Source organism: Lotus japonicus, chromosome 1 (genome assembly GCF_012489685.1).
Source record: "Lotus japonicus ecotype B-129 chromosome 1, LjGifu_v1.2".
NCBI lineage: Eukaryota > Viridiplantae > Streptophyta > Magnoliopsida > Fabales > Fabaceae > Lotus > Lotus japonicus.
Genome location: NC_080041.1, coordinates 76,385,050 through 76,456,991, shown reverse-complemented (window position 1 = coordinate 76,456,991; position 71,942 = coordinate 76,385,050). Strand labels below are relative to the sequence as shown.

General features: G+C 37.8%; 4 protein-coding genes across 9 annotated transcripts; all 4 read right to left on the bottom strand.

The window, feature by feature from the left end:
• Nucleotides 1-22,313: 22,313 nt before the first annotated feature.
• LOC130712319 (probable Histone-lysine N-methyltransferase ATXR5) lies at nt 22,314-27,500 on the bottom strand. 2 transcript variants are annotated; one of them, XM_057562164.1, is made up of 7 exons: nt 27,057-27,500; nt 26,863-26,943; nt 24,502-24,728; nt 24,282-24,382; nt 23,982-24,194; nt 23,654-23,696; nt 22,314-22,725 (listed from the first exon to the last, which is right to left on the bottom strand). In XM_057562164.1, the coding sequence occupies exons 1-7, from the start codon at nt 27,373-27,375 to the stop codon at nt 22,714-22,716; spliced, it is 996 nt and encodes a 331-aa protein (XP_057418147.1). In that variant the 5' UTR covers nt 27,376-27,500; the 3' UTR covers nt 22,314-22,713. The 2 variants fall into 2 exon arrangements, with proteins under 2 accessions (XP_057418147.1, XP_057418142.1); XM_057562159.1 differs by lacking the exon at nt 22,314-22,725 and having other exon boundaries at nt 23,039-23,696; nt 27,057-27,497.
• Nucleotides 27,501-33,243: 5,743 nt separating this feature from the next.
• LOC130712298 (uncharacterized) lies at nt 33,244-38,695 on the bottom strand. 3 transcript variants are annotated; one of them, XM_057562144.1, is made up of 6 exons: nt 38,464-38,689; nt 36,179-36,315; nt 34,241-34,660; nt 33,859-34,071; nt 33,641-33,765; nt 33,244-33,555 (listed from the first exon to the last, which is right to left on the bottom strand). In XM_057562144.1, the coding sequence occupies exons 2-6, from the start codon at nt 36,214-36,216 to the stop codon at nt 33,497-33,499; spliced, it is 855 nt and encodes a 284-aa protein (XP_057418127.1). In that variant the 5' UTR covers nt 36,217-36,315; nt 38,464-38,689; the 3' UTR covers nt 33,244-33,496. The 3 variants fall into 3 exon arrangements, 2 of the variants coding, with proteins under 2 accessions (XP_057418127.1, XP_057418121.1); XM_057562138.1 differs by having other exon boundaries at nt 36,179-36,264; XR_009010871.1 differs by having other exon boundaries at nt 33,536-33,555; nt 33,641-33,799; nt 33,868-34,071; nt 36,179-36,264; nt 38,464-38,695.
• A 4,774-nt stretch (nt 38,696-43,469) lies between these two features.
• LOC130712271 (uncharacterized) lies at nt 43,470-59,754 on the bottom strand. 3 transcript variants are annotated; one of them, XM_057562106.1, is made up of 9 exons: nt 49,483-49,804; nt 49,288-49,384; nt 46,392-48,224; nt 46,191-46,281; nt 45,856-46,013; nt 45,691-45,742; nt 45,476-45,555; nt 45,296-45,389; nt 43,470-44,326 (listed from the first exon to the last, which is right to left on the bottom strand). In XM_057562106.1, exons 3-9 carry the CDS (start codon nt 47,358-47,360, stop codon nt 43,791-43,793), a joined length of 1,980 nt encoding a protein of 659 aa, XP_057418089.1. In that variant the 5' UTR covers nt 47,361-48,224; nt 49,288-49,384; nt 49,483-49,804; the 3' UTR covers nt 43,470-43,790. The 3 variants fall into 3 exon arrangements, with proteins under 3 accessions (XP_057418089.1, XP_057418094.1, XP_057418099.1); XM_057562111.1 differs by lacking the exons at nt 49,288-49,384; nt 49,483-49,804 and adding an exon at nt 59,628-59,754; XM_057562116.1 differs by lacking the exons at nt 49,288-49,384; nt 49,483-49,804 and adding an exon at nt 48,795-49,253.
• Nucleotides 53,396-56,036, bottom strand: LOC130712265 (uncharacterized). Its single transcript, XM_057562100.1, has 2 exons — nt 55,077-56,036; nt 53,396-54,993 (listed from the first exon to the last, which is right to left on the bottom strand). Exons 1-2 carry the CDS (start codon nt 55,963-55,965, stop codon nt 53,420-53,422), a joined length of 2,463 nt encoding a protein of 820 aa, XP_057418083.1. The 5' UTR covers nt 55,966-56,036; the 3' UTR covers nt 53,396-53,419.
• Nucleotides 59,755-71,942: the final 12,188 nt, after the last annotated feature.

The window sequence follows — 71,942 nt, the reverse complement described above, 5'->3', positions numbered from 1 at the left end:
GATTGAAAATGGGAAGATAAGTCCCGGATTGCCGATCGAACGTCTATTTCTTCTTCTACCGAGGTTAACACTCTTTCTACCTCCTTTTCTCTTCTCTGTTTCTTTATTGAGGAGAGAATAGAAAAGTGGTTGAAAGAGAAACCGACGAAATTAAAGAAGGAAAACAGAAGAGACAAAAGGTTCTCCAACGGATAATGGGATTGGAAGCCCAAAGAGAAGCAACGGCTGAGATTGATTCTAAGGGAAAAATATATACATATTTACTGAAATAACCATGTTTACATTTTGTGGGCTTTGCAATAAATTATTGAATTACATATTTGCCCTTCTGGCTGCATAAACTCTCCCTTTATATATAGGCAAATGTTAGTTGTTAATCGTTAGTAAATTAGTTCCTTCGCTAGGATTCGAACCCTGGCCCTTCACCCTGCAAATCCCTTCATTCCCTTAGCTCACCAAGTGAGCTACCATTCCCCCTAGTTGTGACACGTGATAATTAACAATAAAAGTTAACTAAATTAAGAATATTATTATTTCAAAATTAATTTATATTTAAACTATAAACTATTATATAAGTAGATAAATAATTTTAAATAATAGGAGATTAAAATAGAAAATTAGTCTATTACTATTAAAAAATTAATATTTGGAACCAATTGGTTTTCACTTAATTGTGACACGTGATAAATAAGAAAAATTAACTAAATTAAAAATATTATTATTTTAAAAGTAATCTATATTTAAATTATTATATAAGTAGATAAATAATTTTTAAATAATAGGAGATGAAAATATTAAATTAGTCTATTACTATTAATAAATCAATATTTGTAAGTGAGTAGTCTATTTTACTATTTATGAATAATAATTTTATTTATTTTTTATTTTAGTTAAATTAATATTTTTATATTTATTAATTAATATTGTTATAAATTATAAATTATATAATATTAAAACAAATTATTTTGGAGTTAAGATACTGAAAGAAAATATATAACTGGTATCCTATCTTGTTCTATCCTAGTGTAACGCCCCGATTTCTCGAGTGTCACACAGTAACTAATCACGTGTATTTTCACAAAGAATTTTCGCCGATTAATTAATTAACCTTTAATTACTGATAAAAGATTCAATTATTGCGAAACTTAACCTTTACAAAAAAATCAATGCGGAATAATTAAAACATATACTTCTGAAATAGAAATAACTTCTTAATGAAAGTAAACAATAACTCCAAGAGTGAAATAATAAATCCTTGGGCTAGAGCCCTACATCAAAAAAAATCTCGACATTAAAGTAAAATAAATAATAGTCCGGTGCAAAACTCTCAGTCCCACTGCAAAGAACTCCTAGTCTTGATCCTGCTTCGGAATATCAGCTTCTGCTTCACGCGCCCTCTTCTTGGCCCGTTCCAGCATGATCACACTTTTTCGATGTCCCACCCTGAAGCAATTGGGACGCCCAGGAACGCGCTGCGCCCGGACTTCCGGCTTGACTTCAGGTGGCGGAGACTCCACTGCCTCCTCCTCTTGTAAGCGTGACTTTACTGTCACGTCCTCCGAAGGGTCTTCTTCTGTATCCTCCGAAGTATCTTCTTCCACGGCCTCCTGAAACCTAGCTGGAGGATGCGGAAACATGACTGATCCGTCCCTGAGAACCTGACTTGCAATGAGCGACCCAAAACTGTTCCTTACCAAGAATACTACACCGCCGACATAAATCCTCCGCACTCTGGAATTGTCGGCCTCCCAGAGTCGGTCTTCATTTGGACTATCCAGAACAATCTCCACCCTCGTGATATCCTCCATATCCATCGAGAGCGGCATCTACCCCCCCCCCAAATAAACAAGTAAACACAAAACAGGGTCAGGTCCAACAGAAAGATAACAATCACAAGTGCAACACTATCACAATATAAACGTTATATGTCGTTTATGGATATACAGTAAGTTAGTCAGTACTAACGGATCCTCACATCGCACATCCCACCAAAGCTCCTTGGCCAATCTCGATCATCCGCAGATGAACCATTCTCGGAGGGGACCGTAGTACAACCTTCAATCACGTGGAGACCTAGCCGGCTCATCCACAAATCACTCAGGGAGACCCACACAGTCAATCCCTATCCCATGACTAAATCATGGTTATCACGTGGAGACCTAACCGGCTCATCCACAAAAACACCCTCACGTGCAAGCCCATCGTTCTCATAGACCATAGTCTGCCTGACCTATGTCCGCTAATTAATTTCACTTGCAAGCGAGTCACAACATTATTAATTATCTTTCTCTTTGTTCTTAAGGCTCTAAAGTCAAACCTAGAGTCTTAATTTCATGTCGCAGAAATAAACAACAATCCAAGCGCCCAAGGGAATTACAGCTGGATGAGCGACCTTGAACAATTCTCCAATAACAATACAATTCCCTTGAGGTATGGCATAAACATACTCTCATGCATAATATATCATGATAAAATTATCAAGTAAGGTATCCTAAGGATTGCATATTAAAACGAAAGAAAAGAATTCACCGAACCCCCAAAAGTAGGGTTCGGCCGAGCCTCAAAAGGCCCTTAGGGTTTCCAAAAAATTTTCTTTTCTTTCTCTTTGATCACCCAAGCCCTAGCACATCCCCAAACAACACATTGATCATCCCAAAATTTCAGAACTCATCACATAAGGATTTCAAGTCATTACAAGTAAGTTTGTATTAGCAAAGATGGCAAATAATGCATGACATAGCATGGCAAATTCTTTAAAAACTTGACTAACGACCCATGCATGAAAAGAAAAGGAAAAGTGCCTCGAACCCTTGGAAATAGGGTTCGGCCAAACCTCAATGGGCTCTAGGGTTTTGAAAACAATTTCCTTCCCTCCTTTTCAACCTCATAAGCCTTAGTCCAGCCCCCAAACAACCATACAATCACTCAAAAATTTCATATTCAACATCTCACACCATTCACGTTGTAACATGTGAAATACAAGCCAAACATAGCATGTATTCATAAGATTTTCACATAAAATCATAGATCCAAATCAACATCATCAAATAAGGATTATTAGACATGGTATTTCAAGCATGGAAGTCCAGCAATAAACATGTTCATAGAACTCATGCAAAAACATTCATGATCACATCTTTTTTCCATGAAATTTCCATAGCAAGACCCTAATATACTACCCAAACCTAGGACCAGCCCTTACCTTGTTTGGTGATGGAAAAATAGAAGTTTGGAGATGAAAAGAAGGTTCAAAAGCTGTTGTCCATGTTCTCTCTTTCCTCTCCCTCGCGAATCCCTTTCTCTTCGCGCTCTCTCCCTTGCTCGCGCGCGTGACCGGCGACGATGGTGGTGGCTTGGGCGGCGGCTCCCTTCTCTTCTCTCACACGTTCTCTCTTTATTTTTCACGTGAAGGTGCTGTAGTGTATCTCTGTTTTCTGATTGTGAAAGAATAGGGTTTTCCCCCTTGGCTAAAATCCCATGCAAACCACAAGTGGGCTAGGGTTTGGTTTTCCCTTTTCAAGACCAAATCTCATCACCCCTAACCCAATTAATTAAAAACCCTAACCAGGTCTTATTTAATTAAAAACCTACTATTTTTAATTAAATAACCTAACCAAATTCGGAATTAAAATAAAAATGCATAAATTAATTCGTTGGCCCTTTACTGTCAGAACCACACTCGGTCAAAATCGAATATCTCGAGCTACAGGGGTCGGAATGACCTGATTCTACTTCGAACATTTTCTACACTTAAAGGGCTACAACTCTCATGAAGGAAGTTTTCCCAAATGAGGTCGTTAAGACCCTTTAAAAGTTCACACAAGTTGACAGTTGTAATCTGCCAATATCCAAACTTTAACAAAACCCTCATTTTATTCAATCTTTCTCAAAAACAAAACAAACTAAAATAGGGCCTTACACCTAGCGCCTCCTCAAGATAACTTTTACACATGATAGACATGATAGGATAGGAGATAGGATAGTGTTATCCTATCCTGATGGCGCAACAAACAACAAGATATGATTACTATCTTGTCATATCCTATCCTGTCCTGACCACCAAACAGACTCTAAGATATGAACTAGTATAATCAATTATGATTAAAAAGTAGGGTTTTTATAGTTAAAAAATGACCCCACGCATGTGCGTGTAGGCATAGTGCACGCACATGCGTGCACATGCTGTCAGCTCCGGCCTCTTTTAGGAAAACGGTCTGTGTGGCTTCGTTAACCGTCGGATTGAGCTGTAATTTTGATATGTTATTCACAACACATAGATCTTCAATATGACCAGTCGGATCTTCAATAAAATATATGTTCTATGAGATACATGCCACGCAATACACAACTCCAAACGTCCATTAGCTCAAGTTCTAGTCATTAATTCACTTAAGGGCCTTCATGAGCTTTGTAACTCCTCTCAAACAGCTCTTTTGGACTTCATTGCTCACTTTTAAAACCTCCTAGCCTTTATGCTTCATCAACCCTTTGTTATTCTTCATAAATATAATTCCTTTGACAAGAGAATTGTAACACCCCGATTTCGGTGGCATCACTTTAGTAACCAAAAAGAAAATAAAGCGGAAAAACGTGATTTTTTTTTCCGATTTGTTCTAACAATAAAACTAAAGACTTGTTGAAATAAAGACTCTACAACAAAAGACAACACAACTAATGTACAATATATTTACAGCCCCCGCTGTAAGTAGTGAACCACGTCACGAGTATCCTCCAGTGACGGGAAGTAACCGAAAGTAGCGCCCGTAGGCAATATGTACAAGCCAAAATGAAAGGTCAAGTGTCCGCAACACAGTCCTCCAAAAACGAGAATAAGTCAGCCCAAACGGCCTAAACAAGACCTCCTAGTCCGACCAACTCTCTGTGATTTCCGTAAAGAAAACCACACAAAAAGCTAACGGTCAGGAAACTACCCTGTCCCAAAAAGAACCATGACGTCCAGAGCTATGACTCTACTCCTACACTAATCCTGTCTAGAGGAGTTCACCCCAGCACTCACAACTACATGCTAGCGTGATCATCGTCCGAATCGGAATCCAGAACGACTAGGTCAATGTACACCATCCTTCCCCCTCTCGCTACTGCGACACGCTCCTGTGCTGGTCTCACGAGTTTAGGGCCCGAGCCAAGGTCATCAATGACAGCAACAGTAGGTGAGCTAGAATCCGAAGAAGTCCCTCCCACAGGCTCCTCCTTCGAGGGGTCCTCATCATCCGAAGATGACGGTGGTGGTGGTACTCCTACACCGGGTCTGCAGTGCACGCCGGGTGGCAGGTTGAAGCTGACAGTACATCTCCTCAGCACTTCTTCTGTCAAGTGTCCCAGACTGTCGACACGGTCTTCCATAATTCTCCCCGAGTAAGTCGTTCGGTGGCCAGCGGGGTCGACCACCCATGAGCCGGGGTCCTCCTGGTCAAGCATCTCAAATCTAGTCCCCCCCCCGAAGGGTGAACCATCGTGAACCAGTCCGCCATGGACATCTGACAATGGGCGTAGTCCGCCAAAGCACACACAGAAGACGCGAGGGTCAACTCCAAAGAATTATATAAGTAATAACTCCAATAGGTAAAGCTTAAGGGATAGCTACTTAGGCTTAGAAGTTAGTGATAACATTATAAAATTGTATATCTTCCAATGAATATAAAAGACAATAATAACAATTAACATGCATCAAATAAGATTAACAAGTATCAATCACACTCGGCAACTAAGTCAGTATGCATGTTGCATGAATGAGATGACGAGGAACAAGATGCAATCCGGAGGGATGGGCATCAACGAGTCAGCCCTAACACCAGCCACGGTGGGACCATTTCTGCTCGCGTGTCTCTTATACCAAACAAAAGGTAGTCAGATCAGCAGTAAACCCCGAAGGCCTGCCATTTCCGTCTGCTACTAAGAATCACTGCAGTGTTCTTATGTGGAAATCCGGGTCTTATGACCATTTTTGAATCCACCGAGGTCCGGCATCCCACCATGTATTAACCCCAGAAATGTGTGCATGAATGCAAAGTGATTAGCCAAACAACGTCTCCGACGACCTCACTCGACACGTCACCACGTGTTCTAACTAACTTATTGTCTCTAAAAAGAATACCCTAAGGCAAATGTCGATTCTGCGACAAAAGATAATTAATTATAAAAAGGTATTATCTCATGATGACTGATGACCCGGGATTTAAGGCTATTTGCCTAGTTTATTGGCATGCATTTTAATATATTATCTAAGATATTTTAGTCATTTTAGGTCACTTTAAGCTTATTTCATGAATTTTATTATTTTTGTTTGGTTTTAGTATTTTTCTATGTTTTATATTATTTTCTAGATATTATTAGGATTTATTTACTTTAATTTAGAATTAGATAAGTTTATTTTAAGGTGTTATCTTATTTTTATCTCTTATCTATTTTTATTTACTTTATTTTAGGAGAAGATTTGGAGAAAAAAGAATAAATCATTGAAAATTCGGAATTAAAAAAAAATTTCTGGAGGCTGGAATCATGCGCAGCGCAAGTGCACGAGCTTACCATGAACATGCGCCTCTGATCGTGACACGTGCCAGATGCTGAAGAAAATGCGCCAGATTCACGCGGGTGCACCGTGTTACGGTGCTCCTGCCTACGTCTGATCATTTTCTGCACCAGAAAGGACAAAACGTACCAGATTATGAAAAATCATTATAAATTCTGTTTTTGACCTACTTTTTGGGATCTTTTTCATCTTTTCTTTTCTCCTAAACCTAATAAACACCTTTGGGAGACTTGGAGGTAATTTCTTGGTGGAGAGGAAGGCTAGGCCCTTGTGGGCCGGTGTCAGGGTCATGGAGGAGGTGACAGCTTCTCCGGACGTCCATGGCTCCGTTCTATTTTGGGTTTTGTTTTTCTCTTTACCTATTTTTGCGTTGACTCTCTTTTGGTATTTAGAATGACTTAATTTGATTTTCTTTCTTATTCAATATACTTTTATGCAATTATAAGTATGGATTTTCATTATTTGGTGTTTCTCTCTATGTTTAATGCTTCAATTGGTTAATTGGTGTTCTAAAGAGTTTATATTAATTCATATATAGATTGAGAAATTGATATGGGTTAATGTAGGCTTAGTTAATAAAAGGGGAAAAATTCATATGTCTTAGGTTATTAATTCTCTTTGCACGTTCATGTATCTTTTGCCAATATGATGATTTTTAGGATTTGCATGACAATTGAGAAGTTGGTGTGAATTTAGTTAATGAGATAAACCACCCTTGCATCAGTCATCTTAAGAAAGACTTGTCTTAGATAGGGTTGAGGTTTTCTAGGTGATAATAGGGGACATTAACTCTTAGGTATGAATATCATGAGTTGGAAAAGAGATCTATACCGAGTGACAAGTCGGGATACTCACCTCTCTAGGATAGGATTATCTAGTAGGAACTATTGGGATTTCTTGAGTGACAGTCAGAGATTCTATCCGCTAGGACATGAACTTCTTAGGTTAGGAACAGAGCTTAGGAATGTCTTATCGAGTAGGTATGTGCTATAATGCTCCTTTTATGATCACTAGGGCTTAAGAGATTAAGGCTAGGTTCTTAATGAGTAGATTCGCTTAGCTAAGAAATTAGTGGGTGAATAGCTCTTATCGGCATCTTAAATGTCAATTTCATCTTATAAGAGTATATTGGTTGAGAATAAGTTGTAAATCAAATGAACTCATTTTCCAAATACATTTTCTTCTTTGTTTGCCTCCGTGAAACTTCGTTTATCGCTTTAATTATAGTTTTTCCTTTATTTAAATAAACCCACATTTTACTATTTAAGCCATTCATCCAACATCTAGCTAGTAAGATTAATACGTAGCAACACAATCCCTGTGGAGACGACAAAACCCGATACTATACTACGATTGTGAGGACCCGGGATTAAAGGCTATTTTCCTAGTTTATTGGCATGCATTTTAATATATTATCTAAGATATTTTAGTCATTTTAGGTCACTTTAGGCTTATTTCATGAATTTTATTATTTTTGTTTGGTTTTAGTATTTTTCTATGTTTTATATTATTTTCTAGATATTATTAGGATTTATTTACTTTAATTTAGAATTAGATAAGTTTATTTTAAGGTGTTATCTTGTTTTTATCTCTTATCTATTTTTATTTACTTTATTTTAGGAGAAGATTCGGAGAAAAAAGAAGAAATCATTGAAAATTCGGAATTAAAAAAAAATTCTGGAGGCTGGAATCAATGATTTCTCGAATCATCCGACTCATCTCCATCCGATGGTCAAAAACTGCTCAGCGAGCAAAGAGTATCGACATACTCGGAAACTACCCGTTTCCGGGCTTATCTTTTAGATAGCCAAACAACTAAACTGCTCATCGAGCAAAAGAGTATTAACATACTCAGAAACTTATAAGTTTCCCCAAAACTTGGATTCGACGACACTTCTCATTTTCCAAAACTAATATTTGAATCCTAAGCTTCCATCCGAGATTGTTATCATTATTTAAAGGTTCAGAGGTTGTTTAGTGTCTTATGAATTTTCCTTGTAAGACAGTTTCCATTTAGTTTTATCTCTAGTCTTATGAGTTTAAAAGATCCCATAATCCCAAGTAACTCCCAGAGAAGGTCTCGATCCACTAAAACAATAACAAGACCCGAACCTCTGTTCGTGCCGTCAAACTTTCCCAAAATCTCATGATAAATTTGGCATAATTGCCCGTTATCCTCACTCTGAAGTACAACAGATATATGTGTAATTGCATAGTCAAATTAGCACAATCCAACAGTCATGGCACATATATCAACACATCCTAGATTAACCATTTAGCACATAGCACGTAGATCAATATCAACACATCCTAGATTAACCATTTAGCACATAGCATGTGAATCAATCTCAAAAACAATCTAGAGATGAATAATCATCATTGTCAGCCGAAGCCTCATAAAACATTTCCCAGTCAATCACAAACAAGTGCATAAAAAATAAATCAAGTCGAATCCGTCGACACCTAAAGCATTAACTAGTATTCAGTGAGTAGCTCTCACCTGTAACTCCTCCAGTGTTATCCTGCAACGTTCCTTCACAATCTCCCCCTTCCTCTCCTTGGAATTCCTCAAACGAACCTTAGAGCAAAAACCACAGAATTCCATCACAATCAGTCAGAAACTCAGCAACCAATACTTACTAAGGTTACACGAAGCAGCATATACTCCGAAGTACGATAATCTAACGCGATAGGACAAGTTTTCGAAAAAAGGGATTTTTCCTCCCCCCTTGGAGGTGTTCTCGGCCACACACACTAATTGTGTGCGCCGATTTTTCTTCGATCAAACCTGGTTCCTAGGTTATCATTAGTCGTAACTAAGATGGATTAAAGCTCGGAAAAATTATCGGGTCGAAAACTGTCGCAGGGGTATTTTGGTCAATATTTTTAGCTCAGAATTTCAAAATTGGAATTTCGAAAAACAAATTTGATGGGGACGTCACCAACGACGTTTATGACAACTAACCCTATTGGTGCTAAGCTTAGTCGAGAGTTTTAAGTCTAAAGGGCGAAGCTTTGGCCAAAAATGGGGTTTTCAAGCAGAATTGAAACTCGGCGGCAGTTCGGCGAGATTCGGCGAAATGTAATCCGCTAAACATGCTCTTGGGCACGCAGGGAAGAGGTTTAGATAGAAAGATGAAGTTATTTGGACAGTTTTACAAAAAGCTCAAAACTTTGAGCACAGAAAGACATAGAGAAAAACGATGGAATTGACGATCAAAAGTAAGGAATAGCATCTATACCTCGAGATCTTCAAGTAGCAACTGTCGATGCAATGATCAGGCAAGAATCAGCGAAAAATCTCTTATCCCCTCCTTCTCCTCTTGCTCGCGGGTTTGGTGGTGAAAATGGTGAAGATCTTTAATTTTTTTCAAGCTATTTATAGGTAATGGAAAATGCGGAAAAATGAAAATTTCGCGATTTCTATTTTTCCTGTGCCATCCTCCGTGAATTCTAAGATAGGTTCTGGCGACATAATTCCAGAACTCAAAAGAGGTTTCTTGGAATTAAGGTAAACGATCCAAAGTCGGTGTAAATATGTTTTACCCGAAAAACTACTTTTTGCAGTGGATGTCGAATGAGAAAACTTCTTTCTGAAGAAAAATTGGAAAGTTCGAGAGAAATAGGTGTACGCGTGTGAAATCTTCGTTTGAAGCTCCGAATAGAAAAAGTCTTCATCAACCGTTTATTTTAGGTTTCTTGAACTATCAGGGTTTTAGTTTCGGCAAACCTCCGAGAATTAGAATCAGACGTTCGTACATTCCAGGGTTTCGCATCGAAACGCTTGTCATGGAAGGATTAAGAGAAGTTCTAACATTTCTCTGAAGATTTTTGGAATTAGTTTCCATCGTGTCTTTAAGTGCAAATTAGTCGTTTACTGACGCTCTCGTCCTAGGTATAAGTGAATACTACTTGTGTTATAATTTATATCGACTTTGATACAATCCTTAGCCTCTTCCTGAACTTTCTCCTTCATAAATTTATTCCATTCGATAAACATTTGTTCAGGTTTTCCTTCACGATACATCAAACCTAATCGTGAATAGGAATTTCATTCACTTATTCTAAGCTTAAAAACTTGGGTCTCACAAGAATCACCATCAAAGGACCTTAACTCAAGGGTTGCACATTGAACACACATCAAGTAATTCTTTGTAACTTAAAACCTCCTAACTAATGCATACAATGCCATGAAAGTTCAGATTATAAGTTAAAAGATTCATTCCAACAATGCACCTAATTCCTCTAACAATCTAGACCAAGGATGCAAATGCAAAAAGACTCAATTACTATGGACTAAAATGCAATAAAAGACTCAACAAGGACTATTATGCAAATGATGACTCCTAATTGATAGAAACACTAAATGCAACTAAAGACTCTATTAAAACCTAGGAAAAATAGGAAAATAAAGGTAAAAACATCATGGAAAATAAAGGTAAAAACATCATATAAATTATTATCATCAATGCCCCCAATTAGGTTTATCGACCTGTAATCTGAAATCGATTCTTGATGGTGTCCTTTCAGACCTAAAGCAATAAAGGCAGAATTTAGACCTTTTACCAGCTTCCCTGACTGATGAAACTCCTTAAAAAATTGCACCACATCCTCCTTTATTATCTCCCAAAAGTGCTTTAAAAAACCCATGTTGAAACCATCTGGTCTCGACGCTTTGTCTGCCTCACAATTCTTTATTGCCTCATGAATCTCCTCAATAGTGAAATCTGCCTCCAAAAACCGGTTTGCCCCAACACTTACTTTTTTCAGATTATTATAGTTCAAGCGTGGTCTTTTCTCACTAGAAGGTTTTTGGCGTTTTAAAGTTAAGAAATCTCACTAAAAGGTATTTTTTATAATGACGCTAAAATTTATTAACTATCAACTATATCGTATGTGTTTTTGCTGTTTTGCTTGATTTAGCTGTTGTGTCCCCTTTTTCTATTAGTCTGTGTATTCCTGACTATCATGTCATATATGTTATTTTGCTTTCGAAAAAAAAAAACACTATATCGTATGTATGTATTATTATTATTTTGAAGGTTCAAAGCATATTTCATTAATAAAATCGCAAATGGTATAAGATATAGATTGAAATACTGTTTCCATGCGCTGAGTCTTTAAATAATATTTTTATCTATTATATATTAGTAAAATAACTAAAGGAAGAATAATATCGAAAAATAATTATAACCAAACTTGAATAAATTTAAATATACTAAATAATATTTTAGGATATTAAAGTTAAAACCTATATAATTTTGAAAGTTAATTGTTGATAAAAAAGTGTAGAAAAATATGTTATTATAATTTATATATTTGATGATATTAAAAACTTATTACTTGGTTTAAAATATTTTACATGAACTTAATGATTTTTCATATTATTAAATTTAAAAATTACTTCAAAGCTAATTATTGAATATATTTTTAAATTTGAGTAGTATTAATTATTTATAAAAAGAAAAATCTAACACTAGTAATAAGTTGACGGTCACTACGAGCACTTCAAAAAATCAGTTGACGGTTGTTGATCCTCAGATTTCAAAGGGACTTCCGGGTGTTATGACGCGAGTGAGAGCGGCCTTACCTTTAGAGGTCAGACTTGGTCTGGCTTTTGATTGCACTGAAGAGGCGACCCTTCATGGCTTTGCTGCTTTTATTAGGAATCGTGAGTTTGTCGAGAGGTGATTGATTAATTTGTATTTAGTGATGACTTTTCCTGAGTTTTCTGGCTTGTCTTGGGGTTTTTTAGTTTGTTTTGCTAACGGTCGTGGTCTTTTAAGCTTTTATTTATTTCGGGGATTGTTTAAATGTGCGATGATTATCTTTTTGTTTCACTAATCATCTCGTCCCCTTTATATCTTTTGAGCTCTGGTCTCTTTTCGATCTGATATATATATATATTTTTTTTTCTTTTGCTCTAAAAAAACTCTAACACTGTTTATTAAAATGTCTCACAATTTTTTTTAATGTTCTGTAATTTTTTTTGTTTTTTTACAACAAAAAGATATTTTATTGAAATAGATTCTTCAAGAAAACAACACGCTCAAACTATTGTTTATTAATTAAAAAATTAATAATAATTCATATATTTAAACTATTTAATCATTTTTGTACAACATTAGAAAATATCGTGAATAAACTCATGCAACACATGTGTATCATATCTAGTTCACTAGTAAAGCTTCATCGTTATTAATATACTAGTACTTTTACCCGTGCGATGCACGGGGTTATTCATTTTTGTTGTGTGTATTTTTCTTTCTTTCTAAATTTTTATTTTTTTATTTTTATAGAAAGAATTTTTTTTTGAATTAAAAAAAACAAAATTAATTTTAGATATAAAGGAACATAAATTTACATTCTATTTCAAATGATGAATGTATTTTTTTTATTTTGCAGAAGCGCAGTAAAATTTTAAATGGCTTTTGTCCTTACTTTTTTATGAGTTTTGATTAAAAATGTCTCACCACTGTGTTGCATAAGAAGTCTTCGTATATGTTTACCATCACTTAAATACTCTCAAGTTTGTTTCCAAACAAATTATGCCCTTAAAAGTTGATATGATAATAATAATGTTTTTATCAATTTTATTATTTTAAAAATAACATCGTTAGTCTCTTAATTAATTGATTTTCGAATTGATATTTATTTTACAAACAAAATAAGTTCATTTTAAGAATAGTAATTTGATTTTATAAGTTCTATATAATAGTAAGCACATGTAAGTAGAATTGTAGAAGCCTAACAGTTTTTGGCCCATGGGTTGTATTCTTTAGTTTTGGGTCATCATTAAGAGCTTTGAATTGGGATATAACCTCAATCTTTCATGTTTTAAAATTTTCGACTTCTACATAACTCCTAAGTAAAAAACGATATAAATTCATACAATGTAAACACTATTTTTATGCTAATTTTTTTATTAAAATATATGTGTGTGCACGCATATGTGTGTGAAGTTTGAAGACTAATTTTAACAATATTTTAATCAATTTTTATTTTATTTTTATCTAACAATTAAATTGTTATTTTTTAAACTAATTTATTCTTGAATTTTATATTTTTAAATTTATAAACAAAATGGAGTACTTGCAAAGAAAATTAAATTTTATAAGATTTATATGTGTATGTGAATGGAATTATAGAAGTGCAAAAGTTTGTGACTTAAATTCTTTATGTTAGTGTTATCATTAGGGCTTTGAGTTGAGATTTAAATCCAATATTTAAAGTTTACATTTTTCTAACTTCTATAACCCATAAAGTATATTAATGTGTTTTCTTCATATTCACCTGTATTTTTGTTCCTCATGCAAAAGATTTTACTTTTGGGTGCTTTATTGGATAATAGTTGCAAAATCAAAACCAAGTTGTCAATGTTTTGTTCCATCAGGGAGTTTACACCCTCAGTAACAACCACTGTATGGTTCCTCCCTGCCCCAACTTGGACAAATTTATATCTTCAACTCTAATGCCAAAGGAATTTATTAAAACCCAAAATAATGAGAAAAGAAATTACAAACAGACACAAAATCAGCCTTTAAATTGAAAATGGGCAAGGATAAGTCAAACACCAAAATCAAAATTAAATATGAATTTTGAGATTAGAAATACACACACATACAACTTTCACACAGAATTTCCTCACAACATTTGTCATTCAGACAATAAACCCAAAAGCCAGACAATTACCATGTGTAAGAGAGAACTTAGCACAATAAAGTTGAAAGACAAATTTACTAATTTTAGGTTGAAGCAGATAATTTAGTGAAAGTATAAAAATAACTCCATGAATCAGTCATCCTCCAAGTTGTTTTTTTATATGTCATCAGCTTTTCACATCATCATCATCATCATCATCATCATGTATATACACCCCATTGAAAATTAAAAGCTATAAAAGGGGAATAAGTAAAACTAAAACTTGATTATGACAAAAGATAAAGGAAACAAAAGAAAGACATTAGTACTTATATATACGAAATGAACAAAGAAAATTATCAAACATTAAGGTGATACCTAAAGTTGAACATCATCAAGTAAACCACAACTTCCTTCGTTGAGAGTAGGGCTTGCAAGCATGGTTAAATGCCAAGGGGAAAAATAGTAATTCAGCAAGCAAGGAAGTTAAAAAAGGAAATACATAAACCAAGACAAAAAAATGCAATTGATGGCAAATATAGTTTTATTGTGAGGAAGATTATTGAGATAGAAAATTGGAAATAATCAAATGACTAAAGCATAGGTGATCAGGTCATACCTTGATGTCGAAATCAATGCAGGTGATGCAGAGGGATGGTAGAATGATATTTCTCTATTGTGTGTGTGCTTTGATGTGAGGAAAACTTGGTTTAGAGATTTTATAAGGAGATAGTTGAAGCTGAAGAGGTGGGTGATAAGGTGCAACTTGAGAAGATGGAAGATGAAGATACTATGTGAATTAAATTTTTTGGATAGTGAAAGATTTTTGAAGTTCAAAAGGTTGATGAGAAGTTGTAACCGCTGAATGTGGAAGAGGAAGAGAAATTAATGTTTTAAAGAAGGGCAAAAGCCAATAACATTGGAGATGCAATCAACGACCCTGATCCAATCTAACGAAAATAAGTAGTATATTTACACAAATGTCCATGCTTAATTTGAGAGTTGTGTACAATGAATTATTAAATTTCAAACTTGCCCTCAAGGTAGCAAAAACTCTTCTTTTATATATAGTATAGATAGATAGATAGATAGATTAATCAACTCTCAACAAAAGTTGATTTAGATTTATTTATGATGCTCCAAACATGATATATTTTATTATTATTATTATATATTAATATGGATATATAATTCCTCCTAATATGGAGATTTGTTTAAAATTTATTTTTTGATAAATTAACATTATGAAGTATTGTATTCTATTAATAATGTGTTTTAGAAACTTATTTAACATAACTAATTTTTGTTATATTCAGATTTGGAAGACTATTAACCCAATATGCTATTTGCCAAAGAGATCATTATAATAAGTTTTAAGGAAATAGTGCAATTAATCAATTTAATTGAATTGTTTCTATGGCGTAAGAGATAAACACTCACGATTGAATACGTACAATATGATCTTATTCGGATTTGGGAAATGCCAATAACATAAAAAAATCATTTTTATTCATGCACAAAAGATATGCTCAACACGCTAAAGAAGCTAACTGAATTATGATATAGTAAAATGAATATTGAGTTCTTCAAAAGTCTCAAGACGTGATATAAAATTGGATTCAATAAAAGGGACTGCCATAGGGAAAATGAAAACTAGATAAAATGACAAAAATAGTGAGAGTTGGTATAGTGTGAAATACTCATAGGTCTTAATTAAACATCAAAATCGAGATCTCCGAAATAAATAAGCATTCACAATGGAAAAAACTAAGGATGAAATTCACTTTCATCTTATATTTTTTTGAAGTGGAAAATCAGTTAGGGAGAAGCCAAAAAAATTTGAAACGAATTTATATTGGCTAATGAAAAAGGAATGACTGAAAAAAAGGAAAAAGTTGAGATTACACTCTCAAAATATATTTTGATAAGGCATAATGACATAATAAGTAATAAGTCAATAATACTTTTGATAACAAAAACAACTTTAGTTAGATTTAAAATTGTACTTGTTCTTTTCACAGAATTAAAATACCACAAAAAGATGTTTTGTATAACATTCCATCATTACACTGAAATTCAAAATCATATGAAATAGTAGGGAATGATACAAAATTCAAAGGAAGTAAAAAACAACACCAAACCATTCACTACAATACTTTATGAAGTTGTTCATGTCATCAACGTCCACTTGTTGATGACTCATGAGAACAACCACTATCACTCAGATTCACTTCAACATGTACATGTTTTTGTGGTGCCCCCCTTTGGCATCCACAAGCTGCACATGTCAGAGCAGCGGCTTCTTCTCTACTAGGCATCAATTCTTGGCATCTATCAAATATAGGTGGTCCTTGATCGATAGTGTAATTTTTCTGACACACCAAACAATTGTCCTGCTCACAGTTGTGGGTTCCTGTCGTCTAGTCTCAACCACTTTATTCTTCCTCATAGCGTGGTTCCTCTAATTTTTTTAAATTCAAATCTTGCAAAGATGATTAAACTTTATTTAGTGTTTACACAATAATAACCAGAAAAAAGAGAGTGACAAAAATAAGAAATAGATAGAGAGAGTAGAGTACTTGTGTGATTAATGTGGTGAGAACTTATTCAAGGATATATATATATATAGGAGGTTTTAGTTTTCTGTAAAAAAAATTGAACTTTTCTGGCTGGCTATGAAGTCAAAACAACTCAGCTTTACACTTTTCACTCAATGCCAGTTAAGATTTTGTCATTATCAACTTTTATTTTGGAATTCAAACTCTCAAACATATTTTTGAAAATAATAATGATAAAAAAAAATTGGTATCCTGTCACATAACTAGTGAAGAGTTTTCTTAGCAAAAAAAAAATTTGACGGAGTTATCAAGGAATTGTGACCAGCTAAGCCTGAAGTTCAATCTTAACATGCCTTGTATTGTGGCCCACAAGCTTAAGAGAAAAGACATTTTTGTGGGGGATACACGAATATGACTTCAGTAACGATTGTCCATAGCTATAATGTGAGTCCCTTCCATACGTGATGAGAAAAATAAATAAAAATTTATATTATAGAATAACAGTTTTAACTGTTATTTTCTTAAATATTTGGAAATTGATAAAATTTCTATAATTACTTATTTGATTTTGAATATTTTTAGATAATATTTAATTTCTATCTTATTTGAAACATATTTAATATTGAAAGTTTAAATAATTTAAAGTGACCCTTGACACTATTTAAAAATATAAATTCAATTTAAAAAGCATTCATGGAAGTTTTAAGTAATTACTAAATTTTAGAATTTATATAAGTATATTTTTTAGGATTAATTTGTAATATATTTTTTAACTTACAGCAACATAAGTTTACAACACCATATTGATTTACAAATCACATAACTCATGTTTTCACAAAACTCAAACACGATTCGAAAGTTTGGCTATGATACCACTTTGAGAATCATGTGGTTGGTTACCGCAGCGAAATAAGACTCCCATATATGAGACGACTTGCAAAACCATGTTTCAAAAATAAAACAATAAATAAAAACCCAAGAGGGAATAAGGATTACTTCTTGAAGACGTGAGCAACGAAGCAAAAGAAGCTTCGTCTCTCAGAAGTCTGTGCGAATGCTTCCACTAGAAACCCTTGCGGAAGCACCAGTCTGAGAAAAATGTATCGCTAGGATTTGAGCATATCATGCTCTATTTATAAGCCTCATAATGTGGTTAACCATAATTCTCCTGAATGAATATTCGACTCATCCAAAGAACCAGACCCAATAAATGTTCATCTGATGAACCTGGCGTAATAAGGCATTATATTACATTCTAGTGGTTAATTCTATACGTGTGACTCTATATGTATCTCTTGCATATTTACGATATGATAATTAAATATAAGTAATATTAAGCTACTAGTGCATATCCCAATAAATAATTCACTAGTAAAATTCATGGGTTAATCCTCTACTTGGTCCCTGTGGTTGTGTCGCCGTCTGAAATTAGTCCCTCCCCAGAAAATTTGAAAATCTAAGTCCTCGCGTTTGGAAAGTGTGTGGGGCAGATCCTCGCCGGAGTTGGGAGTTCCAACGAGTGATGATTAGGCTTGCTGACTAGATAAATTTTTCTGACATGACATTAAAAAAAAATTAAACAAAAAAATTAAAAAAACGATTTAATTAACTAACCCCCAAATCTAACCTAATACTAATTGAGGTCCAAATACAATCTCTATTCCTAAATTTTCTAATTCTTCATCTTCTTTACATCTCTTCATCTCCTTCAACCCAACCCCAAACCTAACCACAACAGATCTGTGAAGAAATAGACAAATCTGGGTGAGATCAAGATGCATCGTCGTTCCCATCTTCATCCACATCACATCACCGACAACCTTCTCCATAACAGAACCGAAAAAGGGAAGCAAGCACAAGAGCCAGAAACCAGACAAAACGTAGTGAAGAGACAAGGAAATAGCAACCCCGAAAGCAGAACACCAGGGGATGGTGTTCGTGACCGGAAAAGCTCGTCGTCGCCGCTCTGTAAAAGCTCGCCATTGCGAAGGGAAGAGGAGGAGGTGGCGGCGATGCGAACCTGGAGAAGGAGGAGGTGGTAGCGGCGCACAGATCTAGGGAAGACGCTGATGATAACGGGTGATCGGGAAAGAGGAGATGGAGTGGGTGGTGTCGGCGGCGGCGTATAGATTGGAAGGAGAAGATGGTGGCGGCGGCGGCGGCTGATTTCCATGGCTACGCAGATCCCTCACGCTCTATGTTTTCTCCTCTTCTGTCTTAGAAAGGAAATCATCGCTGCTCCTTACTCTGTTGATTTTCTGGTTGGGGTTTAGGGAAGAAGAAGAGAGGGTGCTGCAAGGTTGTGGATCTTCTTTCTTTGGCTTTGCTTTGTTTTAGTTTCTAGATGAGAAGGTTATGGGTTTGTTAGTCTGAAGATTCTGGGTTTCTTCATACCATTTTTTTTCTTTGTTAAATTAACAGTACTTAAGTCTGATGATTCTGGATGAGAAGGGGGAGTAATTGGATATGTGTTAGTAAGTTAATTAGGATTAAGTTTGTGTTTAGAATTAATTAGGGTAAGTTAAATAATTAAGGGATTTTTATTAATTTTATTTATTTTTTATTTTTTATTTTATTTTTTTTGTTTAAATTTTTTTTAATGCCACTCAGAAAAATTTATCTAATCAGCAAGCCTAATCATCACTCTCCGGAGCTCCCAACTCCGGCGAGGACCTACCCCACACACTTTCCAAACGCGAGGACTTAGATTTTCAAATTTTCCGGGGAGGGACTAATTTCAGACGGCGACACAACCACATGGACCAAGTAGAGGATTAACCCAAAATTCATTGTAGCTATATATATTAATTATCCCTCAAAAAAGTTATTTTAAACCTATTTATGATCTCCAAGCATGCAATATTTATTTATTTATTTATTATATATATCAAGTTTTCCTCTTGATATGGAGATTGGTTTAAAATTTTAGTTTTTCATAAATTCACATTATGAAATTTTGTATTTTATTCATTATTTGTTTGATAAACTTCCTTAATAAAACTATTTTGTTAGGAAAGTTTCTCAAGTTGGAAGGCTCCAACCAACGTGTGCTCTTCCTTGAACTTTTGGCCTCTAGTTCTAAATTTGATATCGTGGAGCATGGTCTTTTGGATAAATTCTTAAGGACTCCCTCAGAATCTTTGTTAGGTTGGGTTTTTGTTTTGTGGGGGTTCCTTTATTTTTGGTTGGCTTTGGATTCTTGGCGTTGTATGGCTTTGGGGACCGCCTTCAAGCGTAAAGTGTTTCAATTGAATTAAAGGGTAAATCTTCAATTTCTTGTTGAGTTCCTTCCCTAAACAAACTTTTAAAAGAAAGTATAGATTCCATCCGGTATTCAGTGGCGGACCTTTTAAGTGACAGGGGGAGCTATAGAAAATTCTAGAATTTTTTTTAAAAATGTATACTGGTTAAAAAATTATTCAATATATCCTATATATAGATAAAAGGAGCGTTCCTAAACACAAGTTCTACGATGGTCTAGTGGTTGTGACTTGTGAACTTTACCTATAACTACCTTGTGGAAGGTTCAATTCCTACCTTTTGTCAGTTTTGTAATTTTTTCACATTTTCCCCTTCCTGCATTTCTTTCCTTTTTTTGAGGGTCGCATTTCTTTCCTTATCATTAAATTTAATAGTAAATTTTATATTATTAATTACTAGTACATCTATGAAACAATCACAAAATAAATTTCGATAATATTTTTTTTCTTTTCATAAACAATTGAGAATTTGAAGTGTAAAAATTTAGAATCTATATATTATATGTATGTATCAATAAAAATAATATACAAACGTCAAATTTTTCTCATGAAACAAATCATTAAAGAAAAAAATCAATTTAAAAATAAAATATTTAATTTATGTATTGAAATCTTATTTGAGCTCCCCAAAACTTTTTCTCCAAGTTCCGCCACTGCCGGTATTGGTGACTTAAAGCTACCATTACCAAAAACAACCATTTTAACTTTTTTTAAAAGTAACATTATGGAAAGAGTCTTAAGAACCAACTAATTATTCAAAAAAATTTAATCATTGCGTAAAAGATACATGAATGATTATATTTCTAACAAAGAGCTCATTTAGACTTAAAGTGTGAAAGTGCACAAACTCATCTACCACGCGCTGGGATTCAACTTTTTTTTTATTAGAAGAACTGAGAGTGGTAAAGATCGAACCCCAAGTCACTTGGTTATAAAGACTTTAATATCATGTTAAGAACTAATTATCTCAAAAATTTAAGTTGTTAGGTCTAAAAGATGACCCATGGGATTGCGGGGACATGTAATATTCTAGTCTTTGTGCACGTTAACCATTTCATGCGCCCTCATAATCATCATAAACTTGACTGACTTCATATCATCGGAGTTCATATTCCTTGGGTATCCTCTATCATGTAAGGGTTGTAAATACCTCAGGAACTTAGATGCTAAAGTCATTATTTCTCCAAGCCTCAGATTACCCCTTCATCACAATCTAAAGGTCAGCATAATTTAATTTCACCCCCCTTTGTCATTATTCTCCATTATGGCCTGCAGATGCCACGAGCCCTAAATGTCACCACAATCTGCGACAAGTCCTATGTCTAGTAATACAATAGCATAATCGTCTCCATCTCCCTTTTCCTCATCCTAAGTAGGCTAGTGTTTGTCCTCTTCACCAACAACACCAACTCCTTTCATGTCAAAGTCTAGAATTGTCAAACCTCATCTTCAGAATATTCTCTTACTCTTTACCTTAAAACCAACCTCAGTAAAGCAAGCTTTGACATTACCATAAGGATAGGAAAATGTGCAAGCTAAATTTGATGATTACTTACTAATCACAATTGGTCTTTAGTTTCTTTGCAGCAGACAGGTTCCACACTGGATGGAAGTGGGTGTTACCCTACTGGCATTTTGAATAGGTTCAAGGCTAGGTTAGTCTCCTATAGATTTCATCAAAGAGTAGGTTGTGTTTTGAGACTCTTTCTCTAGTTGTTACATATGTGACACTGACAATTATCCCTACAATTGCACTTACAAATGACTGGACTTTACAGCAAGTTGATGTAACTTTCTTGAATGACTTCTTAGAAGAAGAGGTTTACATGAGTCAACAACCTCGTGACAAATAGTTGGTTTGCAAACTTAATAAGGCAATCTAAAGGTTGAAACAGGCCCTTTGAGCTTTGATATGAGAGGCTAAAAACACTCAAACTAGACTGAGTCTAATTTCAGTAGATGTGCCCCACTGCTGATCTTCAAAAGAGCTACTTGTTATCTCCATGTTCTAGTCTACATTGATGATCACGGGAAATTTCATCTCGATCTCTAATTCAGAATCGGATAGCTAAACTCAATAATAATTCTACCCTTAAACAAGCATGAGAGCTTGACTGTTTTCTTGGAATTCAGCTACTGTTGGCTCACTTCTCTTAATCGGTCTAAAGGGATTTATACTCTACTTCCATGAGGCTATAAACTAACAAGAGATGGTACTGATTTCTGATTATATAAGTGGTCATTCTCTCTACAGGTTAATTGTGGGTGCCTTAAATATGCAACTATCAATATGCAAAAAATGGTTTGTGTTAGTAAGGTGTGCCAATTCATGTCACAACCTCTTGAAGAACTAGTCAAGAGGATTTTGGCGGTATCTTAAGGGTACTTTAGACTATGGTTTGGCATTGTGGCCAGATTATCTTGGCCTTCCACTGCCTCTTCATGCATTTTGTGTAATGCAGATTGAGCTTTGGATCCAAATAATATGATATCAACATTTTGGTTCATACATCTTTTTCAGACCCAAACTCACTTCATGGTGGTCCAACAAGTAAAATTTGGTAGCTAAATCCAATGTAGAGACTGAGTACCAGAGTCTTACATTCATAGCTGCCGACTTTTTTGAACTCAATCTCTGATAACTAAACTCCAGAGGCAGCTGTTTCATAGACTTCACTCAAGACTTTGGCTCCTCAAGCATTACTTATTCGAAATCCTTACAAAATAAAGAAAAATATGAAGAGAGATCATCATAAACAAGAAAGAAAAGCACTCATTCTCGGGAACTCACGTGTAAACGGGATTTCAAGTACAATTAAACTATTCGACCAAAAACAGAAAAGTACAACTAAACTACGAAGTCAATGTAGTATCCTCAATTGATTAAAGGACGTAGAATAGAGATCATACCAATCACAAGATTATGATTTAGTAAATGTATCTGCACGCATATAAAGTAACAGAACAATGCAGAATTTACTCTCAGCGTGAACTTCATTGAAAATCTATAGCATATATGATTTCACCAAACGCATGACAAGATCTTCTTTTGAATGTAAGTAAATTACATTTAAAGAAGAGGGAGAAATACATCTAAAAGAGCACTTTCAAGTAAATTCATATCCCTCAAGGATTTAGTTGGCATACAAAACAGGATTGACCAACATAATAGTAAATGATAAGCATTGAGTAAAAGAAGATAAATATCAAATGTAATAAATTAAGGTAAAATCTCAGAATCTTTTCGATTCCTTGAAACTCTTGTTAATATCTCACTTCAAATTTTGAGATATCACCTAAATGAAGAAAGTTTTCCTAGGCTACTACTCTATTCATCTCTAAGCCGCATAATTGGGCTCGCTCTACAACATAAATTGCCATAAATTTCCCATGGCAACAATTTAAGAAATTTTTTGTTGAATCCACAAGAACTATAAGTTAATTTTTTTCAAGAATATAATTAAAATCTTTTCAGGAGGATCTAGAATGCGTCCCAATTAGATTATTGGGACCTATGCATGCCTTCACTAGACAAAATTCTCAGTCGGATATTCATGCTCATAACCATTATAATCATAATAAAGCCTCTCCCCCTCGGCAATATCACGAATAGCAACCAAAAAGACTCGGGATTGACCATTTACATTGTATCTTACACATTTACAGTTCTGCTTCTTCCTTCCTTCCCTGCAATAAAATTGAATATGTTTTAAAACAAGAAACTTAGGAAGTAGTAATACAAAAAAAAAATATTAGCATTTTATGATATAAGGATCCTACAAACTTGAGTTCGTTAGAGAGCATGCCAGAGCCAAACAACTTATAAAATTGACTGTAGAAGTATAGAAATAAGGAATGCTGTATCACAAAAAAATAGAAGAATTCCCCCCAACAACCCCCTAAAACCCCCCGTGTTCCTCCTGTTCTATCTTTCTATTCAAGAATAACAAGAGATAAGTGAGACAGGCTTACAGGGTATGATTGTTGATGCCACTGATAAAGCGAGCGAGGTTTCCGCGTTTATCAGCACATATAACAAGACTTTGAGACTCTTCTTTTGAAAGAAGAAGTGTCATCATACTGTCACCATCATCCGATTCTCGATTCTTCATGTAATCCACATCACCAGTGTACTCAGCAATAAATGTCATATCCTTGATTGGGCTATCAGCCTCCACGGTATAGCTACACCATAATATCAAGGAAAGTCTGCTAAATATTAAGGCAACATAAATTGATTTTCTACTTCATGGTGATGAGTTCAAGATGTACCCTTCACGTGAATCAAAAACAACCATAAAGGGAGGGCATTCGCCTCTTGTAGACATAGCTTTGCAGTTTTCTAAGGTCTCTGTGTCTTCCATGGAGAGGGTCTAAGAGGAAAAAAATAAAAATATTACAAAATGATGGAGATGTCCATGGTAATTAGCATGTTTGTTACGGTACACTTCTAGCAGTAAAAAATCTGCCAAGAAAATTAGTTAGTAGAGACCTGCATGCCACCACGTTCAAAATCGGTGTCATTAGCAGATCCAGGAGCCATTCCAGGCATGTATGTGAGGTGATCACTGTATTCCATATGCAATGCTGTTAAAGCAGAAGCAAGGGAACCCATTTGTTTCAGTCTCTGGACAGGATCTTCTGAAGGAATAAATGGTAACAGTCTCCTCTTTTTCTTCTGGACTACCAGAGGTCGAGTTCTCCGACGCCTCCTAGCATCTAGAAGTTCAGAACATATATGAAGAAAAAATAACCAGCCAATCAGGTAATATATATTTACAATTCTATAGACATGGAACATAATTGAGGCAAAACTATACTTAAGAGTTTGTTAGAAGTTCTACATTGGCTAGAGATATGACCAAACAAGTGCTTATAAAGGGTCGAGCAACCCTCAACTCTTGAGTTAGATTTTGGGTTGAGTTAGGCCTCCCTAATTCTAATATGGTATCAGAGCTAAATCATTATTGATCATGTTATTCATCAACCTCTGTAGTATGTATCATAGTCATAGCTATCAACATCTTTTGCAAAAAAGTAGAGGGCAATATTTTCTCCAGTGGCTTGACTTCCCATAAATTGAGGTGGCCAAATCCTTTAGCGAGGTAGTTCCTCCAATATAATAATCCCAGGAAGCCTGTCAACAACTTCAAGAACTTCAACTGATGCACAATTTGATAAATGAGCTAGAATCCCATCACAATTCCTTGCAATGCCCTCACTGTTGCGCAAAAGATTTTGATAGCTATGATAGATACTATAGAGGATTGATGAATAACATGATCAATAATGATTTAGCTCTGATACCATATTAGAATTAGGGAGGCCTAACTCAACCAGTTCCCTTTACAAGTTATCAGGATACTAAGAACATGATGTCAAAACATGAAAAAAAGAGTACAAAAAAATTAACCCAACGATAACTCTGTTTGCCTCATATTTACCAATAAAAGATTATCAAGAGATTCATGGTACATTCTTTGTGCCCTAGAAACAAACAGCAAAGTAAACAGTCTAGGAAAAGTATACGAAGCATTAATTTCAACAAAAACATGATGCAACAAATATCCACACTCCACAGATATATTAGCATGCCACATTTATTGTGTTGTACTCATAGATGTGCATGAAGTGCTGATATGAATGCAGGGTGTATGAAACATTTTTTAAAAATAATCCAAAATCTTTCTAGTTTCTATGAAAATACATTAAGTAAATACAGTTTGAATGGTTAAGTTGCCATGTTAACTCTATTTGCTACCAAATCATAGACCACTTTTGAATCCGTCTATGTATCTTAATGTCAAACACCAACTTAACCACTAGGTCTTTCTAACATTAAGACTTATTTTCCTTTTCATGTCTCTATAAAAAGAGATCTATAGCACAGCTACTAAACCATTAGGCATTTGATTGGCCTCCTTTACCTGAAACAACAGAGCAGGTTTCATAATGAAAGAGCATGAGATATCAAATGCATTAAAATCTGCTATCTAATAAAATGTGATCTTGTAGACGCTCACATGTAATTTTAATTAGTCATGCAAACAAAATTAAATGATGAATCTCTTCATCTAATACAATGTATGTACTATAATTTATCCTTAATGTCACTATCATGAAAAAAGGATTTAGAGAATAAAACATACAAGTTTAACAATCTGTTCACTCAACTCACAACCCCCAGTAATTGCAGCTTTGATTAGACTAATTATCATAGCATTGGAAATCTAACTTAATTGCCCATCTTGTAATACCAACAATCAAGATAATCAATCTATAACAAAATAAGATCAAAATTCATGTAACTTTGATGGAAACATTTGCAATCTATCTGCTGCATAATTCAGGGAAGAAACCCTTTGCAACCATGGAGCATTCCATAAGTCTCAACAATGTTAAGCCATCAGCCAAACATGCATGCCGCACTCACAAAAGAACAGAGTTATAAATTGCGGACCGCAACCGCAATTGCGACCACAACTTAAAAGGGTTTTTGAATCCCCACAATCGCATCGCAGCCCCAAATGTGGCCACATCAATCTGCATTTGTCTACAAGATTAAACCACAACTGTGAAACATCATTACATGAATTCACTCCACATCTATTATAATCCAAAAAGAACAAGTCATGCTCTAATACACAACTATTTATCTCATATATAATTCAGTGCAGCAAGGTATGCAAAGCCCAGAAACCAAATTCAACTCACATTACACCCAAAAAGCTAAACATTTGATTGAAACTCAACAAATATCCAGACTCAGCATCTGTACTAAAAAAAAACAAACATTGAACAAGAATAAAAATTGACATTAACGAATATGGTTGGTTGAATTTGAGCACATTACCCCTAGAAGGAGCTGTGCATTTTCTAGCAAAATCACGCCTCCGAATCCTGAAGAAATCCAATATTCTCTTCTGCGTCAATCCTGAAACACAAAAACAATCATAGACACGATCCCACATTCATCATCACAGGTGATAAAATCAGCTCAAACAAAAAAAAAACAAAAACAAAAAACCACATTCCCAAATCCCTTACTCCTAACACTCGTCATCCCGGAGCAATCAGGGCAAATCCATGATCCAATCGGAACCCTGACGACGATCGGCCTCACACATTTCATGTGAAAGCCTTTGTCACATTTGTCGCAGAGGAGCAGCTCGTCCGGCCGGTCGCCGGAGCCGCATTGATCACAGATGAGGTCGTCGTAATCCTCGCGCTCCACCACCGTGTAGCGCGCCTTCGCCATTACCTCCTCCAATGACTTCCACTTCAGCACCGGCGACTCCGGCGCATGCGTGCGGCGGCAGAAGCTGAGCGGTCTGAGTGATGGGGAGGGTGAGGTGTCAGGAGCCATGGGTCAATTGAGGAATCGGAGAAGAAGGTTCGAGAGGTGAATTGCAGAAATGAACGTTTTGCAATTTGCAGAGAGAATGAGGAGAAGAAGGATGAAGAAGGAGAAAATAAATAAGAGAAAAATAAAAGAATAAATAAATGGGAAATGGGAATTATTTTATTTTGTTTTTCGGTTTTGTTGTTGTTAGTCTCACCCGCGGGAGGGTGAGGCACTAACTGGTGGATGGATGTGATTGGTGGGTTACAGTACACTAGCACCCGCACTCACTTTTATTTTCAATTTTTTTATTTTCGAAAAATTTATCATTATTGTTGAAACTAAATTCATCATTTATTGTACTTTATTCAAATTTCTAAAATTTATTTTTGAATATCCTTATTAAATATTTTAATTAATATTCATTAATTGGAGTTTATTAGTTCAATTATGGTTTGACTAAAGCTCTGCCAATTAATTATTATTTTCACTATTACAATCAATTCTTCTTAATTAATAATTACTAGTATTGATCATGTGTCATACACGAATGAAATAAGAGTACTTTTGTCGGCATATATTATATTTTTTGATATTTCCTCTCTCATTTTTCTTTTTTAAATACGTATATCACCTATTTACTTTTTTTTTTCTAATCCTAAATACATTATAATTCTTTTTTTTTCTTCCTAATTTGTTATGTTTTGAATCAATATAGAAAAACCATTTTAATCTTCCGCATGTATACACGAAAACTTAAAATACAAAAATTTTGAGTTAATTTTCAAATCAATTCTTTAAAAATATTTGATATCAATTTTCGTATGGCATAGTTGATATTATTTTGAACGTAAGAAATTATATTTAATTTTTTTAGTTTGTAATGTAAAAAATAACCATAATTATTAAAAAAGACTTTGTCAGCGTACGTATTAATTGTAGGAAAGTCACAATTGACTTTTATTAATTATTATAATGTTATTAAAAACCATTAAATGTTAAATTAATACGGTATTTATTTTCGAAAGAAATTACAATTGACTTTTGTTAATTATTCTAATGTCATTAATAACTATTAAATCCAATATTAATACATTAATTATTTTCTAAAATGTAGAATTATTTAATATTTAAATTACTGAAAAATCAGAAAATATAAATATGACATCATCTACCTACTAATCTAGTATGAGAGAGAAAACTTATGTAGAAAGACATATAATGAGGGGAGTGACACTTGTCAGAGTTGCTATTTTTGGTTTTGAAAATAATATATAGTATAAGATATTAATATTTAACTAATTTAAATATTTTACATTTTAATTGTACGTGTTAGACTAATGATGTGTTGGTTTAGTGCTAAACAAATTATACTCCCTTATGGATGAGAACACTAGCTTCTAGATATCGTTGGAATAAATAATTTACATGATCTCATGCGAAGATGATTTTTTTTTTTATACTTCGGAAAATTTCGAAGGTGATTTAAAAAAAAAAAGTGGTTCTAAATAATGTAAAAAAAATATTTTAGCAAAAAGGTTTATTGACGAGGGCCCCGCGCCCATGGCCTTTTCCGACTTTTGGCCACGGTTTATTGACGGGGCCCTACGCCCGTGGCCTTTTCTCCAAAAACTACCCCACTTTGCTAAATAATTTTTTTCCCACCCCTTTTTGCTAAATAAATATTTTTTTTTACATTATTCAGAAAAAAAAAAAATTCGCAATACTTGGGTTGTGATGTCTCGTGTCATATAACACCTCCCTTTTATATAATTATAAATGGCACGACAGAAAGTGGACAAATGCCTGGATATCGTTGGATTAAATGATTTACATGATCTCGTATATTTTATTGCATGCCAATATGATTTTTTTAAGAAATAAAACAAGGGTCGTACCATAATCGTGTTGTGATGGCTCGTGCCATATAGCACCCCCGCCCCCCTTAAATTATAACAAGGCATAGTTACATTTTTTATCCCTCACTTATATCTTTTGTGTAGTTTGGTCTCTAAAGTTTAAAAATTGTGTTTTCCATCCCACATTCACCCTGGTTAGTAATTTTGATTTTTTTATATGCTTTATATCTAAAAATTAACATTCTTGTTGAGGTGGCATATTTATTTATATTTTATTTGAAAATTTTCTTTTTAATTAAGTAATATTTTGCCTGTTGCAGTTCTGGTCCTCCGTCGTCACTACTTTATGATATCTTGAACCTTCAACTCTCCCATAATTTTGGTAAGGTTTTTGTGTTTTCTCATTGTTTTTCTTTTCCGACGCGTAGTTGCATGTTAGGATCTTGCAAAAGCTAGGAACTTTACACTGTACCTCTTGGGCTGCTTCACCGTTGCACAATGGCAGGAAATTGTGTCTCCTTTCTTCCATCGTCGGGTATGGTCTAGGTTGATACAGACATTCAATCATTGAGCGAAGTCGTGGTGATCATTTCGCAAAGTCGTCACCCTTATTATCTATAGTGTTTGGAGTCTTTTGGGCTTTGGGAGTAGTCCTCTAAAGATTCTCTATCTTTGACAAGTTTGCTTGTCGTTTTACCAAATTTATGTACCACTCCCTACTGGGTCCCAAACTTTCCTTGGCGGCATCTTCTCAAATCCTTTCAGCAATTCACGACCACTTCATGGTCCCCATCCTGCTTCTTCATGGGTGAAGCTAGAAGGTCTGGCGATCAGTAGCGATTACGTTGGTAGAGATCCAATGACCTTGAGGGAGTGCTTCGAACTGAAAAAAAAAGGGGGTGGAGGGGAATGAGTTTGCATTGAAGTTCCTGGACCAAATGACCACATACGTGACTTGCTCACTGAGTTGGGTCACTTCATGTACGTCTACAACTACATCACCACCCTAGACATCCGCCTTCAAATTTTTTTTTCTCTATCTCTTAGTTCTTAGGATCAAGACCCTATCATATATACATTTTTCTATATGTATTGGTGAGGTTCATGGGCCTGTTTGTGGTAACATATATACAACCTTGAGCAGCTAGCCCAGTTTCTTCATGTTGAACCACAAGTCATCCTGTTCTAACCAGCCAACTTGGATTGGTAGAGTTCTAATTCTATCTCCACAAGCACCAAAATGCGGTTAAGTCAAAATGTTGGAAAAAAGTCAACAAAGAAACAAGTATTTAAATAGATTCCATTGGAGCCAAATAAATCAGTTATGAGTTAGTTATTCTGTTAACTCCAACTCCTTCAATCTTGAGTCTTGACTGCAATCACTCACTTTCCACATGTCGCTGCCACCTCAAGAGCCACCGCCTCTCAATGTCAGCCAACAATCCCACAAGGTCAAGAAGCAGCAGCCGCCGCGCCCTTCCGCCGTCGCCTCCCAATCCCACCACCCCCCTGCTCCTCCGCCGTTGGAAGATTATCTGGCTTCGTTGGAACAGCAACTGATGAATGAATTGATACCGCCGGTGGCAAACACTCAGTCGGCGGCGCCTATGAATGAATTTCCGAGAGCCAGAGTCGGCAACATGTCGCTGGTAGAGTTGCAGAGGCGGGAAACATCTTTGGTTACTTTCCTGGAACAGCGTCGGACTCGGAGGAGGAGGAGTAAAGAACAAGAGCAAATGCAGCAGCCAGATGCCTGGATAGATCCTTTCTTGGAACTGATGTCGGAGGAATTGCCTCCACTTCCCGATAACTTGTTAACGCCACCGCCGGGGCTAGAGCTAGATTCCGCGATGTCAGACACGGATCGACTGCTTGAATTTCTGAGAGCAGGAACCGACGAGGAAGAGTTGCAGATAGAGGCTTTCTGGGAAGAGATGTTGAAAGAAGAAGAGAAAATGCAGCAGCAGCCGAATCCTCCTCCTCCGCCAGTTTACCCGCTGCCGCCGCGAGTAGCTTCTTGCCGAATCCTCCTCCTCCTCCTCCGAGAATGTTTCCCGTCACAGCAAGTCGCTCCTCACCGGGTCCATCGGAATCTTTTCCCACCGCCGCGAGAGGCTCCATACCGGGCCCTTCGAGGAGTAGCACCGGCTTGAGAGGTTATCATCCCACCACTTCAGCAAGTCGCTCCTCACCGAGTCCACCGGAAAATTACAGCGCCGCGCCGGTCGATCCTCTCCCTGTAGTATGGCGCAGCATCCCTATCTTGCCGGCTCCTCCGGGTTATTTCCCTGACAAATCGGGCAGCTTCTTGCCGAGGCGGCCGATCATTCCTCCCGCTGCAGGGACGAGTTTCTTGCCGCAGGACATTTCTGGCGCCGCGGCAGCGAGGAGCATCTGTCCGAGTCCGGCGGGCTGTTCTACCTCTGCACCGTGTGCGTCGTCGGAATATTCCTCTGTAGCGAGCTTGCCGCCGGAATCTTCTCCCGAAGGTAGCTGTTCGCCGCTCACTGTAGATTCTACGCCACCGCCGTTGCCGCCACCGCCACCGGACCCCTCCGCCTAAGTTGTTCTCTTGACATATTCATTTTTCTCGTCTCTAATTTGGTCATGATTCAATTCAATGGCTCTTTTGTGTCACAGATTTTGTAAGTAAAAGAATTCACAGACTTCGAACTTAGCAAGTTTTTGGTGTACATTTTCACATTTAGGCCAATTCAATTACTATGTTGTTCATTTTCATTCATTGTATAGTGTTGTATACTTGCTCAAAGATGAAACTTCTACAACAATTTTCTGTAAAGTTTCAGCATATCTCTCTCATGTTTGATTGTCAATGGAGAATTGGAAATATCATATGATGTGTCTGTTTGCAAACTTAGTTTAAGTTATCTTGGTTATGTTAAAGTAAAATTGGTATAAGAAGAGTTTTTTTTTGTTACAAGATGAAAAGTGTTTGAAATTTTGTAAACTAAATTTTATTAGAAGTGGAATGAATGACTCCTCAGTACAATGCTAATGGGGCAGAATGAAGTTTTGAGAGGCATAATGGACTACCCAATAAAGGGAAAAAACACTGTGTGGTAAAAGCAACCCAAGACTTTGAGGAGCCATTAACTGTGTATTTAGCAATTTTAACTTCAATTGATCTTAATTAATCAGTACAAGATGTTACTCCTAAAACATTTTTAAAATATTGAATTTATGAACTGTAAGCATATCATACAGGGCACCATACCACTTAATACTTCTTATGTTAAATATTTTAATTTTATATCTTTAACAATTTTAGGTGCATGTTGTTCAATTTTATTCACTGTATACTTGCTCAAAGATAAAGGTACTGCCACAATTTTATTTTAATGTTTGAGTATGTCTCTCTCATGTCACATTATCAATGGAGAATTTAAAATTTATATTATGTGTATATTTATGTGAACTATTGCAAAACTTACCTTAAAATTATCTTGATTTTGTAAATACTAATATTGATAACATGAACTCAAAATGAAGTAATCTATGGTTGATTAGTAGTTGAGTGAATTAATGAATGCCTCAAGTCTTTGCTCCTCTGTAGAATGCTAATGGGCCACAATGTAAAGTTTTGTGAGGCATAATGGACTACCTAAGAACAAAAAAAAAGGAAGAAAAACAACACTGTGGTACTAAATAGTAGTAGTAGTTATCAAACTTAGGAGTTCTGATTTTAATTGATCTTGATTAATTAAATTATTTCATATTTAGAATATCTATCTTTCAGGCTACATTATCTATTAGTGTAGTTCCAGAGTTTTGCAGAAGTATGCTTCAATTCTTTTAAAACCTTTATCATGTACAAGATATTGTAGTTTTATATCATAAAACAGAAAATATTGAATTTGGTAACAGCAAGCATATGATACTGGGTACCATACCACAGGTCCACAGCAACATAGCGGACCACGAATCATAAACCACCAATGTGAACTTCAATATTTTGATAACTCGCAAACAAGTTCTCAACATAAAAAACGAACGCAGAATCAAAAAGCTTGTTGATTCTCAATTTCTCATTGATCAGAGATTCAGAATGCTTACATACACACTGTTGTTGGTAACAGAATTACATACTGAACTGTTAACAGGCAACTGTTCATTTAGACACTAACTAACATTACTAACTGCTAACAATTAGCATTACAATTATGTAACAGAAACTGAAAATGTATCTAGTAAGTGGTAATACAATAATCCTCTGCTTTGTTCCCAAAATGAGAAGATATTTACTCTTAGCTAATGAGATATGAGATTCACGGTTCCCTATGCTTTGGTTTGAAAACACCCCAGAAATAATACTTCTTACAGATTCCTGGAAAATTAGACAAGTCATTGAACTGGAGGTAATAGAATATTTTTTCAAAATTTACAGCAAAACCATAAGTTTCTTAACTTACGCCTATCATCTGGAGGTAATAAATGTGATGAAAAAATTAGGAGCTCCACGTTGTTAACAACTGCTCTGAGAGCAAGATCTTGTTCAATTACGTTGTGCAGCACACCGTCAAAGATCTTCTCATCCCTGATTGAAGAGAATACCAGTAATCATGGGAAATCTACAACAATACATTACCAGTTAGTTAGTATGTAGAATATAATCTATGAAGAACCATACCTTTCATACCGGGGAAAAAGATAGAGCGCAATACTATCAGCATTTGATGGAAACATGGCAAAACTCTTGGGCCAAATTACACATCTCAACAACATCTCAGCATCAAGTCGTTTGGGGACGCCTGTTACCGCCGAATGCACTTTTGAGCAAGCTTTGCTTGACATATAAGCAGCAAGTAGAAAACGTGTTCCATTGTTCAATCTTAATTGACCCCTATGAAGGAAAAAAGAAGAGGTTATAAAGCAAAATGAGGTGCATAAATAACCCTCTAAACTCTAAAGCCAATTCAACAGTGTTATTCAAAATTACACCAACAATTAGGGGGCCGGAGAGATGCTAGAAGTCAAAAAGTAACATCAACAAGAACACAGTAAAAACTCACTTCCAAACTGGATCACATAGTGGCCGAGCATGGCTATATTTGTCAATCTCCGGGCAACACATGCACTTAGATATTATGGACTCAGAGTCACCATATTTCTCAGACTCCAGTACTTGCTCGTTAGGTGAAGTACTCAAAGGAACTTTATGTGATTCAGGCTCCTCATAGGGAACAATTTCATCTTCTAGAATTGGCTGTCTATTCTCATTGTCTTCAGCAAACCTGACAGACTTTAGTTTTCTAGGCGCACAACTTTCCTTTTGCATTTTCATCCTGTTATATTTAGCTTCAGTTGCATCACTTATGCGTTCGCTTTTTCTCAATTGCTCAGATAGACATTTGGGGTTATCTGGAGCACAGTCCTCACATTTCCAACTAACTGTTCCATCATCTTCTGTGTGAAACTTGTCCGGGCAATAGCTGCAAATACATATACTACTTACTAAGCATATTTTACAAATATCAAGAAAAAACAACGTATTCAACATCTTAGCCCTATTTTTGTAATGACAATGGATAATATGGAGGCAACTTCATTTCTCTACTTGAAGTAGGTGAGAAATATGGGTAAAATCAGACCACAAAATGAATTTTAAAAACAGGTGCTGCATAAATTAATTTCAAATTACAAGAGTAGGATGCTCCTTAATCAGGGTACTAATTGACCATAACTATATTCAAATATTAACTGTGTAGCCTAATTTGTTACATATATGTTCACCTCTCTTTCAACAAATTCCTTGACCATAAGAGTTCACAAATTGCAGTTTCTAACGTCTGATACTCAATGAGAACTGTGACATTTGAACTCATGCAGCTAAGTTAGTTACTTAAAAAATGAAATCTGAATCATAAGCAATGAAGCTCATTTGTGGATCTACAATAATTCTATACATATTGGCCTCCAATCTAGTAATTAGATGAAGGGCAGAGAAATTTGGTAATGCTGGTTGACTTATTAGGGGGAAATTACTCTTGAGAAATTTCTAATTTGCTGTCAGTTATGATAATCTGACAGATACTTTTACCAAGTTCTTAAGCCAACTGTAGTGTTTGTGTACAGTCAATGGGTGTTGCTTTTGCCAGTGAGAATTTCTCCCCACACCTCACAATAGCTTCAGGAAATTAATTTACGGAAGCCAAAGAAATTAATTTCTAGAGGCTATTTTATGGTGCAAGAAGAATTTTTGTGGTGGCAAAAGCAATGACCCACTCAATTAATCCGTTAGTCATCTAATTAAGGGGCATTCTTAGGAGTTAATTTAATCCTTATAATTACCATTGTAATTAAATTTAATATAATATAACTATATTTGAAATATAGCTATATCCTTGTGATGCCTGAACAGATACACAAATATTCAATTCAAGCCTATTATCTCTATTTTCTACTGAACATATAAATCCTATTTATCTCTATTTTCCACTAAACATAGTATTCTCCATCAAATTATTTTGTAAGAATATAAATTCTCTTATTTAATTTCAAAGAACACATTGTACCTTATATTAGAATGTGAGACCAATTACACACACTTGTATCTGTAGTAAGACAACAAAGTGAGTAAAGGAATATAAATCTTAACAATTATACACTAACCATATCCTAGTTGTTTGGATATATGATTTATATATTAAAGAGACGGATATATATCAAAGTAATTTTATTCCATATTATATTTGCTAATGCAATAAACTACAAACCATATAGTCTAAGCTAATTAGAAAGACGTCAAAACTTAAATTCCACTATCAATCTACATTTTAGATAAATTATAGACAAGAGACCTTTGGCTGAGCAAATTATATAGGTCTCAAAATCCAATGCCAGCAAAATAGATTTCTAGCCAATTATTCATACCCAAAATTAAAATATTGTCAATTGCCAATGATTTGAATAGTCAGAATGACAACTCAATGTAGATTGCAGACACATACCTATGCACTGCACAAGCTTTACACATGACACAGAACATGAGGCGCTTCACATCTCCTTCATCACCACATATTAGACAGATATTCGACTGTAAAGATCATTGAAACAATGCTTGTAAAGATTGAACAGATTTGTCTGGCTGACAAATAAACTTAGAGGGTTAGATAAAATGGAAAATTTCAACAGTGTTTCAAAAGTTTTAATAATTATAACTAAAGCTTTAAATAATAAAGTTTGGAAATACATTTTATTGTTGAAGATGTATCAAAGAAACTATTGACATTTAGGTAATTAGCAGAATACAAAGGTTAAATTAGTATAGATCCTTCCCAAAAGTTTAAAGCTGTTAATTAAATCCTTATAATTCTCAAATGTTAAAGCTAAATCCTTGAGTGCTAACAATGTCAAAATTATGTTATGTATAGTATATCTAACCCAATATGCATTATTTCTACATGTTCATTCTCAGACATTAACAGGGAAAATAGGCTACAATTTAGTTTTCTGGCTTCAATTTTGGGCAGTGCTTTTGCAGTTCTTTTCATTAATTTTACTCCTCTAACCCAAGAGCTTCAGAAAGTATTTTAATTTTAATTTTTGACGCCAACCATAAATATCTCAAAGAGAGGAACGCTTGTAATTGTTGGAGAGCATAAATGGAAACATAGTTTTACACTTCCACTATCTACTTCGAGGCCAAAGAAGATCGACGGAACAAGTATCAATGAGCTGGTTCTTAGTACCCAAAATTTGCACCCCATCAGATTGATACATTGGTGAACAAATAACTATCAATGTCACTTCCTTCCTTCGTAGAAAATAGGAGTGAGTCAGTGACTAGTGAGAGGGTTTAGTTCTCTGTTCTCTCTGAACTTAAATCTGAGTTAGATAGCAAGTCATCTTAGGATATAGTAACTACAATTGAAGGTAAAACAACTAAGGAATAGTTATATGACAAGTTATCCATCTCATCACAAAACACAGCAGCCCAGTGCTTATTGTCATGCCTAAGATGAATCAACCATTATTTGTAGAACACTACCTCCACCTTATTTTTCCTATCTATCTCTCTGTATCAAATCGCATCACCTATCACATCTTTCATTTCTCTCTATTTGGGGTTTATAACCCCATGAGGGGTGTCTACAAATACTTTTCCACTAATTGTATAACTCATTTCCATTCAGCATTAACTGTAAGCATAGAAAGCTTTATGATATTTGTACAGGACAGTTAGATGTCTCATTAATAATAGCTTTGTGGCTCTTGCTATCACCAACCCAAAATTACTAGAAAATGGTAAAGGAGTTGATCGATTGGGCAATAAGAATTCTCAACTTTCACTTGGATTTTCCTCTATCAGGCAGAGACTGCCACATTAGAAATACTACACCAGCAACACTTAACAGAAGTTAAACATTTACTCAAAAATTAAACTAGAAAGGCATGATTTTAAGTTTTTAAACTTTAGGAACTTAGTTGACGAAACTACAGGTTACCTGCAAATTAATATAACAGAATACAAATGGAAACAAAAGGGGAACACTTTGAGGGTCGAAAATAATTGGTATTGTAAAAGATTAAAAACAAAAAAGGCAACTAATGAGTACTGAGTAGGGTAAGACAAGAGATACATTTGGGCGACTGAGCGGTTTTTAATAGTTTACGGCCCCGTTTGGAAGAGTTCATTTGAACTTATCCTATCACAGGCATCTATACAAGTGCTCGAGACAACTTATGTAAATTGCTTATGACCTACTAATTAGCAGTTTTGAGCTTAATTTTGTAAGTAAGTTACTCAAATCAGCTTATGAATAGCCGCTTATAACTACATATACCCTATTTTGAGCTTATTTCATCAAATTAGCTTATAGGAAAAGCACTTATGACAACAATAAGCACTTCATTAAACTGTTTACCCAAACACACCCAAATGACTTGGTTTCAAAGGGCGAAAAAGTTGTAATAATCTGTTTTAGGATTTCTGTAATTTAATATTGCATTATCGACAATTTGGTCCCTCTTTTTCCAAACATGCCTTGGTTTCCTTATGCATGAACAGTGCTTCTTGTCTTACAAAAGAAGAACCTAATCAAGCATTTTGAACTCTGACTACGACAATCCCGTAAACAAAATCACAGTAACCCCAGATTCCAAAACTGTTTACAAGTCAAAATTGAAGAGAAAGGAGCTCACAACGCACAGTGAAAACGATTGGAAGCAAAGAGAAGTAAACAATAGGAAGAACAGTGTAATGTGATAACGAAATGAAGTGAGTGAGGTGTACCATTTTGACGTCGACGATGCGCGATGTAGCAGGTGGTGGTGAATCGTACACGGCGGAAGATTGAGGAATCTCCGTCACAAGTTCCCCAAATGGTGGTTGCTCCAACCGCTTTCTCTCCGCTCCTTCGCCGGAAAATTGATTGTACACTAGTACAGAGTTCGCCAAACGCTAGTGACTATTGAGTATTAAGCATGGCATAATGGCATGCACTTTCTATCATCTTCTAATTTTTTATTATAGGTCCTTATAAAATAATAGAAGAGATCATTTCGTCTGTGCATTTTAAATATAATTTTTAATTAAAATTTAATATTCGCATGTGTTTCTAATTCACGTAGGCAAGCGCATGAAGCCTGTTGATCCCTCCACTACGACGCAATATTGAGTCGTCGAGGAGAATCACTACAAAGATCTCGTTTCTTCTCTCTCTCCCTCCCCTCTCTCCCACTTGCACCGTCTCTCTTTCAACGGTGCTTAAGATATGAGAGGTTGGAAGTTGTTGTGCTTAAGAGAAAGGGATTTTGGAGAAGAAGATGAAGAGTTTTGAAATTTCCGTCTATGATATCACATGTAAAAGTGTCATATAAACGTCTGTTAAGTGACTCAGCCTATAGACTGAAACCACACTGTTATTTTACTTTGAAGATTAAAACAAAAGCTTTATAGCAACCAAAATTAAATAACCTCTATTTTAAACGGACTTAAATATGCTTTATATTTATTCTAACAGGTTTAGTTTGTTACAGTTTTTATTCCCTTAAAACAGATAATTACATTTTTTTAATGTCTTAAAAATGTGCGGGCTCTAATTTTTAATGGCTTGGGCCTTGGGACAAGAGCAGAAGACGGACCGAACAAATTGGGATATGTACTTATCATTTGTGGAGTTCATAAATTCTCTTTTTATATTTATAATCATTTTTAAACAATAAGCTAGAAAGCTACTTTGCCCTCAACCTCAATTTCATCCTCACACTAAGGTTATATTTGACTAAACCAGGTGATAAATTAATTGAAAGTTAAAATATTAAGCTATAGTTAAAAGTTGATTGAAATATAAATGTTTCATGAAATTAGTTGTTGATTTAACTGAAAATTATAAAAATCCTTTTTTTTTATTTAACATTATTTTTGTATGCATCGGAAAACAATATTTAACATTACCTTATCTAGTCATCTATATTTATGTAACATTTGTGTTACCAAAAAACTATAACCTTTATTTTAAAATAACTATAACTTTAAATATTTCAATTTCTTAACCATTCTTAAATGAATGATAATTAACTATTGTTTTCAATATCATTTTTAGTATTTCTTATTAAAAGGCATGAGATAATACATCACGATAAACTCATTTACTAAAACACTATTTTGGTTTAAGAAGCTTACAAATTAGTAAAATAAACTGTGGAATGCATTATCAAATTCATTATTCACATCACAACCTTAAATTTGAAGTAAGAAAAATGAATATTTTATTTAAATAAATAGTTTATATTCTATCCAAGTACTTCCATGATTAAGTGCTCTTTTTAGATATGAACTACTAGTATTTTTTACCCGTGCGTTGCACGGGGCCTTCTATTTTATTTTGTATTGTTTTTTTTATGGTTTTTTTTTAAATTATTTATTTGTATGAAAAGGTGAAAAAATAATATTTTTTTGATAAATAGGTTTTTTTGTCGAAGTGTTAATTTATATTTTTTTTATCGTAGGTTTTTTAATGAGTGTATTTATTTTTTAATTTGTGTTGTTTGTCCTTATTTATCTAATTGATACTTTTGATTTATTATTTTGATATAACAATTTTATTGTACTTTACAGATAGAAGTAGTATTTTTTTGTAAGATCTTATTTAATATTAAGTTTGTCTTTTTGAGGTTCATAACTCATACGAAATAAATAATAATAAGTTTATTTAAAATAATTTGAAGTTAACAATATAAGTCCATGTTCAATTATCACTATAAACCTTGATTTCTTCAGAGATGATCGATTACATGAAAATGATGTCAATTATATTAAACTGTACAAAATCATATTTTACAGTAGGAGTAGTGCCACTTGTAACCTCTTCAGTTTTTGAGATGCTCATTCAAGTAATCTTATATTTGTGCTTTGTGACTCTATATTTTATAGCAGATGCTTGAACCATAAAATGTAAAATCCCATAAACTTGTCATACATAAAGTGTGTCACTAAACTGTAGCATTTGAAAAACTACAATTTTAAAAAATCACTTAATTATGGTAACAATAAATAGTTTGGTTTAGGTACCATGAAAGTGGGGAAAACAAAGAAATTTAATACATTTTCAACGATTAAGAGCAGTTCAATACTATTAACAATTTGAGATTTTTTGAAATCTCTTGTTTTCCACGCATGAAATACACAAACTGTTTGAGTCATCCTACAAAATAAAAAGCTGAGAAAATTAAAAAGAAAATAATTTTTTAGGTGTTTCAATTTGACATGATGAAATCATGTTGAAGATCATCATGAAATAAAAATCATGTTATAACACACGTAAACATTATAGGCTAGTCCATCAATAGTTAGTCGTTGGATATATGTACCTTAAAAAATGTCTTGAAGCGTGAGCCTTTGAAAAGAAAAAGGCAAATACCTCAACAAAGCTTATGTGAAGTGCATATGTTAAATGAGTATTGACACTTATTACTTTATATAAATGTAGATAAAATGGTTAGAGATAGTTTTTTTTTTCTTTTGGTAAGATCTTATTTAGTATTAAGCATAAATTTTTGAATTTCATAACTCATATAAAATAAATAATAATAATTTTTTTTAAGTAATTTTCAATTAATAGTAGAAGTTATTTTCTAAAAAAAATTAATAGTAGAAGTCTATAAAATGACATTAATGACTGAAGTTCAAGAGGAATAGATAGGAGTTTTTTTTATTGAGCGACCTTTAACTTTCAAGATTTATTATTAATATTAATTATTAGTTGATTAATACTTCAACAAACTTAAACTAAAAATATGTGTCGTATGAAATTCATAACTTATATCATATTTAATATTAATTTTGACCTATGACATTCCATAACTCATATAAATTAAATAATAATAAATTTATTTAACATAATTTTGAGCTTAATAGTAGACAGTTATATACTTACATTGATGGAGGAAATTCAAGAGGAATATCAAACGGTTGAGATTAAAAGTCTGCTGAATATCGAACGGTTCTTAAAAATCACATATGAAATAATATGTATAATTACTTAATTAAAAGCTCATAGATAAAAATAAATATATGAAACATTGTTTATTGATAGACTATTTTACCCTCGAGGTTGCTAAACTTCTCCTTTATATTATATATAAATATAAATAAATAAATAAATATAAATAACTTTTTGAATTTCATAACTCATATAAAATAAGTAAAATGATATAAATTGAGCTAAACTTAAGATAGACGATGAAGATGACAACACCACACCAAGTTGTAAAATAAAATAAGGGTGACTCTCATTTAGTCAATTAAGTTCATAATGAAACAATAAAGATTACGAAAAATGCAAGAAACTTACATGTTTTCAAGATGTAACATTGGAAGAATGGAAAACAACATTGAAAAAGCCTGAAAGAAAAAACAAATTGAAACTAAATCAATGAAATGTAAAAGGAGAAAAAAAGCTTCATTGTACCACATTAGAAGAAAAGATTGTCATTTGGTCAACTAAGTTCATAATAAATTAATCAAAATTAAAAATAAAAAAGCAAGAAACTTACATTGGTTGAAGATTAAATTGTCAAAAAAATGGAAGCAAACATCATAAAATTATTCAAGAAAAATAATGAAACACAATTAGAGAAATAACCAAGAAGATGACTTTAACGGTTTATGTAGAAAAAATATTTTTGAAACGAAATAGAAGTTATGAACATATCATAATAATATTGATAATCAATAGCAAAGAACAAAAACATGCATAAATTACAAAAGTAAAATAAAATGTGTAACTTTCATCTATTGAATAAGTGATAACAAAATGCATATTGCGAATAAAGACTAAATCTTACATGAGTGGGGGATGAAGAATGAGAAAAAATAAGACCGTTTGGGAAGAACCGTAGCATGAGAATAAAATCTGAAGAAGAAATGATGGCGAAATCAAAACAAATAAATCAAAAGGGATAAATATGGCGAAGAAAAAAGGGCATTTACCGGATGGAAGATGATGATGAAGTAAAACTCAATGTCTGAGAATTAAAAGTGATTAAGAAGAAGTGACCGGTGGAGAGGAAAAAGATGCAAAAGAAAATTTTCTAACCTATTGGAAGATATTCTTGTGCTGAAATGATGCTGTTAGAGAATCCAAATTAGAGAGATTTCCTGCACATGAATGGAGATGTTGAATATCAAAATGAGAGAGATGAAAATAAGTTGAAAAAGAAAAGGAAAGATGTTTTATACATGGGAGAAGAAGGAAGAGACTCTTGGTGATTTTGTAACCACAATCTATGATCATGAGTTACAAAAGCAACAAATAAAACGACCAAGAATATGAAAAGGTTGTACAAAGAATTTCATAAGAAAAGGATTAACGGTTAGGATTAGAAGAAATGAATGGTCAAGATTGATTTCATATTGAATTACTCACAAATTTACCTATTTGACCATGGAAAGTTTTTCACCCATATGCATTAAAATATTAAATTACAATTTTACCCTCAAGGTTGCAAAAACTCTTCCTTTATATAGTTTATAGATAGATAGATAGATAGAACACTTATTAGAACTTAACTACTAAAAAATGCATTATATAAACTTTAATAAGTGCTCTTTAATCTGCATTGAAACGAGCTCCAAAAATGAGTGAAAATTTACTTTATTAACTTCTTACATACTACCACATTTATCATGCACCTTTTGATCATACCATTTTTTATTCAATACGCCAAAACTGGCTACAGCTGAAGCTAACAAGTTATCGATAGTAAAGGCAAGTGCATAAACCACTAAAGCTCATATTGGAACAAAACTTCAATTTTTTTTCTTTTGTTTTCTAAATAAAAATAATCTGTACCTATAAGTTAACCAATATTCACAAAAAAAATGCCACCAAAACAAAACTTAGGATTCTAGTGGTCTGTCTCTACAAGACCACTTAAATTAGTAGCATATCAATTTGCAAAACATGTCAGAAGGTTTGACATCTCACATGAATCTAGCAATGACCATATTTCTTGCAATGCAATGAATCCAAGGTTGTGATCTGAAACTTCTTGATGAAGTTTTCAATTTGGGCAAGTAACCCAGCTATTCTGCACCAACAGAGCCATGGCAGGGTTCTAAAGCCTCACAGGCAATCCAAAGTTGTGAAATGTCTTGATGGTTCCATCAAAAGAAGCTGCCACTATTGATTGTCCCCATGTTTCTGGTACCCAATTGTCTTGATCATTGAGATATAGCTGCTGGTGATCGAATTCAACTTCGGTAAGAGGTATGTCCCAACTCGGAAGCTTCTCCTCGGGCCATGTCATGGCACCTCTGCTGCATGAACCATCAATGGAGAACCAACTACCGAAAGAGAAACGTTCCGACTCTCTAAACCCGGGAGCAGCCTCTAATTGGTGTTGTCTTTCTGAAGAACAGTGAGCGCAGTCATCACCGGATTCTGCATTCATGCCTGCCCAAGGTATTGCAACGGTTACGCCCTCGGAGCTGAAGTGCTCACAAGAGCACTCAGATTTGGTCTGTTTGGAAGAGGCATTTCCCATGTCGTTGAAGTTCCAAATATACACGCGAGAGTCCTCTCCAACCGAAATTATGTGTTTCCCACTTGATGTAAATGAACCAGACATCTGACTTCCTGATTTTGGAAGGCCTGCAAATAGTAGTTTGATCAGCCATTAGATTATTACATGTAAACTATGATTAAAGAATGCAGATAGCGGAAACAAGTATTATCTTAGATTTCACCCCATTTGGATAAGAACTAAAGAGCAAGTGCTAATCTACTAGAAAACACTGGATAAGCTCCAATTAGTGCTTTTTGGTACGCATCCAAACAGACTCAAGTCGGTTTCTCAAAAATACCACAAATAAGTCAAAGAACAGATAAGAATACATATTCACACATAAAAACTAGCATGCATACTACATTGGAAGGAACCAAAATAATGAGGCCCATCATATCTGCAGATTAGAAGATTATGTTTACTAATAAAATTAGATTTGCAGGTAAAATGCCTAACTGAACTAGTTTAATTTCAGGAATTCATCAGAACCTAGAATTACCTATCCATGCATATAAATGGAGAGTACAAGACTTTTTACTGTATTTGATATGCATTTACTTTTCATATGCATGTAAGGAAGCGAGGTTACAGTTGAGATGTTTTCCAATTTCTAGAATGTAGTCTAAAAATAGCAGTATGCAACAGTAGGATACCAGATCATACTGCCATACCAAGCAACTCTTGAAAACTAAGATAAATTCAACAATTATACCCTGTTCATTGCTAGAGACTCATCTTACAAAAAAAAACAATAAAAGAACAGAGGAAAAACGACTATGATTTAAACTTAGCAAAACAAGAGAACATTTAAGGAAACATCACCATGCCCAGCTCAAAAGCCACAAAGACTATGCTAACATAAGATCTTTTTGCCATGCCAATAAAACAATCACAATTGACATAACATTCCATGAGATCAAAATTAATCAGCCTCCAAACAAAAGTGAAAAGTCCAGAAAAAATCTTAAACATTAACTCGAAGTGAAATTGGAAAGCAATCCTAGTATAATAGTATTCTCTCGTTAATGGATCAGTACTTTAACTTAGATTTCTACCTTTATATGTCTGGACGAGTTCAACGCCTTCCAATATTCTAATTTTAGAATCTTCTGATGTGATCATAAGTCTCCGTTGGTTTTTCTGGGAAAACTGCAACAGAATAAGGGCGGTCTGATGTTAATAAAGGAAGTATAAAGTATTAACAGCTTAGCAGAGAGGAATTTCAAGAATAAAACCTGAATGCCAGTAATCTTGTTGCCAGATGTTCTCTTCTTTTCATTGAGGTGAATCTTCCCCTCAAGCTGGAAATGTTTGCCTAAACCATTAGAAACCCAATTTAGGCACACATTTTAATTCATGTCATTCTCCTTTTTTGTTTTACTCTTTTTTTTTGGGGAGGGGGGTGTTCATCAGTCATGACTAAAGTAATTGGTAATCAGCAAGTAAATACCTGAAGCAACATAAAATCGGCAAGTTCCAGAAAGGGAACCGACTACAAACCCCTGCATGAATAAACAGTCAATGTTCAAAATCTTGCAGGAAAAAGTTACCAGAATTGTGATGAGTAAAAAGGTATAGAATCATTAAAAGATTTAGTCAGTTATTCATAACATACTTTTCCATCTGGCTGGTAACTTATAGCACTTATGACATCTCGAATGTCTGCCCAGTCAACAACTCGCTCTTCATGCACACCCCATATTCGGACTTTACCATCTATGGAGCCACTGATGAAGTAATTTTCATCAACGGGATTGAATTGAATGCATGTCACTGCTTCCATTTAAAAAAGAGAAACAATTATGAATATCCTTGTAGGACAAAGATAAGTTCATATTTCACTTTACAGCAAATTATGAAAAACAATAAAGCATATATTGAAAATCTATTAATAAGTAAAAGATGATCACCAAAATTGAAAATTCAAAGCCATGTAAGTACCATACTTACCATAATCTTTGTGACGGAAAACTCTTTGACATTGATTGCAACCAATTTTCCACAAGCGTACAGTTTTATCCATAGAAGAGGAAAGGAGAATCTGCACCAGGTACTTTAGATCAGATTTCATTGAAGTTGCAATCAGAACCAATAGAACTTATCACATAGTTAGTGGACAAAAACGAACAAATTTCTGCAAGTTAAACTTACATCTGAACTAGACCAAGCCAAATCCATTACATCGCTGGAATGACCATAAAATTCTTGCAGTGGGGATTCCTCGATTGTGAAAATCTTATTTGGAAGAACAATGAAGGATTGGTTAGAGGGTTTCTTCTGAGAACTAGAGATGTCATGCTTGACTTTGCTTGCTGCACTATCTCTCGCAGTGAAGCATATACTTGACGCATTCAGAGACATTACACGCCATACGCGGATTACACCATCTTCACCTCCACTAGCTAGATACTGGCCATTGGGACTAAACTTCATAGTCCAAATTAGGCCTTTGTGCGCTCTTATCTCTTGTCCAAGATACAGTGCACTGAACTCCATCCACCTCTTTTTATTCTGCCTCACATTTATCCTGCGCGTTTTACTAGCCCCTACATTCAACTTTGATCTGAATTTCCCTCCTCCGCGTTTCATGCTGTTCACAAAATGCTTCCACCAGTTTTTCTTCTTCTTCTTACTCATATCAGTATCCTGCAATTCTTCAAGAGCCTCAGCTTCTCTATTTCTGAGCTCTTGATCAGAATAAGAAAGCTCACACACCCTCCCTTGAAAATTTGCATCTGCTTTATCTTCACTGCAGGTTTCAGAAGTTCCTTCCCTCCCTGAGGCAGCCAATTTTTCAGGAACTTGTTCAGCTGGTAAAATACAATCATTTGAGACAGCTCCACTAGAATCCCTGATCCTCTCCAATTCTAAACTCAGTGATGAGGTACTACAGCTCAGAATCTCCTCTTGAGAACTAACCTCAGAACTAGCATCAACCAAACCCATCCCTCTTAGAAACCTTTCCTTTCTTTCCTTCACACTGAGAGGCTCATTCACCCAAATCTCATACCCAAACTCCTGTTGTTGTTGCTGTGGTGTCAAAAGAGACTCTTGGGGAGGTGGCAGACAATCCACAGAGTCAAAGAACACATCACTATCTCCATCATCAGAGTTCAGCATATCTTGTACTACTCAGAGACAAACTTCCACATGAACCAAAAGAAAAGAATGTCACTTTCCAACACTTTCTTTCCCCTACTAATTATCAAATTCTCTGCTCAGCAACAACACCTTAAATACCAAACCAAGCCAAAATCAACGGACCTTGTTTCTCTCACTGATTATGCAAAACTCAAAGCAATATAAAATGTTGTTAGCAGGGACTAAACTAAAATGTTGTTAGCAGGGACCAAGTAGGAAGAACCAACCGCCAGCCCAAGAAGACAACCAATGACAACACTTGTTTGCATGTTGGAACAAACCCTCAACAGGATCCCAATACTTAAATAAATTATCACAACAATAAACTATTCCCCAAACCCCAATACACACACTAGAATAACCCAAATTTTTTCCAAATCAGAAACACTTAGCTGAGAGCTTTTTAACAATACCCGTCTTGTAAATTAAGCAAAAGAACTAAAATTTTCAACATCAACCACCGACCCTCCAGTTATTATGGCCAAAGAAACGAGTCAAGGGTCATACAAAACAGGATCAAGTGCAGTGAACCGAAGGAAAGAAGGGCGTGTGTCACCCAGAAAACCAACCAGCAAAAAGGGTCAGTCAATCTCACAACCTCGAGATTTGGGTTTTGGGATTGCAGAAGAAGAATGAAGAAGAACAAGAAGAAACTGCAACAACAAGAGGCTGGCGCGCGCGCACACACGAGCGGCGCGGCCCGAGAAACAAGACGCTGTGCACAGCAGCAACCACCACTCTCTCTCTCTCTCTCTCTCTCTCTCTGTCTCTCTCTCTCTCTACACCCTTCTCTTCATCATGCTTCTTCTTTCTTCTTGTAAGAATCCCCACCCATCATTGTCTCTGTGAAAATGAAAGAGAGAGAGAGAGAGAGAGTGAGAGACAATTTAAACCTATGAATCAGACAACATCATTAAACTAATTAATCAAATCAAGACACAACAAATTTAAGATTTTCAGCATGTAATAACTAGTTAAAATAGTACTATTACATTCAAACTGAAGAGACAAAAAGCAGAGAATTTTTAAAAAAGCATTTCCATTTCAAGGGAAAAAGACCTAATTCATGAAAACCCCAAATCAAATTTACAACCTGGGATCATAACTAAGTCAATGAAGAATCATAAAAACAGAAACTTGATCAAGTTTAGCTAAGAAAATCCAAAAGGGTCATTTTAATTTTTTTCAATTTTGGCTTTGCTGGTTTTTTTTTTCCTTTTTGCATTTGTTGGGTGAAGGGAATTAAAAGCTGGTGTTAATGATGTTATTAAATGATTGATGATTTCTAGCATTGATTTAAGGCGCATTAATGGTTGAAGTAAAAAAAATGGTGGTGGTAGTGGTGGTGGTGTTAGTAGTAGTAGTAAGTAGTGATAGGCACAACAACATCTAGTACTGGAGCTATGGAAATACCCTTAAAGTGTTGCTAGAGAAAGCGATGAGACGAAGGGTGTTACAAGGCCTAAGAGTGATAGGGATCCACTTTAAACCATAGTAGGGGTTCTTATTACAGGCAAGAAAAAATTTATACACCGACTCTCTCTTGTTTCTTCTCTCTTCCCCTGCTGCTGCAATTGCAGTTCAGAAATTTAAATTTCTTGGGACCCCCGATTTTCAATGCAGTGTTTTGCTTGCGCCATTAATGAGGTGCTGTTATTGGTGTGGCAAGGTAAGGTGCTATTGCTATACTAGTAGCTAGTAGCTACTAGCCTCTGAACTTTGTGTGGTGTGGTGTTGTGTTATGGGTTTGATATGGACTCGGTTGATGGCATTTAATCAAAAGGGAGTGGAGTGTGTGTGTCTTGTTGTTGTGTGTGTGTGTGAAGAAAATTTGAATGAGATGAGAAAAATGGGTACATAGCAAGAGACAAAGGAAAAGAGAGAGTAATTTATATGTGTAACACACCTTGGGTTCTATGGTTTATGACATGGAAAGGAACTTTCCTTCTTTCCCCTTTCTATCACCCCGAGCTATCAGTTTCTCTGAAAGCCAATCCCTTTTTCTGCAAAAAGGGGAAAAAAGAAAAGAAACTTCTTTCAACACCCGGGCTAGATTGTCCTTTTGAGTGGATTTTTTCATCAACAAGAGAAAGAAACTCACGTGACTCGGTTGGAAAAACTAACTAGTTAACAGAGAGAGAGAAACAAATGACTCTTCTTCTACTCATCATCATAAACCCCATTGATTAAGCTCTTGATGAATTGAGTAATAGCTTCTTCTTCTTTCTCAAGTTTGTTTGTTGAGGATTTGTTGTGTGTTGTGTGAAGGGGTAGCTGAGAATGGAATATTATGGATGAAGGTGCGTGATTGACATGAGTTGTTTTAGAAAAGGAAAAATCAGTGAAAGAAGAGGAAAGGGAAAGTATATATCTGATAAGATGGATCATAGTAATATAGTATACATCATTGTCAGCTCTTTGCACCCATCGAACCTTCCAAAACCTGCCTCCACTGTCACAAGCTCTCAATCACACTTTTCTTCAGCCTATTGATTGCGTCGTGTTTGGAAACTCGTTCAAAAATTACGGTGAAATTCAAATTATGGTAGATAAGAACAAAAATTAATGAAAGTTGTTTCTATACACCTTAATTTTAGCTTTGGGTAATAATGTGTTTAAATGAGTATCCAAACATTCACTTAAATCCCTCCCCTTGATATGTCCTTGATTTTAGATTTCCCAATTATCTGCTAAAAGTTAGGGTCATGTTTAATTTGAAAAAGTAATTAATTGCACATTAATGATATATCTTCTTACATCATGCAGAAAATAAAAAATTGACATGCCAGTATGGATTTTCTTAACCAGGACAATAAATTGTACTCCATGGTTTGAATTTTTGTTGAGAAAGGATACAATTTTAACAAACAAAAAGTAGTATGTTTTGTTTTCCATTTGAGTTGAGCCAATAAGTAAACACAACGTAGAAATAAGATTTTAACACATTCTCTAATCGGTATTAAATTTACTGAAAAATTTGAATACTCAAATGTAGAAAGATTGTATATTTGTATGTAACATATCTGGACTGGGCGAGCCCCTAGAGGGGCAACGCCCAGCATGTATCCCGCCCTGAGGCGGGGCCCTGGACTTCAGATGGGCCTTGATCTTGGAGGCCCAATTGGCCCAATAGGTAGTACCCAAGCTCTATAAATAGGAGGTAGTTATCAATTGTAAGGGACTTTTTGGCTCATTTGATAAAATAACACATGAAATTCAGCATTCTCTCTCTTACTCTCTCTCCCTAGCACAATCTCTCTACCCTTTGGTACTATACCTTCCCTCAATGTTCATTCCCAGAACATCTGGCGCCGTCTGTGGGGAACCGTAAACTTTCTACTCCCATTCACGTGGATTGATTGTGCATGAAGTTACCTCTGATTGTGATTAGGCAATTCTCTGGTTTTCTGATTTTGATTCTGTGACTAGTGATTGGTTTTCCGATCGAGTTTGCATTGTTTCTGGTTTGGATGGAGACTCGACGCAGGAGGCAACATCATTCACGGCGGCCTCATCGTGTGGTCCTGGATTCTCCGGAACAACAACCGGCGGTGACACAGGGGCAATGGCGCCGTTTGATGCGCAGCATTGGCAACATCCAGCAGCGTAATGAGCGTCTACAGGCTAAGTTAGATTTCTACCGTCGCGAGCAGCGAGATGATGGAAGCAGAGAAGCAGATTCCGTGGCTGAGTTCCGTCCGTTCTCGGAAGATGTCGAGAGTGTGGCGATTCCGGATAACACGAAAACGTTAGTTCTGGATTCTTACAGCGGAGATTCCGATCCGAAGGATCATCTTCTGTATTTTAATACGAAGATGGTGATAATTGCGGCGTCAGATGCAGTGAAGTGCAGGATGTTTCCATCGACGTTCAAATCGATCCGCGCGGCAAAGTTGTGAACCACGCCATCGCCGTCGGCGGTGACACAGGGGCAATGGCGCCGTTTGATGCGCAGCATTGGCAACATCCAGCAGCGTAATGAGCGTCTACAGGCTAAGTTAGATTTCTACCGTCGCGAGCAGCGAGATGATGGAAGCAGAGAAGCAGATTCCGTGGCTGAGTTCCGTCCGTTCTCGGAAGATGTCGAGAGTGTGGCGATTCCGGATAACACGAAAACGTTAGTTCTGGATTCTTACAGCGGAGATTCCGATCCGAAGGATCATCTTCTGTATTTTAATACGAAGATGGTGATAATTGCGGCGTCAGATGCAGTGAAGTGCAGGATGTTTCCATCGACGTTCAAATCGACGGCGATGGCGTGGTTCACAACTTTGCCGCGCGGATCGATTTCAAATTTCAGAGACTTCTCATCCAAGTTTCTAGTGCAATTCTCGGCGAATAAGAATCAGCCGGTGACGATCAACGACCTATATAATATTCGCCAGCAAGAAGAAGAATCACTGAAAGAGTACATGGCAAGGTACACCGCAGCGTCGGTCAAGGTTGAGGACGAGGAGCCTCGAGCTTGTGCTTTAGCATTTAAAAACGGTTTGCTACCGGGAGGGTTGAACAGCAAATTGACACGTAAGCCGGCGCGTTCGATGGAGGAGATGCGTGCTCGCGCCAGCACTTATATTCTTGATGAGGAGGACGACGCTTTCAAAAGAAAGCGCGCGAAGTTGGAAAAGGGCGACACGTCGCCCAAGCAGCGATAAAAGGAGGAGTTTCAGATCGAGGAAGCATGTAGGCAAGGGAGAGCAGATCGGTAATGACGAAGAAAAGAACAAAGGCGAGGAATCTGTCCAGAGCACAATACATGAGGAGCAGAGCCAATCCCGAGACGTTGGAATTCTGGCGGGCACGTTTTTGCTTTGGCGAGCACGTTTGCTTTGGCGAGCACGTGTTGGTTTTGGCGAGCACGTTTTGAAGGTAGGCGGCGAGCTAGTGTTGTTGGCGATGGAGTTCGACGGCGAGAGAATGTCGTTGGCGTTGGAATCAAGCACGTTTTACTCCAGCGGCGGAATTCTGGTGGGCACGTTTTGTTTTGGCCATGGAAGTTTGGCGAGTAAAGCGTTGCTATGGTTAAGATCGCTGGCCAACAAATTTTCCAATTCCTTCAAACTTTTCCTCCATCTTTCATTTGATTCCCTTCTCAGTTGTTGTATTTCCTAATTTTCTTATTTTGAAGTTGGTATTAGAAGTTATATTGTCTTCACTGGTTTTGATTCAGACAGAGAGGAGCAAATCGGATCAAAGAGAAAGAGTGCGTGAATTGAGGCACACCATCAAAGTTTTGTGAAACTTGGAAGACTCTTCCATAAGCGGTTTGTTATTGGGTGGGACAAGCTCCTGATGGCGCGATTTAGTTACAAAGTGAAACAAGTTTCACGATGAACTAAATTAGCCCCGGAAAAGCCCACGTAACAACCGGATTCTTTGGCGATGTGTGGGGTACAAGTTGCCCATTCTACTGAGCACCGCTTTGGTAATCCAACTGGCCATTGGAACCCAAAGCACTTTGAGTCCCGAAATGGGACGATCACACCAAGGGTGGCGACCTACCGCTAGGGTGGTGACCTCATGCCAAAGGGTGGCGACCAAACGCTATGGGTGGCGACCTGTAAGACTCAGTTTAGACACACAAAAGTCGCCAAAAGGGTGGCGACCTCACGCTAAGGGTGGCGACCTACCGCAAGAGGGTCGCGACCTACCGCAAGAGGATGGCGACCTACCGCTAAAGGGTCGCGACCTACCGCCAAAAATGAGGGTAGCGACCTACCGCAAAATGGTGGCGACCTACCGCAAGAGGGTCGCGACCTACCGCAAGAGGGTTGCGACCTACCGCCAAAAATGAGGGTAGCGACCTACCGCAAAATAGTGGCGAGCAAGTCAAACTAATTTCTTATAAGGCTAAAGCAAGATGGTGATGACGATGCGGCGGCGACTAAAAAATGTTTGGCGGAAGCATTCCAACATGATTTACAAAATATCCAACGGCGATATAAAAAGCTATGGCGAAGGGTTGCTTAAACATAGGCGAATGGCGGAAAAGTACACTACAAGGTGACAGTAAAAGCTAAAGTAATGTTAAAATTACATTATTCATTGTTTTCTTTCTCCTGTTCTTCTTCTTCCTCTTCTTCTTCAGTCGCTGTCCAGAGGTTTTGGTCAATCAGGGGAGGATCGTCGGGACCAACCAGTCCTGCGGTGGTTATCTCTTTCATTACTCCCATGGCGCTAAAGTCAAAGTTCGGGTACAAATGTTGGGCCTGATCTTTGGCGAGGTAGAAACCGCGCTCGCGGTTGTCAAGGGCGATGTCAGCGGCTTGTTCCCTCGCCTCAATGGCTTTGGCCTTCTCAGTCGCCAGCTCGTCCTCTAGACTTTTGATCTTTGCTAGTTGGGAAGCAATCTCAGCATCTTTCGTGGCGAGGGCCTCGGCGTGGGTTTCGGTCGCTTTCTTGATCTCCTCGGACGTAGCCTGCATCACCGCCTCCATGTCAGATTTCGCCAAGGCCAAGGACTCCGCAGACTTTTTCTCTTGCTCCGCCAACGCTTTTTTCACTAACTCCAGCTCAGCGCACAGAACGGCAAGCTCTGACTCCTTAGCAATCAGCGCCTCGCCTCGGGCGATCAAGTCCTTCTCAACTTGCTCTTTCTCCTTCTTGCAAGCTTGAAGGCTTGCATCAAGCTCATCTGCTTCTTCCTTCATCAGCGCCAGCTGATCCTCCAGCTCGCCGATTTTAATCCCCGCCGTGCCAATCATCTTGTCGGCATAGACTTTGTCTTTTCCTGCCTGCGTCGCTAGTTTGTCGAAACGCTTTTCCCAAGCAGCGGCGGCTTCTTGATGCTTAGCACTTTCGGCCTTCAACCGCTCAGCTTCAACGTTGGCGGCATTGAACTTCTCAAACGTGTGAGCAAAGATGCACCCAGCGCGTAGGAGGCAAGCAAGAGTCTCCTCCTTGGTATCATTCAGGCCCCGACTCAAAACTTCTTTTTCTATGACGTCACGGTTGAGACCAGCAAGTAAGAATTCTGAGGGTTCAATGGCGTTGGGGAGCATATTATAATAGCTTGAAGAACCGACCTCGGGAGCAGGGGCTTGTTCAATTTGAGCCGCTTCAGAGGTAGTGGCAGCGCCAGGACAGGATTTTTCCCCTTGATGAGGCGGGGAAGGCATGGAGCCCGCATCACGTGTTGGGGGCGGGCTAGGAGGCGCCTCTTGGTGAGGGGGAGACTTTGGGGTTTCATTTTCTTTTTCCTTCTCTCCAATAGGAGTGTCGGAAGACGCAGCAGCTTTTGTGGCGTTAACGCCGGCGGAGGCGGCTGTGGCGCCAACAGAGGACTCAGCGGCAACAGCAGCGGTCGCACCGGCGGAGGCAGGAGTAGAAGCTGGTACGGCGGTTGGCTCGGTAGCTGCGGCGATGGAGGCTTCAGCGACATTTTTGCCTTTAGGCGCAGCAGCAGTGGTGGGCTGAGCGCCAGGGTTGGATGTGCCGGCGCCGGAGGAGGTTTTGGTCAATCTTCTCCTCTTGGGAGCTTTGGTGCTCTCGGCTTGGTTCTCAGCACCGCCCCGTTTTTTCGCGTCGCCCTCAGTGTTGAATTTTGGGGAAAAGCGAGCCATTCTCCTCTCACGGGCCTTCAGGAGCTCGGCGTTCGTGAAATTCATATCTTCTGTAACAATAAAAAAAAACGATCAGTGACAACATAGGAGTCGAGAAAGGAAATGTCAATAATAAAAGTGAGCTATGGGCAACCTAAGTATTTGGGAGTTCTTGAGAGGTCAGCGCCCTCAAGGACTGTTGTGCAGTCAAGGATGGGAAGTGGGGCAAGGAGATCAAGAAAGGCTTTATCGTTGGCGGACAAGGATTCCTCTGAAGGATCGGTGATCCCGTTGGGCTTCTCCGTCCAATAAAGAGGAAAGAGGGCGGTACCGTCTCTGAGGGTGAATGCCTCTGGGTAGGCGGGATGAACCGCCACACGGAAGTACTTTCGTGCGAAGGAGGACTTCGCGTTACTTTTGTGAGGATGCAAACACTTCCGGCCGGCTCGGGCCTTCAAGGAAATCCATCCTTTGTTTTTGATGGACTTGGAGTCGACGTCGTAAAGGTAGAAGAAACTGGTGGGGGATGGGGCGATGCCGACAGCGGCGCTTAGGATTTCAAAACATCGAATGAAAGCCCAGGCGTTAGGGTGGAGTTGACAGGGAGCCGCGTTGATGTCGCGGAGGACGGTTTGGACAAAGGGCGAGAAAGGAAGCCTGATTCCAAGCTCGCTAAACATGTATTCGTACGCAAAGAAGAAATGGGATCTCTTTACGTCGCCGTCTGGCTTGTGAAGCCAGGGGCGATCCCCGGGACTGCAAACCCAGATCCTGAGTTTGGCGTTAAACTCATCGTCATTGGACAAGCCACCCAGGGAGTTCACGAATTGCACAATGGGATCGCTGTCTTGGAAGATGGAAGGTTGATCTATAGCCTCGTGTTTGGGGGCTACTTGGACTGGAAGGGGCAGAGTGGCGTAGGTTTTTAGTCGGTGAGCTGGGATCTCCGGAACCTCTAAACGGAGGCCGCCGGCAGCGGTGGAGTCAGGGTCGCTTTCGGAGGAGGAAGAAGAGTGATTAGGGGAGGTAGGGTTTGAAGCCATTTTTAGAAGACAGTGAAGTGAAAGAAAGGAAAAGATCAGTATGTGTGCGATGTAAAGATAAGGACAAGGGGACTCACCGGAGTAGGATGTGAAGAGTGGGTAGCGGAAAGGGTGATAAGCGACGGCTCCGGAGCGGAAGTGGGCAGAAGGAGTTTGGTAAGCGATTAGGGAAGTGAGAGGGGTCTCGGAAAGGGATGACAGTGGGGAAGAAGGGTTTTAATAGGAGAAGGGGAGAAGCTGGAAGGGTGACGCGTGTTGGACGCGTGTGGAAAGTTGGAAGTCATGATGGTTTTGGGGAGGTGGGTCGCGTGCAAAGGGGAGTTACTACGCACGATGGGACGGTTATGAAAGGTGAAGTGACGGTTCCGGAGAAAGAGGGAAATTGATGTAACCAACACATCACGTGGGGCAGCCACGTGAGGCAGATTGAAATTTGAAAGGGTTTTAAAATAAGGGAAAGCGCGGAAAGCCTCGCCACTATAAGGATCAAACGCCATCGCCTGACGATTGACACCAACAACGAAGTTCAGTCTCTCGCCGGGGTCACCGCCAGTCAATGATTGAATGATCGGCACATGACCCATGCCTGCCACCTTTCCCGCCGGCGAGCGATCATACACCTGCTCCAACTTATCACCAATACAGAGTAGTCGTTCTCGCCCCTTGCGGACTTGTGGACTTGCAAGCTCTGTTCGCTCGTTAAGTCAGTGGATTGGGTAACTGAAAATGCTAGTTTCCTTTTGCTCACGCCATGTTGGCGACAATCTCAGCATCTTTTGTGGGTAGATTCCGGTGTACGATAAGACATGTAACAGCGTTTAAAAGACACCCTTAGCTCTCGTACCTCGAGCTCGGTGTCTTGTGGACTAGTGGACTGGGCGAGCCTCTAGAGGGGCAACGCCCAGCATGTATCCCGCCCTGAGGCGGGGCCCTGGCCTTCAGATGGGCCTTGATCTCGGAGGCCCAATTGCATTTAAAAGACACCCTTAGCTCTCGTACCTCGAGCTCGGTGTCTTGTGGACTAGTGGACTGGGCGAGCCCCTAGAGGGGCAACGCCCAGCATGTATCCCGCCCTGAGGCGGGGCCCTGGACTTCAGATGGGCCTTGATCTTGGAGGCCCAATTGGCCCAATAGGTAGTACCCAAGCTCTATAAATAGGAGGTAGTTATCAATTGTAAGGGACTTTTTGGCTCATTTGATAAAATAACACATGAAATTCAGCATTCTCTCTCTTACTCTCTCTCCCTAGCACAATCTCTCTACCCTTTGGTACTATACCTTCCCTCAATGTTCATTCCCAGAACAATATCATATCATTTTCAATATGGATCAAAAACCTACTGGACAAGGTTATATGTATAATTAAGGTTAATTATTGAATTGATACTAGTTTTGCTTCCAAAATAGCTATTTTAGGTAGGATGACAATGAGTAGGGTCTGGGTAAGGTACTATAGTATTCATCTCCATACCCGCGTTTTAAAAAATTACCCGTACCCGTTTCATACCCACGTGGGTAGTAATTTGAATGCCCGTCCCCGTACCCTCTGGGTACCTATATGCCCGTACTCGTGCCCATTACCCGCAATTTAGCTAACCAAAATATATTTTTCACTGTTTTTGTTAATAGAAAACAAAAAATACAACTAACTTTTTAATAAAAAACACTAATATATATACAAAAGATTATCTACGTAACAAATAAAATCATTCAACTAAGAATATTTTTTTAGAACTAATAAGCAAGAAAGATATAACTTAATTTTTAATTTTGGATTTATAATATGGTCCTAAAATTGTTGGTTATTAACTTACTAATTTTAAAAATAAGTGAGAGTAAATTAGCAATGATTATGAATACTTTAAATATTCACCTATTTTTTAAAATAAGTAAGTTTAAAAGCTATAGTTTAAGTTAATTTGTTAATAATAATAATAATAATAATAATAATAATAATAATAATAATAATAATAATAATAATATGTGTGTGCGGGTATGAGACGGGTTGGGTACTATAGTACTCATACCCGCACCCATACCCAATACTTTTTGCGGGTAATTACCCATACCCAACCACATACTCATATAGCGGGTTTTTACCCTACCTATAGTGGGTATTTTTTGCAGGTACCCTATGGGTCCGAGACCTATTATCATCCCTAATCTTAGGTGTGTGGTTTCAAGAGAGTAGTCATATGTGTATATATATTTTTGTTTAAATGACTCATGTGAGTTACTAACCCACAACTCAATAACCCACAACTCAATGAACCAATAGAAATTTTTATAAATAAATTAATAAATATAATATATAAATTATAACTCACTTATTTTTAATGTGATTGATTATTTAATCCAATATTTCTCATGAACGATTAAGACAACCTCATATTTTTAGTAGATATATATAACAAAATTAGTAGGGGTTTTTAACTGCGGCACCATTCCGCTACTAATTTGTGTCTGTTGTAACTAAGTAAACATTTCAGCATCAATAAGTGTGGACCCAAATGCCACCGCAGTGTACGGTGAGAGGCCCCCCATTTTTCAATTTTACAAAAAATATTTGCTTTATTATGTGCTAAATGGATTGCAAACCGAACAAGCACTATTAGCTGTAATATATTGGTTGTGTCAGAAACTAGCACTCGTGTATAGCTTCATGCCAAGTTGTGCTACGTACATTATCATGTGCCAATAATAATTAAAATAAAAAACTCACGGAATAAAGTTTGGTATAGATGTCTTGTATACTTGTCAACAAAACAATCATAGAGTATATACATTAGCTAATCATTCACATGCTCAATTTGCTAGGAATATTTATTGTTGAGTACTTGATTAGTTGTATTGTGTAGTCAAATTTAAACTAGACTATGTATAAATGGACTCATTAGGGATAATCATCAATCAATCATATCTAGCATTTAACTTCTTATTTACATACCAAAACCTATGTGGCATTTACAGAAATACTTAATTTGATGTAATAGAAAAAAGAGGGGTAGAAAGAAAAAATAGTGTTTATAATTGGAAGTTTAAAAATCAGAGTTGGAAACAAAAACCAGCATATTAATTTTACAAATTTGACACTACTAGAACCCAATTTGTTATCAACAAAATGACCCTACTGTCCTAGCATTTTGTAGAGATATACCATCAAGATTTTTCATGTGGACTATACAAGAACAAAGAATGAAAATTGAATTGAATAATTTCCACCTGCCATGGAGCTGCAGTATGATATGTGAATTATTAGGCTTTTGGCAATGTCAATCATGACATTAGAATTGCTTACTAAATTGGGTCGCATTCACTTTCTCATTCAGCTTTACAATAATGCATCATACACATATCACCAAAGCAAAGAAATTATAGGAAAAGATGAAAAAGGAAAAACATGAAATGTGACCCTGCTTCTGAAAAACAGTGGTTTGCACTGCCAAGAGATTTCATTTCCATTTTTGCTTTTATCCCAGAAAACAACCAAAGCAAATGGAGGGAGACAGATTGAAAAACATGCACAGGAATTGCAACAGGGTATGTGAAATTGACTGAAATATGTACAAATCTTCATTCATTTTCATGAAGCACAGAAGCTGCCAGAAGATTAAAAAGCAAAATTCATTAAGAACAAGCAATAGTAAGAGTTGAAGACTAACCTCAAATAAGAATTTTGGAGAGGCAGTGTTTTTGGCTTCTTCAATCCTTTTGGAGTATGAAAAGTGCAATCAAAGACACAGGGCAAAGCAAAGTCATAATTGGTGTCTTCTTATATATAGTTATGTACTGTTGGTGTATTTATATGTGTGTTAGTTTGTGAGAAGGACCAAAGTCTCATTCTCTCTCACAAATTAAATTGAAGGATTGAAAAAATTAATATACTGAATAAAATAAAATAGTAATCAATAGTAACAATAAATTTATGAGGAAAATGTGGAAGCCACGGAAGCTGATAGGGTTGCATCCCTAGTGGTTAGGGACAAATCTCTGCTCAATTATTCCTCGATTTCTTCTCATTTAAAAATATATAATTACAAACTTTTATAGAAATTTCTTTTCTGTAATTTCACATATCTTTTTTCTCCTTTACACTTTTTCCACTTAAAATAGGATGTAAATTTTTTTTTGAACTTTTTATAATCATCAGCTCATTGACATATCCTCCTACAAAACTTTCAAAAAAAAAAGAAGACATATCCTACTGCAAGGATAAAATTAACAAAAAAAATTATTTTGCAATAATAAATTTGTGTTTGCATGCAAATGCTAAAACTTTAAATATATTTCATCTATTTTTTAATTATAGTCATGCTAAAACATTAAATAAAGAATGTGTAATATCATTATTAATTGAGGCACAATGCTGTCACATTAAGGGCAATGACATTGTGTGAGGGGCATGTTAGACAATATATATGAAAATCTATGCGTGTGACTTCACCTTACAAATTTTAGTTTTTACACGGTCAAAATATTAAGGTATCACAAGATATAGATTTTGCTATGCACACCTTCAAATAACATTTTTTTAATTCCTTCTAATGCTGATTTAGTTCAAAGATGAGTATATGATTACTTTTAGGACAAAACTTATATTCAGTTTTTTTAAATGCAGGTCATGAAATTACCGATTCAAATAATCACATGTCAATATTTGAACAAAAAAGAACATTATTTTTTTTTAAAAAAAATCACATGTACTCCTCTTTAAATGAGACAATTATGTTTGAGTTGAGAAGGACTTGAGCAACAAAATTTTCTCTACTAAGTATTTAATGAGATTGGATTCAGAGAGACTCGAACCTAACACTTCTGCCTAAACTAGAAGCATTGAACTATATTGTGTAAACTGATGTGTGCATCTGGTGGTAAGCATTAGGTTTTTAATGAAAGGCATTTTAATATACAAGTGTCATTTTATAAGTGGAGAATCTGATAACAAGGATACAATCAACTTTTATTACTTTTGTCCTAGATGAGTCACAAAGGGAAAACTTCCTTCATATTAAGTGTCTTGAGGCCATCACGCTAGAGCTATATATGTGATCCTTATTATAGGAATAGATCTAAGCTATTTCCATGAAAGTATCTCCTAGATTGAATTCATAACAGACTATTGCAACTTCATGAGGACCTTTTAAACGAAATTTGGGTAATCTATGGTCAAATTGCTAGAGTTTAGATGGAATAAGTTTCAAGTGCTATATCGTTCTAGTCTTCTACAAAAGCCCTTTACATGGCCTTGCTTCTCGGCTAGCAGTAGGAGCAAGTGGTCTCCATCTTCCTCAAATTAGATTACTTTAAAGTGAATGGTTGATGCAACAATCTTGAAAGAATTAGGTGAATGTGGTATATGAGAAAACTTATTTGCAGTTGACATCAAAACCTTGCATAAATGTAATACATATATTAATGGCTTAATTAGCACTTTTGGTCCCCCAACTTTGGCCTTCCTGCAAAAATCGTCCCTAAACTTTAAAATTAGCAAAAAAATGTCTCTAATGTTTACAACCGGTTGAAAAATTGGTTTTTCGTCCAATTCCATCCAAAAACTAAAGGAATATTCCTCAAAAAATTAATTAAAAAATTTAGTCTCTGAAACAATCATCATCTTCATATTAAAAACCCAGAAATTTATCATCTTCATCCCATTTTTCCTTCATCTTCATCATCTTAATTAACACCCTTTTCTTTTTCACCTTTCCACCATAACCTCTGCACTTCAACTGCAAGCCACCACCGTCGTACCAGCACTGTCGTACCATGGATCACTCCTCTCACTTCCACAAATCACATCATCACCACCACTCGTTCTTGCTCTCCGATCTCAACCTCTACACACCGCCACGTTTGCCTGCAACCGCTTCTCCTCAGATCTGCCCTTTCTTGATATGAACCTCTCCTTGCTGGTTTTAGCGCCGCCGCCGCTCACCCTTTCCCGATCTACCCATCACCACCACTCGTTCATTACCTATCTCATATCTGAACCTCTGCACACCACCACGTTTACGCGCAGCCACTGTGTTCGCCGCCATCACCATCATCCTCTGGTTTTATATCGTCTCTGACTCTGCTGGCGGAGGAGGAGGCGGTGGTTTTTGGGTAGTGGTTGTGGTGTTGGTGGTTGGGAGAGAGGGAGAGGTGTTAGTTACATTGTCTGAATGTGTTTATCTCAAACCATGAAATAAGTCGTTGAGAGATTTGAATTTTGTACCTTCCATTTGATCACATTGTTCATCAACTATTGGACTGGGTGAGACCCCAGGGTCCCTCGCCCAGGGACGCTGGCTTAAGGCGAGGAGTGAATCAGAGACTTGGGCCTTTGTCCCGGAGGCCCAACTGGCCCATTGGGATGATTTAGAGGCGCTAGGCCCAACTCCCCCACCTATAAATAGGGGACGGTTACCAATTGTAAGGGACTCTTGACCCATTTGTGAAATAACAAGATTGAAATTCAGTTACTCTTTTCTCTCTTTAGCGGTTAGAACTTCACTCTCTAAGCATTCATATCACTTTCCTCACACTTTGGGTACTGTACCCCTATTGTATGTTCTTGGATAGAACATTTGGCGCCGTCTGTGGGGATCGGTAGATTTCGATTCCCGGACTACGTGGATCGTGATTCAATTGAGTGAAGCTCGTTTTTCTGTGCGATTTTTCTTCAGTTTTCTTTGTGGATCGTGACTTGGTTCCCGCGTGATTGCAATTTGATTTCGAGAAGTTCGATTTTCTGTGATATTTTCTGCGATTCGAAGACTTTTGGTTGAATTCTCGGTTCATCAACGGAGCCTGATGGAGCCGTCTCGCCAACGACGTAGCAAGGAATCGAAACGAAGCTACGTTTCTTCCCCGCGCACCGCAAGGTTAGATAGACATCGCCGTGCAGAAGCACGCTGTGCTCTGAGTGGCGACTTAAGATTGCAAAATGAGTGTCTGCAGGAGCAATTGAGGTACTATCACCTTCGGCAGTGGAATCAAGAGAAGGAGGAAGCTGAGGCAGCTGCCGAGGTTAAACTTTTCTCGGCGGCAGTACGAGAGGTGACCGTACCGGACGGTATGACAAACCTCGTGTTGGAAGCGTATGATGGGAAAACCGATCCGAGGGATCATCTGCTTCGTTTCAATGCGAAGATGGCGATGAGCGCGGTTTCCGACGCGGTAAAGTGTAGAATACTTCAATCCACATTCCGAGGTGCAGCTATGGACTGGTTTATGGCTTTGCCTCAGGAATCCCTAGCCAGGTTCCGCGACCTCTCATCAAAATTCCTCGACCATTTCTCCGCGAGAGCGATCGAAGATCTTTTTGATATTCGGCAGGGGGAGCGTGAAACCTTGAAACAGTATATGAAGCGATATAGTGCCACGTCCGCGAGGTTCGAAGAATTGGAGCCACGCGTGTGTGTGCGCGCTTTCAAAGGCGGTCTGTCCCGGGGAAAGTTTAGCTGCGAACTGAGTAGGGAGCTAGCATGCTCAATGACGGAAGTCGCGCCCGAGCGCAAGACTACATCCTAGAAGAGGAAATCGAGGCGCACAAGAGGAGGCACGAGAGGGCAGCGAAGGTGTCGCTGGCGAGGAAACGGATACAGGATGAGGAAGCGAGTCACGAGCAGAGGGTCAAGGAAGCTGGCCGATTTGTTAAGAAAAACAAGGGAGGGCTATCCAGTTCAGGAAGAAAAAACGTAGGGTACCAGCACTCTCGGCGAACAGCTGAAACGAGCCGGCGAATAAGACCGAAGGGGCGCTCGAGTAAGGAGTTGACAAAATTACTTTTGGAAGCAGGGATTGAGGACATGGACAGGGAAGGCGAGTGCAGAATGGATCCAGGGCACGTGGCGAAGGATCAGCCCAAGTGGTGTGAGTACCACAACTTGGAAGGCCATACCACCACTGACTGTTTCACGCTGAAGGGTCAAATCAGGCAGCTAATCAAGGCGAGACAACCACGTGCGGCGAGGAGGAAGGAGGCTGAGGAAACTGACAGCAACGAGGGCAAAGGGACGGTTGAAACGGCTAACACGATTGCTGGGGGTTTTGAGGGTGGCGACGGCGTATCGACAGCAGCACGAAAGCAAGAAGGGTTAACAGCATCGGTGCAAGAGTATCAAGCCCCATTTGGGTGCCAACACCCAGACATAGTAGTATCGTCCGCAGATTTTGAGGGAATCAAGGCCCATATAAATGACCCGTTGGTGGTAATGGTGAGAATTAAAGGTTTCAATGTGCAAAGGGTGCTCCTGGACCAAGGCAGCTCAGCGGATATAATAGACGGGGACGCATTCGAGCAGTTGGGACTGACGGACAAGGATTTAAAGCCATACACAGGACACCTGGTAGGTTTCTCGGGAAAGCAAGTTCAGGTACGCGGCTGTGTGGAGTTGGACACAGTTTTTGGAGTGGGCGAGGACGCCGAGCTTTTGAGGATAAGATATCTGGTCCTACAGGTTGTGGCAGTATATAACGTCATTATAGGACGAAATACTTTAAATGGCCTCCATGCAGTGATATCCACGGCTCACCTTGCGGTAAAGTATCCGCTACTCTGCGGAAGGGTAGGGAAAATAACGGTAGACCAAAAGGGGGCAAGGAAATGCTACAACCATTGCCTTAACTTGTACGGTAGGATGGGAGTTGGCGACGGACACAGGTGCCATGAAATTGAGGTAGTCGAAGGCGAGCAAGGACATCTACATCTAGCAACACAGAGCCAGGGCGACGCGGGCGAACAAAGAGGGCGGGTCGGCAAGCAGGTGAATGGGACGAGGAAAGGGAGAAGTCAGGACGAGGAACCCCGAGAGGCGAGGGAGAGCGGATCCATTACTCGAACAGATAGTGAGTGGTATGGCGAGAGCCGGGACATGAATGCAACCAGTAGAGGCATATTGGCGATTGAGCCCAGGCTCACCATTGAGCAGGAGCGACGCCTAAGTGAGCTGGTAGGGGACAACGTCGACCTCTTTAGTTGGGAGCAAAAAGGAGCCACTTCCAGGGGGCTGCCCACATTTAACAGGCCCTCTCGGAAGGCTGGAGGAAAGGATAAACAGTGGCAGAGTCGTCAGAATAAGAGGAAATGCGAGCAGCTAGTGGATGGGAGTAAGAGGCCAATGAAGTCAGCCCGGCACGCCGAGTGGGAAGATGAACAAGGATGGATTCCTTTTTATGACAAGGGGGTCAAGCAGGGCGACGAGGTTGGAATACTGGGTGTGATACTCTGACCAAGGAAACAACCAAAAAGCTAGGACTGAAAATAAAGATGCACTATTTTTCTCCGACACGGGAGTTTTTTAACGAGGCATCCCTCGATGTAAAAATTTATGCAAATCAAATACAAAAAGGATATTCTCAGCAATACTCCTAACTATTAAGACCGAGACGGCAGCCTGGTGGGAAAAATTCCCTGAAGGTGGCGATCCCAACACGACCTTGATGTCTCGGGATCGCTCCGGAAAGTCCGGCGCTGACCGTAGCCCCTGCAGGCGTCGTGTGCGGATGAGCTTCCCGTCGCCACCCGTTGGCGGCGTGCGCGAATAAGCTCTTTATCCAAAGAACCTTCCCGATATATGGGCGAGTCGAGTCTTCCTGAAAACGCGGGAAGCATTTTTAACTAGGCAAAAAGTCTCGGGTAAACTCATATGGCCATTGGGCCCCGAGCAACTGTAAGTCCCCACCTAATAAGGCTGGCGAGGCCACACCTGCTCTTACGGGAAATATGCGTGTGAACAAAAGCCTCGGTCAAATACCGAGCGGAAGTCCTAGTTATACGCAACACACTCTCGAAAAATTACTCACGCAAAACTCGGAGTCCAGCACTGAAAACACGTGCTAAGCGTCGAACAACGGAAGACGAGATAAGTAGCGGGCCGCCCGCCTCGCCCACTTATCTATCCTTCGCTTATTTAATTATTCATTTATTTGCTCCGCATCATTTTACTAATTCGTTGCTTGCTTGCTTAACACATTCATGTTGGCACATATCTAAATCATTCAGGAAACAAAACTTTTATTAATATCATTGCATTACATTTTAAAATGGAGGATTTCTCCTTATAAGCCTACATTGACGACGAAAATCCCTTTTCTCAAGTTTCAGGCAGTGCTGTTTGTACTCCAGTCGGGCCAGGTTCCGACGAACCTCCTGCTTCTCAGAACTCTTCTCTATGGCCTCCAGAGAAGCCTCCACCGCATATATCTCGGCGTAATTATCCAGCTCCCGCTGGAAGAGATCCTGCAGTTCCTCCACGAAGCCGAGGAACCACCTGAGGATGCTGTCCATCTCTAGACTCAGATCCATCCCCAGTAGTTGATTGATCAGCTGGTAGATGCTAGGATCCTCTGAATGCCTAATATTGGTAAAAATGTCTTCATCAAAGGCTTTCGTCCTTAGTTCTCCGATGAGGGCTATGTAGGATGCCATTGCAACGTTGATTTAAGAAGCAAATTTGATGTGAGGATTATTATGCTTTAGTAACTATTTATAAGCCCAGTTCAGTCTCCGGAATTTATTGCTGAAGCAGTTTCTCGAGGAGTTTTCCTTGAAAAGGATGCGACTCGCAATAAAGGCTTAAGTATTCATGGCCGGTGGTCAACGATAACCGTTGGAATTTGGAGAGAAGCACTTAAGCAAACGTCAGGATTCTTTGGGGAAAACAACTCGCATGATTTACAGCCCAGAGCCTTCATGGCGGGAAGCTTATACCTGAAGTTCGTGACAAGAATAGCGTCAGCATAAGCTTGATTGGATTTTCAAGAGAAAATAGAATAAACATAGAACACAAAAAGAATTTGGTGTTCTCATTTAAAAACAACAGGGAAATCAATCATTAAGTACAAAGTTGACCTAAGAATCGCTAGCATTTTTCAGTTTGCTCTACATCTTCTTCGGTCAGGAAACGCTCGGCGATGAAGCCTGGAGGATCGTCGATTCCAACCAACCCTGTGGGCGTAACCTTTTTGAACGCCCCCATTTGGTGAAGATCTATCTGGGGATAGAGGTGCTGAACTTGGGCTTTGGCGAGGAAAAAGCCACGGCTGCGCTAAAAAACGGCGGAAGCAGCGGCGTTTCGCAAGGGCCTTCTCCAAATCAGAGATTCTTCTGTCTCGGAACTCCAGGCTGACTTCAGCACGACTAGTTTGTTCGGCCAACTCTTTGGAAAACGAGGTCTCCTTGGCGTTTAATTGGGCGACGAACGCCTTACGCTCCTCAACAAATCCAGCGTTGAGGGCGCGGAGGCGCGCCGCCTCTGATCGCAACACCTCGGCACCCTGGGCGGACCGCTTATAATGATGAAAAGCGTGGAACGCCATCGCCAATGCACCTTCTGAAATCATGTCCAAGCCTTGCTGCTTGACCACTTCGTCCATCCTCGCAATCTGAAGGCTCTAGATTTACAAAGCCCTGGGGCGGGGCGGGGCTATGATTGGGCGGTGAAGCACTAGCAGATGGCATTGAGTTTTGACCAGAAGGCGGTAGGATAACTTCCGCACTAAGGGCAGGCTTGTCGACGGAATCACCTCGGGCGCGAGGCGAGGAAACCGGAGTCGCCAGTAAAGGCTCGCCGAGCTGGTTCGGCTTGGGAGTCTCCTCAGGCCCGCGAAAAGCTGCAGAGATGACAGGAGTTCTTTCCCCGCCGGAAGATGATGTAGCGGCCGCAAAGTGTGGTTTGTTTGGGGACGGGCGAGAAGTCTCCTCGCAGAGAGGCCTCTTCCCACTCACTTTTAACAGGGACTTTTTGTCGCCCTTCAGGTTGACTCGGGGGGGGGGGGGGGACGAGACGTTTCCTTTCTTCCCAAAGGCGGTCAGAAGGTCCTCGCTGACTTGGCGTATTTTTCCTGAAGCAAAGAGCGGCAAGGGTAAGCTACCAGAAAGCGGGAAAGACAGAGTATGTAGTGAGAAAAGATTTACCGATTACACGAGTGCAGTCCAAAACCGGGAGTCTAGCCAGGAAGCTGATGACAGTTTTGTCCTCAGGGGTCAGGGAGTCCTCGGGTGGGTCAATTACTTGGCGCACTTCCTGGGTCCAGTAGAGGGGAAATCATGCGATGTCGTCCCTATGGGTAAAAACCTCGGGATACTCGTGGGACACTATGACCCTGAAGAACTTTCGAGCCAAATCGACAGCAATGCTGGGCAAAAAAGGGTTGAAGCGCTGAGGCCCGGGTCTGGCTTCCAGGGAAACCCAATTACGTGGCGGCGACGGCTGGGCGGACACGCGATAGAAATAAAAGAAGTGGGAGGGTTCAGGTTCTTGCTGAATCACGTCGCAAAGGATTTCAAAGCATCGTAGGAAAGCCCAACTGTTGGGGTGAAGTTGGCTAGGAGCGACATTGATGCTGTGAAGCACTGAGCATATGAAGGGGGAAAAGGGAAACCTAATTCCCAAACTGGTGAACATGTATCCATGCACATAGAAGAAGTGGGGAACACCCACGTGGTTGTCGTGGGGACGGAGCCAAGGACGTTCGGCGGTTGTGCACACGCCGTAACTCATGAGGTTGTCAAGAGGTTTCTGGTTTGGCGCTTTGGCGTCATTATGAAAAGGGTGCAAGAAGTGAAGGTTACTCTGATGCTGTGAAGGTTCGCCGGAAGAAAGGCGATGCGCAGGAAGTCGCAAAAGCTAAAGCAATGAACTGTGGAAAGGGTTCGCGCAAGACGGGAAGCAAGATTGTAATCGTGAAAGGATTAGAAGAATGAGTAGGACAACACCTTTGTAAACGGAAAATATCGTTTGGAAGGAAATGTGTGAAGAAAAGCTAAGGGAAGTTGTTGTGAAACGTGGAGGAAAAGTGGGGAATCGTGCCCCATGACGTCAGGAAATGATATGATGGCAGTTGCAGGATTTTGGGGAATGGAGAGGACGCATTAAATGATAAGGTACAACGGTTGAAGCTGATTGGTTTAAATTTAAATTGTCAGGCTCAACCATGATTCGAAGGGACGTTTCAGGGAAGCAGTTGAGATTTTGCAGACCTAGGCTGCCACGTGTCGTAGGCCCAAAAGCATCAAGGTCTCAAGGTGCAAGACGCGTGCGTGGCCACGACGGGGCGGGCAAATCACGTGTCATCGCCACAAGCTGGCTTGTAGACTCAAGCTGCCAAGGGAACACGACGAGGCGTTCGAAATTTCAAATTTTTAGGCCTTAGATTACCAAGCCATGTTGGTCATTGTTCTTTACTTTCGTGCCTTACGTTTAGCGTTAGTTAGTTTCTTACGTCCATCGCCTTGTCTCTTTTGTTTAAATACACACTTAACTCTCATGCTTCAAGCTCGGTGTCTTGTGGACTAGACGAGACCCTAGGGTCCCTCGCCCAGGGACGCTGGCTTAAGGCGAGGAGTGCATCAGGGACTTGGGCCTTTGTCTCGGAGGTCCAACTGGCCCATTAGGATTATTTAGAGGCGCTTGGCCCAACTCCCCCACCTATAAATAGGGGACGATTACCAATTGTAAGGGACTCTTGGCCCATTTGTGAAATAACAAGATTGAAATTCAGTTACTCTTTTCTCTCTTTAGCGGTTAGAACTTCACTCTCTAAGCATTCATATCACTTTCCTTACACTTTGGGTACTGTACCTCTATTGTATGTTCTTGGATAGAACAACTATAAATAATTAATTTTGTTTTCCTTCTATTTTCTGGGTTTGTCACTGTGGAATGCGTGTACTTTAGGAATTTCTTTTCAGGTTTGGCCATATTGAGTGGAAGAAATTGTTATTGGTGAGATGGATCAGGCAAGAAGTGTAGGTAGTGGTGAGATGTGGATCGTGTTGATGAAGGGGTGGGTGGGAAATTGAGCCATTTGAGTGAAGGAGTTGCAATTGATGTAGTAGTTGGTCCTAGCTTGGGTGACAGAGTTGCAATTGTTATTGGTGTGATATGGGTTCTTCTTCTTCAACCTCTCTCTCCAACATGCAATTAACCCAGAAAAAAAAAAAGATTTCCAGCAAAAGGATAGAAGAAGGATGAATTTTAGGTTTTTGTTTTATTTTCTTATTTTTTAATTATTTTTATCCCAGAATTCGTTAAATTGTGGATGGAATTGGACGGAAAACCAATTTTGCAACCGGGTGTAAACGTTAGGGATGACTTTTACTAATTTTAAAATTTGGGGGCGATTTTCGCAGGAAGATCAAAGTTGGGGGACCCAAAGTGCAATTAAGCCTATATTAATAATCAATATTTACTAGCTTTGATAGAATTGATAAGTGAGAAATATATACTATTTAGCAACACTTTTTTTTTATAACACAGACTACAAAGTCCAACATACTCAATATTGTAATTGGTTTGATAAGCTTTGATGAGAATCAAGCAACACAGCCCAATTGAAGACGAGAGCAAGAACAAAAAAAAAGAATCTCATTAGGGAATTTTTATTCAGACTCCCCGATAGTTATTTGGACCCTGTTAAATTCGTAAAATTCGAAAAACCACTTTATAATTTTTTTTCGCTCGCACTTTAATTTGAATGTGCGACCAAAACGCACTTTCACAGTGCGAGCAGAACACACAATTTTTTTTTTAGTTTAATTTCTGGAATGAATTTGGGACGGACACTTCTTGGTTAAGGTAATGAGACCATTCTGAGCTCAAATATGCAGTCAGAATCTCCAAATTCCTACAACTTCTAGTAGTCACTTTAGAATCAGAAGCTGTGCGGTTTGGAAAATTGGACAATTTTTTGTCTCAGATGCGAAGTCGACCAACTACAAAGTTAAAGAGAAAAATCAAGCGACCGTACCTTAGTAAGACTTGTGTAATTTAGCCAAATTCCTTCATCTGATATTTTATTTTGAATTTCAAAAAAAAAAATGTCACCATAAATCACCAAATATTCTATCTTGATTTACTGTGGAGTCTCATAATTTATAAAAATCATTGGACATCAGTTATGTACAAATTTGCAGCAATTCGACCTTTAAAAGTGCGTTTACTTCGCACTTTTACAGTGCGTGCACTTTTAAAGTGTGTGAGTGACGCACTTTTAAAGTGCGTGCGTAACACACTTCTAAAGTGCGTTTATTTGCAGAAAAAAAATTAAAAACGACAGAAACAACTCCCTGAAGTTGGAAAATTTCAATAACGACAGAAGATGGAGGTTGTGGTTGTGGTGGTGGTGGTGGTAGTGGTGGCGGCGGTGGGGGCGACAGTGGTTGTGGGTGGAAGAAAGAGGAAAGAAGTAAGGAGATAGGAGAGAGAATGTGAGGATGAGGAATGCGGATTTTTATATATTTTTTTTCCATTAAGGGTATTTTATTATTTTTTCACTTTTTTAGGAGTTCAAATAGCTGTGGGAGAGTCTGAATAACAATTCTCATCTCATTATTGATAATTGGCAAGTTTGAAGAAATGAAGCTAAGATTTTGAAGAAATTGGACCCAAGTTGATTCATTTAATTCAACTTGAGGAAAATAAAATAATATGAGTCTAATTTGGCATTGAGCTTAATCTTTAGTTTTAATTTTTAATGTTTTAGGCCTTATTATTATTTTTTAAACTTTAGGGTTAACCCTCAAATTAGTCCTTATCTTTGTCTCGCCGTCTGAACTAGGTCCCTTGCCCAAAATATTTTTTGAAAAAGGTCCTCTATTATGTAAAACATCTGGAGCAAGTCCTCACTGGATCTTGGAGCTTCGGCGAGTGATGATTTGGCATGATGATTGTGCTAATGACGCTTACGTGGATGAGCACTTGTAATTACTAACAACTAACCACTAACATTTGCCAATAAAAAAATGTGGGTTTAAGAAAAATAAAAAATTAACACATCAGAAATTTAAATTAAATTGCCAAAATAAAAAAATATACAAAATTAACCATTTTTAATTAACAAACCCAAATTAACCCCAAATCACAAAAATTCCTTAAATCACACAAAACTCCCAATCAATAACCTAGAAACACATACCCTTACTCTTCCCTATATCTTCTTCCTCCTCCATCCCTCAACTCATCTTCTTCTTCATCTTATTCGGACTCAGA

Coding starts and splice junctions, on each gene's coding strand:
- LOC130712298 (XM_057562138.1), bottom strand. Junction 33,766..33,858: donor CTTTTTCCCCGGTATGAAAG/GTATGGTTCTTC, acceptor CTCTTCAATCAG/GGATGAGAAGATCTTTGACG. Junction 33,556..33,640: donor ATTACCTCCAGATGATAGGC/GTAAGTTAAGAA, acceptor CTAATTTTCCAG/GAATCTGTAAGAAGTATTAT.
- LOC130712271 (XM_057562111.1), bottom strand. CDS start 47,360: ATGCTGAACTCTGATGATGGAGATAGTGATGTGTTCTTTGACTCTGTG. Junction 46,014..46,190: donor TTTCCGTCACAAAGATTATG/GTAAGTATGGTA, acceptor AAATGGAAGCAG/TGACATGCATTCAATTCAAT. Junction 45,743..45,855: donor GTTACCAGCCAGATGGAAAA/GTATGTTATGAA, acceptor TTATTCATGCAG/GGGTTTGTAGTCGGTTCCCT.
- LOC130712319 (XM_057562159.1), bottom strand. CDS start 27,375: ATGGCTCCTGACACCTCACCCTCCCCATCACTCAGACCGCTCAGCTTC. Junction 24,729..26,862: donor ATGCACAGCTCCTTCTAGGG/GTAATGTGCTCA, acceptor CTGAACTTCTAG/ATGCTAGGAGGCGTCGGAGA. Junction 24,195..24,281: donor GTTTTTGATTCACGTGAAGG/GTACATCTTGAA, acceptor ATTATGGTGTAG/CTATACCGTGGAGGCTGATA.
- LOC130712265 (XM_057562100.1), bottom strand. CDS start 55,965: ATGGCTTCAAACCCTACCTCCCCTAATCACTCTTCTTCCTCCTCCGAA. Junction 54,994..55,076: donor AAGAACTCCCAAATACTTAG/GTTGCCCATAGC, acceptor TTATTGTTACAG/AAGATATGAATTTCACGAAC.